Below are 72,089 nucleotides of genomic sequence, written 5' to 3'. Positions count from 1 at the left end.
AATAACATAATTCTTAGCAAGGTGACATAACTTTCTATGCTCATCTTTGGAGAAAGTAGGTGGAAACTTTGAAGTCTGGAGATATATAATGATATCTCCATACCAAGGATCTTGTGAAGAAATGAGGAATAAATGTTCATCGGGAAAATTTTCCTCATAAATAAATGCTTCTTCACAAGGTAGCTCTGATATCAACTCTACAAATATTAAATATTTCTTAGATTTAGCCGACATGAATTTCAGATCGAATTCTTGCAAAATAAAAATCCATATATTGTATTTCCCCCAATCACTCGTCTACTGAGAACAAACAGAAATGGATTGACGGCTTCTAAGACAAACGTTTTTCGAAGCAGAATGTAATGTCGAAGCCGTTGGACAACATGGACAGCTGCCAAAGCCAATTTCTTGACGGGAGAATAGCGTAGTTCAGGACCTACCAAGCCTCGACTTAAGTAGTAGATTACATGCTCACAGAAATCATCATCTTCCTGAACCATAACCATACCAGTAGTTGATTCTGCTACAGTGATATACAAAAGGAAGTCTTTGCTATAATCAAGTGGACTCAACAATGGAGTAGAGGTTAATGCTTTTTTCAAAGCATCAAAAGATCGTTGTGTGAAATCATCCCATAAAAATGGGACTCCTTTCTTAAGCAAACTCATAAATCCTTTTGTAATCTCGGCATAATTTGCTATGAATCTCCTCAAGAAATTTGCCTTTCCTTGGAGACTTTGAAGTTGACGAATGGAAGATAGGGGAGGCAACTAAAGTATTGCCTCAACCTTGAAGGGATCAACTTGAATCCCCTTTGTTGATACGATGAATCCTAACAACCGATTGGATGTGACGGCGAAAATGCACTTATTTGGATTCAATCGTATTTTATAAAAATGACACCGTTAAAAGATCAACCAAAGGTGTTTAGGATGATCAATTCTGTTTCGAGAACGAGCAGCTAAATCATCAAGCTATGCTTCGATAACATGTGTGATGTCGTGAAAAGCATAATACATGGCCCACTAGAATGTGACTCCAGCATTTTTAAGGCTAAATGGCATATTTTTGTATGCAAATGTACCCCAAGGACAAATAAAGGTTGTCTTGTGCTAATCTTCTGGATGGATACTAATTTGATTGTAACTAGAGAATCCATCCATGAACGAAAAAATTTCATTACCTACACATTCATCAATAATTTGATCAATCAAGGGCGTGGGGTAATTGTCTTTCGGACAAGCCTTATTTAGATCTCTAAAGTCGATACATACTCGGATCATTCCTTGCTTTTTATCTACAGGGACTGGATTAGAGACCCACTCAGTTAGAGGAATAGGGTATATGAAACCCGCCTTAAGCAGCTTTTCAACTTCAGCTTTAATAGCTGCTGCTTTTCTAGGATTGACCGGTCGAATTTTTTGATGAATAGGTTTAGCGTTTTTATATGTATTGATCTCATGCTGGACTATAGATGGATCTATTCCAAACATTTCCTCATAAGACCAAGTGAACACATCACGAAACTCTTTGAAGAGATCGGTGTAAATTTGAATTTCCTCAGGGGAACAATCAGCTCCGATGAAGACATTCTCGATTACGTTAGGATTCCTAGAGATGTTCACAGGTACAGTTCGCGAGATAACCGACATGTTACCTTCGGCAGAAAACTATGCTGGAGCCAAAGGGTTTAAAACTGTATGAACATCACTAGTTGACGAACTAGACAAACTTGACTCAATTTCTTGCAAATGAGGGAGGAAATATGAACGATGATGTAAATCATCCCATGGTCTATCAACACCCATCATTGCCTCCAGAATTGCTTCCTCAGATGGTAAGACTGTATCTAGGCAATCCTGAGCTGAAGTTGAATCAAGGGTCCAGGCCGGAGCCACATCTCCATCTAACTCCTTTGGTGAGAAAGGATTAGGATGGGTGTCTGTAGAGTTAATGATAGATTCATAAGCGATTTCTACCATAGACACGGGGGATGTCATTCCACCTACCTTTCCTCCATCTAATGTGGTAGTAGATGAAGGTAAGGGCTAAGGGTCCGAAAAATAATGAGTTCAAAAGAACTCTCTTCGAGAAGGTCCCCTGGAGGATGAAATAGCATTGATTCTAGCTGAAGGAGCAAGGAGATCAAAAATACCCATTAAAGAAGAGTACATCCAAACTCCTAAATTCTCAATAGGTTGCCTGGGGTTGTCCACTAAAATATAGTAGAATTAGAAGATGCATGAGAGTCACCTGGGGAATAATCTATCTGATCAACTCTTACAATCCCTCCCTAATGAAGAAAACACATGATGCAAAATAATGATGAAACTATGGCATCCATATCGTAAATCCAATTCCTGCCTAAGGGGAGGTTGTAATCGAGGTTCGCATCTATGATTTATACCTCAATATTTACAACCTTTGCCCAAAACATATGGGAAAGGCTGGAATTATCCCATGCGGCTTATGAGAATGTCCATCAAATCATGTCAATAGAGTTGGTGAAGGAACAGCTTGAGGTGATCTAATGGCCTTTCAACATGACAAATGTTGGTCTTTCAGAAAAATGTTGGTCTTTCAGTATGTAGACTTTATTTGGAAAGCCATATGATGGGGAAGTCTCTTTTTGACATTTGACATATCAAAAGTGAGCAGGAGAGAATTTTTTGGATCTACTGCTCCGATTGCTGAGAGCAAAGCACTTCTCTGAGTGGGGCATGACTGGAGTACCTCTAACACTGACATAACACATGAAATTTGAACCAGATCTTCTACAATTGAGTAGTTATGGGCTGCCCTATCATTAGGGTTAATGGTTAAGCATTTCACAGAGCCTTTCAGCATCTAAGGTATAGACTCAACAGAGGGCCTTTCAATATGGAGTGGCTCTGAGGCATCGGAAGCAGACTTAGCCTTAGATGATTCTGTTTCACTATAATCACATGATCGTGTAGCGACATCGACATGTGAGCTATTCATATAAACATTTGACGAACTGTCCCCTTCCAAGTTGCCCCCTGCCAGGGTACCAACATTAGAATTTGCACAAGCAAGTAATTGCTGCCATTGGGGAAAAAGGTTAGTGAGAACAACCTGGGAGCTAGAAGACCCCTGCTGTGCTAATAAGCATTGAGCGTCTTGGATCTTAGGGCAGAGATGCGTCAAATGATCCCCATTGCATAACTTACATGGGAAGTTTACCTTTTTCTTGGACTCTTTCCTACCCTCTCTGACATCATTGTCGATTTTTTCACATTTCCCTTCCCTTCCTAGTTATTCTTCTTACCTCGTCCTTTCCTCTTCCCATTAGATTTTTGATTTCCTTTGGGGTTAGAATTTTGGACGACATTTATAGACATAGGTTGGGAAGGTGTAGATACAGATGATGATGCCTGCATAGAGGAAGCAGTTTGTAGAGACAACTGTTGCAATTGATTCAGTAGGTTCACCATGTTAACATCTATTGATCCGACTAGACCGTTGGCATGGGGACCTAGTTTCGGTTTGGCTATATCCACCTTGGATCTAGGAGCATCAGGTAGAATTTTTTGAAGAACCCCAGATTGAGAATAGATCATTTCTAACTGTTGGGCCCTAAAAATTGCCTGCTCTTCAGCGAAAACACCAGAGAGGGACACGTCCTTAGATATCTCAGGTTGTAATGATTTAAGAAACCATTCGAGAAGGAATTCTTATGGGATATCGGCTTTGATGAGCCTCTTCCTTCTCCTCCATTCCTGAATATGATCAGAAATATGATTTTCTTGATCTTGTTGGAAATTAGCTAGAAGCTCAGTTCCAGCGTCATATCGGATAGGCAATTGAAAATGGTTCAAAAATATAGTAACCAAATCATTGAAACAAGTAAATGTTCCCCCTGGTAGCTCTCTATACCACTTAGCCGTGTTTCCAGTTAGGGTACATTGAAATAATCTCAACCTGATTGAATCGTCTATCAAGGAGTTTGACGAACACCATAAGTGGAAAGTGGTTATGTGGTCACACGGATCTTCACATGTCTTCCCCTCTAATTTTGGGATATCGAAGGGAAGTTTGGATGGGACCGGAGGCCAAACTGGGTTATGCCTAATCGGATCATTAGTCAATTTAGTGAGATCTGGCAAGTTTGACGTTGCCAGAAAAGGGAGTCGTGGCAGACCCTGAGGATTCCACCCGGTGTGGGTGGAACTCCAAACATTCTGAAAATAATGGCCTATATTTGTGAAGGCACCAGGTTTCCCAAAGTAATTCATAGACCCAATGAACCATAAGGAGATACTTGTGATCCAGCAAAATTTGGAGTTTGACCAACTCCTGCTGCAAATCCTCTGTAACTAGTAAAGTTACCCCTTAACGAAGTGTTAAAAGGAGCGGAAAAACCCTGATAAAGATTCCATGCATTAGCATATGGAGAAAAGTTTTGATGACAGAAGAATACAACATATTCCCCTATTGACTGAAATAAAATTGATTCTCGGCTCCTAAACCACTAACTGTAAGGTTTGTCCAACTTTGAAATGGATTATTACCTTGACCTATAAAGGAAAAAGGCATTGATCCAATTTTGGGGTTGTAATGTGGTATATGAGCACCCCTAAACGTGAAACCCTGAAAAAAAGCCGATCCACTTGCCATGGATGTGGAATCAGTTGACGAAATACTCAAAGGAACTGAAGGAATCACGTTGGTCGGCATTCCAAAAGGGAAAAAGCCAATGCTAGAGGCAACAGCTTGAGAACTTCCACTCGATGATGGAATGGAAGTAGAACCAAATATAGCAGTGCTAGGAGTAACAAAAGGTATAGAAATTGTTCCTCCTCCTTGTACAAATATGGGAGTCTGCATACTCGTAACACTTGTCGTGGATGCCATGCTTCCAGCAGTGGTCATCAAAGGAATAGATTGATGTAAACCTGGGCTCGAAGGCCTGTTGGTCGGAGTTCTGACATATAATAGAACATCTGGATGATCAGGAGGAAGAGGAGAATTAGGAGCCGCAACCGACTCGGGAATCTCTTCAACCTCAATATTATCTTCCGACTGGAAGAGGACTCGAGAAAGAACTGGAGTGTTCCTCTCTAACTCTCTACTTGTGCCAGGTCTATCTTGTGAATCAATGACTCCAACCGGAGGATCAATATCTGATATACCTGCAGCCACTAGTTGAAAACCATTGGCAGTATTGCTCCTACGCCTTCGAAGAGAAGGCTCAGGACTCATAGGTGATAGCTCACGAAGTCTCCTAGACCGACGAGCCGGTCGATTAGCCACTTTGAATTATTTTTAAGAAATTTACTTAAAGGCTCAAAAAATTTATAAAGCTAGACCAACTAGGAGCAAAGAGCACTCTCTAAAAGTCTTTAAAGATACAAGCAATCAAACAACTCTCAAGTATTTTTGCTCCAGGTGATTAGGACAGAACACCAAAATACAAGAAATCCAAAATCAAGGGCCTTCTGAAAATAGACTAGGGTAATTACGCCTCGGGTCTACTAGTGAAGGTATGAGAAGCAGTTACACTGACCTCCAGACAAAAGCCTTTGCTGGTGCAAGCTCCCAAGCTTTGCAAGGGTACCCTCCAGATTATTGTTGAACATGATACAATGTCAGACTTAGGTGCCACAGGATTCCCCTCCGCAGCCACCTATGCGATTCCTAGGATAGGTAACTACGGATACCAACTTGTATCAAAAGTCGGGCAGAACATTCTTGAGGCAGGATCCAACAAGTAGGAGAGGCGTATCTCTCTTCCTTGTCTTCACTCTCCCTCGTTCTTAACTCCCAGTCATGGAGCTTTCTCAGTCTTTCTAACGATATTGGGTTTCGCTCTTTATTCAACTTCTACATTTTGTAATTTGAGCAGCCTTGGAGAGTTAACGCTCCTCTCACCTAATCCAAGGCCCTAATGAACCTAAACTTGTTGGTGTTTTCTAATGACAACAATAAAAGTTCTAGTTCATTTTATTAATCGTTTGATTTTATATAGTTGTTCTTTAAGTTAGGGGAAATTACGAGAGTGAAACTGATGATGTTTTTATGACGCAAAAGAAATCAATAGAAAACTAACTATATGAATGCAGTCATTTTCTTCAATGAAGAGTGATCTCTACTTGGGTTCTACGAAAAAATTATATAAAGAAAAATATTTTTCTTTTCTTTTCTGAAAAAATCTCTACACACCCAAAAACTAAAAAGACTAAAAATGCCTTAAAATGCAAACTACCCTAATGAAAATTACAATGATGATGCAAGATCCTAAACAACCTTAATAAGCAAATGCAATACTTTATAGAAACAATGAGTCAACTTAAAACTGAAGAGTACAAAAATTTGACAACAAATCTCTCTTCAAAGCAAGAAGAACAAATTGTAAAAGATTGCAATTCACTTTTCAACAATAAAACAAAAGAAACCCTAAACCAAAAACTTGGAAAAAGAAAAACATAAGCAATGTTTTTTAAGATTTTTCTTTTAAGGAAACAAAACAACTTTTTGAAGTCACAAAAGTGCCACTAAAACTCAAAAGATCAATAAATAAGCATAAGGATTCTTTTAATCTTGCAAGTTATAAACTCAAAAATGAACGAAACTTGAACAAGAAAGACTACAACTTGTACAAAATAACCCAAATAGTAGCAAAAGATTTCGACAAACTAACCAAAAGGCCAAGAAAGAAATACTTTCAAACTTGTCAAAAATAAGCTCTCAAAAGGCAAGAAAAGCAACAAGGCCACCAAACAAGGGAAAGCAAAGCAAGAGAACTTGAAATCCGGGCTTGAAAATGAAATTGAAAACAATTTCCTGTTCTGGAAGACCAGAACAACGAAGAACTTCAAAACAAAGCCTTGAACACCAAGATACAAACTACAAACTTGCTTAAGAAGCAAACCTAGGCCAAATATTTTCAGTGAGAAAGAGATTTTGAAAAAGAAAGCTTGCAGGAGAAATAGATTCTCCAAATAGCAGATGACCATACAAGAACAGAAATCACCAGGCTACAAACCTAACTGGGCAGAAAGATTTGAAAAAATCATCCAAAAAATTTCATATGCGACTATGTAAAAACACAAAAGCATGCACACACACTTCTAATACAAGAAACTCGCGTATACGCGAGTATACTTTACAGAATCCTATGTGTATACGCTACTGAAAACAAAGTAAAAAGCGTATACAAAGCTTTATAAGGAAAAACAAAAATCAAGGTTTGATTAAGAAGATCAGACTTGATGCCTGGGACACTAATGGACCAAACAATACTGCTAAAGCAAGCAATCAATAAAGTTATAACTGATTGAGAACAAACAACCCAAACCAGGAAAAACAAGATTGTAATCCCTAGCAGAGTCGCCAATTCTGTTATGGGTGAAACCACCCTAGGGCTTTGGGTTGAGAACCCCAACAGAGCAGAGGGAAAACCTCAACAAGAAATGCTCAAACAATCATTAAACATCCTTAATCTACAAAATTGTGTAGGAGTATCCTTACCTAATGTCCTTCATTTGGGTAGATCTCGTAGGGTGAAAACCCTCAACTTCTCCCAATGTTCTTGAAACCTGAAAATTATTCAAATAGAACATACACAACAGTCGAAACATAAAGGATATACATGATGTTAACTTTAGATCATATAAATGAAACTAATTATACATCAATAAAGATTCCTTTTTATTGAAGTAAGCTATAAATAAGGTGGAGAAATATGACCTAAGTCTTTATCCGGCTCCAAGCGAAACCGTCCTCCAGATCTGTCCTTTCCCGACCTTCAGCAATCTTCCTCCATCACCAACACAAGGATATCTCAAGCAAGATGGGGGATATCTATAATTAAGGAAACAAGGTTTTCCTGAAGCTTTGGGGAGTGCAGGAGGCACAGGGATTCTTCAGACTTGATCAGGGATAATATACTATAGTATCAATATCTCATACTTTCTCCTCTTAAGGACTTCCCATGGAGGTTTATTTATACCTCTCCAAATTAGTTTTTTCAGTTGGGAAACAGTTGGGCCATGGGCAATAGGAGGTGAGTAACAGGTAAACCCATGAACTCCACCTGAAATTAAGGAAATTTAATTTTTTGAAGTGTTTTAACATATGTGCGTGGGTTGGATATATGTTGACATGTGTGTACATGCTTTTATCACAAGGAAAAGTAGTGTATAGGGAATAAAACACTGTTTTTTAAGATTTTGGACCAAGTCTGGAAGGAAGGGTTGCCCTAGGCCATAAATAGAGCATCAGATCCACCAAGAGTGGTAAATGGTGCTATAACAAGGAGGCCACAAGTTCTTAGAGCTTGCATGGTAGCTGGATCTGCCAAAGCTGCTAAATCATTGGCTTCATGCTCTCTTTCCCTCCACTCCATTTTGAACAAAAAATTAGCTTTAAATAACCATTTCAAAGAGGTTAGAATCATATTTGAAATTAATCTCATGTTTTTTGGGGCCCAAATATTTTTAAAAAATAAACCCTTGCTCCTTGTGTTGCTGTCATTTTGCAGACAAGGTGCAGCTGTGCAGATTTTTCCAGAAAAGATTTGTGCAGTCTGTGATTTTCCATGTGGAAAATTTTACCCACCTGCGCGGACCCGACTGAAGGAGATCATCGCAAGGCCGAGTGCACATTTTTTGAAATAACCTTGCCCCAAAAAATTAGTTGAAAGCCTAAAATGGAATTTTGAATGGATGAAAATCTAAGTTAAGGAGAGATCTTCTACCTGGAAGAAGCGATTTGTGATTTCATCCACTGATTAGCTCAGAATCAGTCCTGGAAGTCTGGTGGTAAAAATTCCTCTCTCTACTCTCAAATGGTAAAAATGCAAATGGTGAAAAATAATTTACTTTTCCCACTTTTATAGGGTTTTTAAGCTAAAAAAATATTATTTTTATATTTAAAACCTTTTAGGAGGGAAAATCTTATATTTTTGAGCAGTTATAACGATTTATTGAGTTTAAATGTGTAGGATAGGTTACGAAGCAAGGATAAATCATTTTGACTATTTAGCAGAATTTTATCACTTTTCATGCTCTTAAAAAATTACGAAAAGCAAAAACCATAGAGTCCTCTTTTAAAGCCTTTTTCAAATCCTTTTAAAAATGAAAAGATCGTCGAGTACTTGCTTGTTTGGACTCGTAAAATTAAATGAACAGCCATCCACTCAGTATAAGTTTACCCCTTTTACAGACTGAGTTAGGACTATTTACGAAAAAGGTATACGTTGACCGAACATGGTCAATAGAGTTCTCTCTTGTATTATTTTATCCTTTTTCGGACCTGAGGGACTAAAACTTACGACAAAGAACCTAATAGAGTCTACTTATGTTTTTCTTCTGACTATCTAAAACTGAGAAATGTCGAGCTTTACTTTCTCCGAGCTTGACATAAAAAGAAATGAATGAGTTTTCTTTTTGTGTATTTTTCAAACTCTTTAAAATAAAATGATGTCGAGTTACTCCTCTACTGGACTCATAAAAACCAAATACTATAGGACCCATTAAGCATAACAGGACCGAACCATTCCTTCTTAGGGTTCGTTAAAAATACTTTGATGGACTCATCTGAAGGATGAGCTTACATTCCAAGCATATGTTATCCTCCTCAAGCTTGTAAAAAATAAAGAGGTACTTTCCAGTAATGGTGGGGGAAAATTGGGAAAATGTGTCCATTTTAGATTTTCATTTCTAAAGGCAGCATGTCACTCTTGAAAGTTACACTCCATCACACTCATGTCCAGGTTGGGAAATCCATTTGTCTTACAATTAATTGAACCTCTTTCAAAGTCTTCATGGTTTTTGGTATTATCGTTAAGTCAAATGTTGCCAAATCAATTGCCATGTCACTATGTGTTCAAGAGAAAGTTCAACCTCAGTTGAAAGTTACTTTGCAAATTCTAGCCTTCAATCACGTCGACAGTGAATCTTTGCAAACTATTTTCAAAACTTGGTGTTTTATTCACGTCGTAAGCTTTCCTATGACGAGTCACTTCCTATCAAATTCAGATCATTATCTATGAAGTTGATATAGAAATCTTCAGTACCTTGAGACCTGCATACCTTAATGGCAGGTTTCTCGCCTTCGACGACACATTCTCATCATTGGCCTTCAATCGAACGATTCTATGAGTGTTCGACTTCAGATCACCTATTCGCACTTCATATATTGTACTGGAAGTACCTTGAGAACCATTGTCATTATTAGTGGTTTCTCTTGCACTTGTTAACGGTTCACATCATTGACCGGTAATCAAGTGGGTTCTTCCATGTTCGACTTCGAAACATTCACTCGCATGGTTAGATTCATACAGTGGATCGAGAGATGGAGATCAAGACCATGGATCTAGTTTCATCAATCCAGGTTGCAAGGAGATTTTACATTCGTGATTATGTACACCCATTTACGATAGATGGTTGTGTCTATTATGTGTCTACTATCTATATGATCTTGGTTTTTCCATACTTGTTCATTAAGTTTGCTTTACTCTGAGTATGGGAATGCCTACCTCAATGATGATTATTGATATACATTTGCATTATAATCCTTGAATGTTCCCTGCAAGTTTCTGACCATTGTCTCTGATCTGATCCTGGGAATGATAAAGCGCTTCAATCTTTTAAACTTATTTTACAAATTTCACACTTTATGGGGAATCTGTTACATGTCAATTTGTTGCCATGACACTTGATCAGTTTATGGGTCTTTTTACCATCCATGAACGTGTTTTAATGAACTCCCTTAGAAGTCAAACAACCCAAAATATCTTAACGTAGATGAGAAATTTTGGGAAAATAGTTGTCACGCCTTGTTAAGTTTCACCTGTGTTGATTTTTCTAGCTTTTCCTGTGCATTCGCAGGAATTAACTCTAAGAACAGTGCAGAGTTGCGCTTTGTCTGCCACTATAAACCTGCACAAGTAAATTTCATAAGGTAAAAATAAAAAGTACATTCTAGAAACATAGTTGGTCGAATATTTCCCAACTGAAAGCTTCTAGGTGATGACTATTCGAACTATAACCCTCAGATAATGCATCTTAATCCTTTTTCTCATGGAAACCTAATCCCTCAATTAAGAAGTCTCATCCTCCTCTTTTGGATCTGAAACTTCTTCCTCTTGGCCTATAAAATGACTAGAGGGTAGAGGGATTGAAGAGGTCAGGACTCAGAGAAGATAAAATTATGTTGTTAGTTTGAGATTGGAAAGCTTGTCACCTCAGGAGGAGATTGAAGGCATTTTGGAGGGACCTCACAGAATCAAGGCGAAGGTTGTAAGGCTCCTCTTTATTTTTTATCAATACAAATCAACACTTTCTCCCATTGATTTGTCTTATTGGAATGATGAATGGATTATAATTGTTTATAATGTTTATCAAGGAAAATTCAATTCCTAATTTCATTGATCATTAGGCTAAGTTGTTTTTGGATTATTATATTGCGTGTGCTTTTGATCCATTTATGGTCTATGATTGCAGGTCTTATCAAGCATTGAGGAGCTGCATCAAATCAAAATAATGGATCTCCCTCGAGCATTTCATGAAATAGTAAGAGGATCATTCATTCACGTTACTTCTTATAATTCAAACAATTTCATCTTAGGGAAAGAGCTGGTTCAATTGTCTTGCTTGTTTCTAGTTTCTGTCAAGGATCTACGGAGATCGCTCTTGTCCGTAAGAGGGATTTTTCTCTTGTCCGCAAGAGGAATTTTTTAAGTGTAACACACCTTCTGGAGAGAAGTCACACAAGCAGTTGTCTATTTAGCAAATTGTTTGTGGTGCTGGATCGGCCAACATGTAAGGGGATCTCCCCAGTAAGAAGTCCCAATCAGACCTCAGATCGTTTGGTGTAGGATTCCCAACAATGGGTCATATAACAATACCTTGACTGTGATTTCACATAGAGGCAAGTAAGATAACTCTGTTGGTAGCAAGGGTGTGACCATTGAAGTGAGTCAAGGAAGGTGCATGAGAGGTTCTAACACCGGTGGGTTGAGATGAGTGCACCTCTTGGCAACCTGTAACAGTACTCAGATGGGAAAGAACACATGAGTGAAAATGCATCACAAGCTGGAAAGAAAGTCAACTGGAAATCCAGAGTGATGGTTAAACCAATCAACACATTTCATAAAGATTCATACATGCTCATATGGAACAATCCATACATGCGCATGTAAGAAAGAAAATACATATGCCATTTAGAGTAAACAAGACAGCGGGAGTACAATACAACATATGCATGAAACGTGTTGGCTCTTATTATATAGAGAAGTGTAAGTTCCGGTCATACAATATATCCATGTAACCTGATAGCTCCAATAGTCGAACATTACAGTCACATCTGCTTGCTCCTCCAAAGAGATGAACTAGATCCGTGTAGTGGAGAAGCCAAGGCGCATTACAATACTATCCAGGCTCTCTCCAAGATATTCTTATCGGAAGCTTGGCTAACCAAAATCCTATACAATGAGTTATGAGGGACTATTTATAGCAAACGGTGGGGTGACCCTTGACATTCCCCTTTGTGACAGTTCATCTACCCTCATGACTCTTCATCTACTCTATGATTATCACATCCCCTTTGTGACAGTTCATCTACCCTCATGACTCTTCATCTACTCTATGATTGTTACATCCAACTATTGAAACTTGAACTTCCACTTGACATGACATTACATTTCAATGCACATGTGCTCATGTGAGATGAAATGGCTTGAGAAATCCATTCAAGACATCACTGACACTTGGTCCATTGAGGTGATACCAACTCTTTGACATGTTTGTGATGGTGAAGGTGGTGAGCTGATGCCAATCTTGGTCGTTTGTGATGGTGTGCATGCACCCCATGGTGACATCTTGTTGAAGAGAACTCTTTCCTCCGTTGCACCCAGTGCATTGGTATGGCTCCTTCATCCAACTTGTCTACTAACACGCGCATGGTATTATTAGGTGCGAATGAACTGGAAACACACTGATGTATAGTGTCTGTGCTAATCTTCAAGTGTGTGTTGGTGGCCTTGCACATCAACTTGTCAAAGTACATGTTCAACTCCGATTGGACTTGCTCCTTGGCTTCGCCTTGGTGAGTGTGTTGAATGGGTTGGATCACATGCATGCACACAATGACATGCATGTTGTTGAATCCCTTGCATGTGATCAGCAACGCTACTCACCATGTTTTCTCTGTGTCAACTGCTGGGATAGATCTATAACTTGTACGGGCACAGTTTCATCCGTGAATGCATGTTGTGCCCACTGTTGTTACTGTTACTGTTGCAACTCATTCGACTGTCTGTAGCTTCATGTTCTTCATTGAGTTGCTGCTTCAGCAAATGAAACTCCTTCTTTGTTCCATTCTCTGTCTTCATGCGATCTTCATGTCATGCTGTCACCTCATAGCCTAAGTCTCCAAAGTTGTTTTCATCATCAGTGGATCTGCTTGAGCTTGCAGCTTTGTTCTACCTCTGTTTTGTCAACAACCTTCCTCTTGCATTCATTGCATTTGTTGAATTCATTGCGTTCGTTGCATTCGTTGTGTTCATTGCATTCATTGCGTTCGTTGCATTCATTGCATTCGTTGCATTCGTTGCATTCATTGCGTTCGTTGTAATCAGTATGATGCCTTAAATTGTTGCTCATGATGCTACTTGCTGTGATGCTACTGCTGTCATATCTTGATGTCCTTGTCTATGAACAACCTGATATCTTCGTGAGAAGGAAAGCTCATAGACATTTGATCGACTGCATCTTCAGGTGTGCTCTGAATGATGTCTTCGACTCTTCTCTCTTGGAAACCATTATACCTGCACTGCTGAGAGGCGAATGAACAACTATAATACTTTGAGATATGGAAACACTCATGGAAAGAAATTTTTCAGTCGAAAACCAAAATGAATTTGAGAACTGACTCGCAAGATACCTGTATGACTGATCATGAAGGTTGCGCAATTTGAGCCGGGAGGTTGGGAGACTGACTACCAAGACTGTGCAAGGCATAGTCTGGGCTGCTGGGAAACTAATTGAATGTTGGAACTGCACAATGCACAGTCCAATCTAGCTGCTAACTACTAGAATTATACAATGTGCAATCTCCGCTGGAAATGGTTGCAGGCTTAGTAATTGCATTGCGCAATTTTCTAGGTCAACATTCACTATCCTTCAGAAATGCGCAAAACAGTCCTAGAGGATATTCAATGGGTAGAAATGTGCATTTCCTTAGAGGAAGATAGAGCCTTGCCTCTTAGGATTACGCAACGCTGTCTTGGTGAGGCTCTTCGTGAGGTAAAGTCCAGGCCAAGGCTGCCCAAACTCACCGACAGGCAACTGAAAGCAAATGTGACAGTGAATGCATGCCAACACTAAGTGATAATAGAACTGATTGACAATGCATGCAAACATGAATGAAAGATTCAGTAAATAGATCAACATGCATGTGGGTGAAGCGAATTGTCAAATCAGCCACTGATCGTGCAAAATAGTTTCATGCATGTGACATCAGTGAGATAGCAACAAAAACTGAAACAATGCTAGGACTAGCTAGTATACATGTAAACGACAGCAAGCACTCACTGAAATCAAGCAAATGGTACTCACACAAGCGAAAACACAAAAAGCAACAGAAATGCAACACAAGGCATGGGAAACAGGTTTACCCAGAAATAACTAATTTAAATGTGTTGACTGCTTCTATATGTGATGTGGAATGTCAGAGTTTCAAGTTTGATGTGAGGAATGAGCTTTGCATTGTCCAGTTGATGAGTTTTGATAACATCGAGGTTGTGACGTGCATGCCACAAATCTAGGGAAAGTGACACTTGGTGGGAGGTTTCTGAAATGATCCTTACATGTAACCTCCAACTGCTAAACATAGATCCCTAAAACAAGGGATTCCTTTGCATGTTGCCTTGGGATAAGCAACCTTTGCATGCAAGTCAGTTTTTCTGAGTCCCGAAGGGACCAGTCTACTTAGCTACACATGCAAGAGACTACTCAACTGCTAGGAGAAAATGCACATTTCTGGCTGGGAGTTGAGCTGGCTACCAAGGAGATTTGCGCAATTTCTGGGCAAAGCAGCTGATTGCTGCCCAGATTTGCAAAAATTTTGGGCTGAGCAGACCTACTTGGGAAAATTACGCAATTTTCACTATGAGTATTAACTACAAGAATTGTGCAATTCTGGAGCCCAGTAGGCTGCTAGTTAGGATTTCACAATTTCTGGAGGAAAGGTTGGTTTCCCTCCAGAATTGCACAATTTCTTGGGGGAGTTTCTCAGCCTATAGCTGGACCAAGTCTGGGTGATCAGCCTATGAGGGGAATGCATCGAGCTATGATCGACAGGCTACCTTTATGCAAGAAAAACATTGAAGCTTGTGTACTTGACGAAGCAAGACATGTTCCTGTGAAGGTTGGGAGGGCGGCTCCAAAACAAAGCTAAGGAAAAATTTTGGAGGGTATTTATAGTTGCTACAACACTTAGTGACACACTGGTAGAACTCCAGCTCTCTGAATGGACCTTGTTTGTGAAAAGAAAGTCTAACACATCCGGAAGTACTGTTCAGTTCTCAGCTCCTGTTGGTTTCCACACTAGCTTGATTTTAAGATGTAGCATCTGCCAGCTCTTAGTCGATTAACACACATTCCAAGCCAAGGCATCACATTTGTTTCGATTGGAGTTGAGGGGTAGATTGGTGCACAATCAGTATAGTCGTCAGAGTCTTAGTTTCATCTCTAGTGTTGCTCCGCTGCCAGCAAGACTAGAAAATACCCTAGTGGAGTCACATAGGAACACAAGCATGGCTCTGCTACCATCGAGCCTGGTCAGTACCTCGATGGAGTTGCTTGCATTACCTCTCTACACAGGAAGCCTTTCTCTTCTTTCGCCTCATTCATTTTCATTTTTTTTCAAACTTTTCTCTTCTTTTTTTTGTTTTTTTCATTTTTCATCTTCGTAACTGTGCATAACACTTATTCATTTTAGAGGCGAAAGAGGGATCCTGACTTATTGAGAGAAGAATAATTCGTTCCTGCAAAGAAGTAGTTTACTATACCTCTGACGTGCCTGTTAAGGTTTTCCCCCTCACCTTACTCTACTTGACTGAGCTGACAAGGATCAACCCAAAAACAACCGACTAGAGTAGGTGATACTAGTTAGCATGCAAGCATTGTATTTTTACCAAGGTTCACTTCGACCAATACATATTTTCCATCGACGTATCATGAACTGAAAGAAACAAATTCTTCATACAGAGCCAGGATGACAAATAACCAAGTAGTGATAGTTGCACAAGGCCTCTTGTACTTTACCCATCTTGTTTCAAGATTCATACATGGTTTCATGCGAAACTATCCTACAAAACGAAACAAGAGAACTAACAAACAACAAAGAAAAGAAAGAGAAAAAGCAAAAGCGAAAGCGAAGAAAGTAATAAATCAAGTAAGCAGACAAACAAACAAACAAACAAAGTAAGTAAGCAAACAAGCATTCAAGCAGACAACTCAAAAGCTTACTACTCCTACTCTTAAACTAACAACACATGGGTCATCTCACGTGAAGTAATACTTCCAATGTAGCCACAGCACATTGGTTGACCCATGTTGGTGAAGGCATGGTTCGCAAAAAAGACAGCTATGCGAACCAGCAAACAAGAAAGGTGTAACAGTGAAGACAAACACACTCCGAGCTTACAAGTGACCACAGAACAAAGATGAGTGAAAGTGCATGACATGCATTCTATGGGGCTGCCATAATGTTGTAGTTCACTGCGTGCAGATGTTGAGTATATGCATTCTCTTGACTATGACATGCAAGCGAACATGAGAAAGGTAGACCACTTGTGTTGTGCATGTGTGCTCATTGTGTAAGATTCCTCCAATGCATGAGCGCTGGGATCGTGTAGTTCGAGTGGAGGAAGTGAAATCTGGGTGTTTGGTTGATCTTAAATTCAAATCAGAGAGTGATGAGGAGCCTTGAGTGTTTCAACAATTTCCTGACTGGAAGTGAAACCAACCTCAGGACATCGACGGCCTAGCATAACCATTAGCTCAGGCTTAAGTGCCTCGACAATCTGGGGAGTTTCAACCTCATTGACAGATAGATCATCGTAAGCGAGTGTCTTGGATAGATCAACAATGGTTGAATCAACATCATGATCGGATGAGGAAGTGAATAGATCACGACAACCAAGATCAGAAAATTCAAGATGTTTGTCGGCATCCTCATGATTTGATGAATCGAGCAGAGGGGTAGATGAGAAGCAAAAATGTTCACCCTCTATTTTTTCAATAAAGATTAATGACAAATTGAATGGATTTTCCAAGGAAGATGTGTCCTCTCCGCACTGTAATCATAGACTGACATCCGACGTGTCCTGTGAATGATCGGAAGTAGAAGCATCCAGAAATGAGTTTTCAGAGGAGAAATCGGCAGTGGAAAAATCACAAGGAATGTCAGGATGAAGCGGATGAGGCATAGCTAAAGGGACTCATCCTTCACTGCGGGCTCTTCTTTAGATTCCCACACACACTCATCATGAATGATGGTGCAGGTTGGCTGCATAACACTAACTCCATCGACATCTTGATCCTTGTTCACAACATGTGAGGAGTTCGGAATGGGAGAACACAAGACAATACAATCTAGAGGATCAATAGAACGTGAGGACGAAGGTCAAGGGAATGAGTCCATGTGACAACCAATAGGCTTGCAAACCAAATCTGCACAAATATCAAGAGCAATTGGGGTGGGAGGATGTGACAGTTCAACCAAGGTGTGTGCATGATCTCCCACATCACTCCGCGATGGTGGAGTTGTTTGATGAGGTGAAGGCAGACAATCACTTGTGACAGCAACTGTGCCTACCTGTGATTGCACAACTCCATCACCGAAGTGTATTGAGCAGGGTTTGGATATGTGAAGAAGATACTCAAATATTCCAAAAAGAAATTCGCAATCAATTTCATCTTTAGGGAATCGGTATGCGAGATTACAAAAGTGTGTGTAAAACTAATCAATGGATTCATCGGGTGCTTTTCGTAATTTCAGAATTTCTTGATCAAGTGCTTTCCAGTTAAAGTGATTGAAAGCACAGTCTATCTCTGCGACTATATGAGCAAGAGAATGAATAGATTTTTTTAGCAGCGTGGCACACCAATGCAATGGGTGCACTCGAAGCATGTAAATGAACAACACACAGCTCATGTATTCTTCAAATAATCCATGTCTTTCGCATGAGCCTACAATGCCGACCACATGCCTTACCAAGGCTACATAGCCTCCACCATCAAATGTTTTATGAGAAAAGTTATCCAAGAGATTTTTCGAGATGATGAAGTCATTTCCATAAGACATACATTCTGAAAGAGCAACTCGATAGTTAGTCATGATAGATGTGTAGAGATTCAAAACAGATGTGAGGACTCAGCTTGTCATCTGGCCCTCCTTCTAGTGCCAAAATGTTGACGGTGCTGGACCCGCCAACATGCAAGGGGATCTCCCCGATAAGAAGTCTGAATTAGACCTCAGACCATTTGGTGTAGGAGTCCCAGCAGTGGGTCATATAGAAATGCCTTGACCGCGATTTCGCACAGAGGCAAGTAAGATAACTATGTTGGTAGAAAGGGTGTGACTGCTGCAGTGAGTCAAAGAAGGTTCATGAGAGGTTCTAACACCAGTGGGTTGAGATGAGTGCGCCCCTTGGCAACTTGTAACAGTACTCGGATGGGAAGGGAACAAACGAGCGAAGATGCATCACAAGCTGGAAAGCGATTCAGCTAACAATCCAAAGTGATGGTTAAACCAATCAACACATTTCATAAATATTCATACATGCTCATATGGAACACCCATACATGCGCGTGTAAGAAAGAAAATACATATGCCATTTAGAGTAAAGAAGACAGCTAGAATATAATACAACATATGAATGAAACGTATTAGCTCTTATTATATAGAGAAGTGTAAGTTCCAGTCATACAATACATCCATGTAAACCCGCTAGCTCCAATAGTGGAACGTTATAGCCACATCCGCCTGCTCCTCCAAAGAGATGAACTAGCTCCGTGTAGCGGAGAAGCCAAGGAATGTTACAATACTATCCAAGCTCTCTCCAAGATAGTCTTATTGGAAGCTTGGCTGACCAAAAGCCTATACAACAAGTTATGAGGGATTATTTATAGCAAAGGGTGGGGTTAGCCTTGACATTCCCCTTTGTGATAGTTCATCTACCCTAATGACTCTTCATCTACTCTATGACTGTTACATCCAACTATTGATACTTGAACTTCCACTTGACATGCTGTTACATTACAATGCACATGTTCTCATGTGAGACGAAATGGTTTGAGCAAGACATCACTGACACTCGATCCATTGAGGTGAGACCAACTCTTTGACATGACTGTGATGGTGAAGGTGGTGAGCTGATGGCAAGCTTGGTCGTCCGTGATGGTGTGCATGCACCCCATGGTGACATCTTGTTGAAGAGAACTCTTACCTCCCTTGCATCCGGTGCATTGGTTTGGCTCCTTCATCCAACTCGTCTGCTAACATGTGCATGGTCTTCTTGAGTGCACATGAACTGGAAACACACTGATGCATAGTGTCTGTGCTGACCTTCAAGTGTGTCCTAGTGGTCATGTGCATGAACTTGCCGAAGTACATGTTTAGCTCCAGTTGGACTTGCTCCTTGTCTTCACCTTGGTGAGTGTGTTGAATGGGTTGGATCGCATGCATGCGCACAATGACATGCATGTTGCTAAATCCCTTGCATGTGATCAACAATGCTACTCACCATATCTGCTCTGTGCCAGCTGTTGGGATAGATCTATTACTTGTACGAGCACACTTTCATCCATGAATGCATGTTAAGCCCACTATTGTTCTTGTTCCTATTGCAACTCATTCATCTTTCTATGAAACTTCATGTTCTTTGTTGAGTTGCTGCTTTAGCACATGCAACTCCTTCTTTGTTCCATTCTCTGTCTTCACGCGATCTTCATGTCACGTCGTCACCTCATAGCCTGAGTCTCCAAAGTTTCTTTCATCACCAGTGGATCTGCTTGAGCTTGCAACTTTGTTCCAGCTTTTTGTTGTCAACAACCTCCCTCTTGCATTCATTGCATTTATTGCATTCGTTTCATTCATTGCATTCATTACATTTGTTGCATTTGTTGTGTTCGTTTCATTCATTGCATTCGTTGCATTTGTTGCATTCGTTACGTTTGTTGCATTCGTTGCATTCATTACGTTCGTTGCATTCGGTATGATTCCTTCAACTGTTTTTCATGATGTTTCTCATTGTGATGTTGTTGTTGTCATATCTTGATGTCCTTGTCTACAAACAACTTGATATCTTCGTGAAGGCAAGCTCATAGACATTTGATCGACTATATCTCCATGTGTGCTCTGAACAATGTCTTCGACTCTAATCTCTTAGAAACCATTGTACCTGCACTGTTGAGAGGTAGATGAACACCTACAATACTTGGAGACATGGCAACACTCATGGCAAGAAATCTGTCAATCGAAAACCAAAATGAACTCGAGAACTTTTGCAATATACCTGTGTGACTAATCATGAAGGTTGCGCAATTTCGGCCAGGAAGTCGAGAGACGAACTGCCAAGACTGTGCAAGGGACTGTCTGGACTACTGGGAGACTGATGGACTACTGGAACTACATAATGCATAGTCCAGCCTGGCTGTTGACTGCTGGAATTGTGTAATGCACAACCTCAGTTGGCAATGGTTGCAGGCTTAGTGACTGCATTGTGCAATTTTCTGGGCCAACAGTCACTGTCCTTCAGAAATGTGAAAAATGGTCCTGGAGGAAAGTCATTGGGTAGAAATGTGCATTTCTTGAGAGGAAGACAGAGCCTTCCCTCTCAGGATTGTGCAATGCTCTCTTGGTGAGGCTCTTGGTGAGGCAAAGTCTGGGCCAAGGCTGCCTAGACTTGCCGACGGGCAACTGAAAGAAAATGTGACAGTCAATGCATGGCAAAACTAAGTGATAACAGAAGTGATTGACAGTGCATGCAAACATGAATGAAAGATTCAGTAAATAGATCAACATGCATGTGGGTGAAGCGAGTCACCGAATTGGGGACCCTTTGTGCATAATAGTTTCATGCATATGACAGCAGTGAGATAGCAATGAACACTGAAACAATGCTAGGACCAGCTAGTATACATGTAAATGACAACAAGCACTTACTGAAATCAAGCAAACAATTCTCACACAAGAGAAAACACAAAAAGTGATAGAAATGCAACACAAGGCATGGAAAGCGAGCTTACCCCAAAACAATTGAGTTGAATGTGTCAACTACTTCTCGATGTGATGTGGGATGTCAAAGCTACAAGGTTGATGTGAGCAATGATCTCTACAGCGTCTGGTTGATGAGTTTTGATAACATCGAGGTGTGACGTGCATGACACAAATCCAGGGAAAGCGACACTTGATGGTAGGTTTCTGAAATGATCCTTGCATGTAACCTCCAACTGCTAAACATAGATCCCTGAAACAAGGGATGCCTTTGCATGTTTCCTTGGGAGAAGCAAGCTTTGCATGCAAGTCAATTTTTCTCGGTGCTGGAGGGACCGATCAACTTAGTTGCACATGTAAGAGAATGCTCGACTGTTAGGATAAAATGTGCATTTCTGGCTAGGAGTTGGGCTGGCTGCCCAAGATATTTGCACAATGTTTGGGCAGAGTAGCTAACTTCTACCCAAATTTGCACAAATTCTGGGCTGAGCAACCCTGCTGGGGAAAATTGTGCAATTTTCACCGTGAGTGTTGACTACCAGAATTGTGCAATTCTAGAGCCTAGTAGGCTGCCAGTCAGGATTGTGCAATTTATGGAGGGAAGGTTGACAGCTCTCCAAAATTGCACAATTTCTTGTGAGAGCTGCTCAGCCTACAACTAGACCAAGTTTGGATGATCAGCGTGTGAGGGAATGCATCGAGCTATGATCAATAGGCTGCCTTTGTGAAAGAAAAACATTGAAGCTTGTGTACTTGACGAAGCAGGACATGCTGCCGTGAAGGTTGGGAGGGAGGCTCCAAAACGAAGCTAAGGAAAAATTCTGGAGGGTGGTTGTCTCTGCTAAAAAACAAATGAAACACAACTCGGGCCTAATAATGACAAGACTCCCTATGAGTTATGGAAATGGAAACCAACATGACTGAAACATCTCAAAGTATCCAGGATCAAATGCTATATCAAAACAAATGATCAAAATTCTTGAAAATTTTGATTCTTGAGATGGTGAGAGTATATTCCTTGGGTACTCTGTCAAGAGTAAAGGCTACAAGTGCTTCAACAAGAGGACAAAAAGGGTTGAATAATGCCACGATCAAAGCCATCTAGAGAATATGACAACTCATTTGACAAATAAATTTTAAACTCCAAATTCTCAAATCACGAAGAAGTAGATGTCGAAGAAGAAGCAAAAAATATGCACATAAATCCTTCTAGGTATGTGCATAAATAAACCCAAAAATTCAAATTATAGGTGATAAAAGATTGGTTGTTTAAACTAGAAGGACATTTCTTGGCAGTTCAAGTTGTGCAAACTTTTCCCTGTTATCACAAATTGAGCCCAAAAATCTCAGTCATGCAAGTGAGAACAAGTTTTGGGTGAACTCAATGAATAAAGAACTGGATCAATTAAATTAAGAAGAATGACACTTGGGAACTTCCCTAGACCTAAATACAAAAACTTTATAGGCACCAAATAGGTCTTTAAAAATAAGCTAAATGAGGAAGGTCAAGTGATAAGGAACAAAGAAATATTAATCTACAAATGGTATGCATAAATAGAAGGGATAGACTTTGAAGAAACCTTTGCTCCTATAGCAAGATTGGAAGCCATCATAATGTTTCTTTCATTTTCCAGCCATACGAATATCAAATTATATCAAATGAATGTGAAATTGACCTTTCTTAATGGAAAGTTGGATGAAGAAATATATATAGAACATCCAGAAGGATTCATGCTCTCAGAAAATGAAGAGTATATCTGTAGACTGAAAAGGGCTATGCATGGGCTCAAAAATTCCCTTGGGGCTTGGTATGCTAGATTAGACAAATACAGTCAACAAAAATGCTTCAAGAGAGGCACTACAAATAGAAATCTGTATACAAAATCTGAAGATGATCATTTACTGATTGTTGTGGTCTATGTAGATGATATTAGCTTTGGTAATGATTTGGAATTGTTGGGACATTGATTTTTTTAGTCTATGTAGAAATAATTTGAGATTTCTATGATAGGAGAACTATCATTCTTTCTCAAGCTACAAATTTCTCAATCAAAAGATGTCATCTTCATCTCCCAGTCCAAGTATTTAAGAGAAACATTGAATAAATATGGGATGGAGGAACGCAAACCAATCAGTACCCCCATGGTTACAGGTTGTAAGCTATGTAAAGGGGATGAGACATCTCTGGTAAATTAGATAGCCTACAGATCAATGATTTGATTCTTGTTATACCTCGTAGCCTCAAGACCATAAATTATTCAAGTAGTGGGATTGGTAACCAAATTTTAAGCCTACCCTTGTGAAAGCCACGTCATTCCTATAAAAAGGACCTTCAAATATTTGCAAGGCACAACAGACTGTGGGTTGTGGTATGCCAAAAGTAGAGATTTTAAGCTAAAATATTATATTGATGTTGATTTGGCAGGAAGCCTTGATGACATGAAAAGCACCTTTGGAACAACATTCCTTTTTGTAGATTGTTTGATGTATTGGGTCAAAAAAACAATAAGACCCAATCTCATTATCAACAATTGAAGTAGAGTACGTTGTTGCAACCACCTATTACACACAAATTATTTGGATGAAGCATACCTTAAAGGACATCAATGTAGATTTGATTGATTCCATTCCAATCATGTGTGACAATACTAGTTCTATCAACATCTCAAAAAATCTTATCATAAATTCAAAGACCAAGCACATTCCAATTAAATTCCATTGCTTAAGAAAACAAGTTTCTTCCAATGTTGTTCGACTGGAGTATGTGGAAATTGATGAGAAACTTGTAGATATATTCACAAAGCCACTACCACAAGAATTTCTTTATTATCTTAGACAACAAATAGGAGTTGTTTCTCCTACAGCCAAATGGCACATCTTGAATTAGTTTTGAAAGCTACTCAGCTTCTTGGTTCAATTAAAAAATAGGTCTCAAAGCTTCAGGGGGGTTTTTCTTCATTAGGTGCACCATTTTCCATTCATGTCAAAGGGGGAGAAGAATTCCCTGAGTGGCATGATTATTAATGCCAGGGGTAGTGTATAGATGGAGAAAACCATTCTTGGTTTCAAGGAGAGCTTGGTCTATTTCCATGAATGCAAAAGGGGGATATTTTTTTTTTTCTAAGTAATGCTAATCTATTAATGAAAATGGTAAAATTACAACGAGGCTCCGGCCTCTGCATGTTGAACATAGTTATATCAGTATGGAACCAAAAAGCCAAAAACATGACTGCCCACCGACGAGAAACCAGTCTGAATGCATCCATAAGCAAAGCCCACGTAGGGGTCCCAGATCATAAACAAAACACAAGTAAATCCCACACAGGGGTCCTGAGGACTGAAAAAACATTAGGAAAACAAAGAGTCGGAACCTGGCTTGCACATCTGTCAAGCGGAGCCCACTAGGCGTCTGGTGGATGCTCCTCCACAATTCGACAGCCATAGTCATCCCAGTCCACCGGCTCTTCCTCAAAGCAATAGCCATAGTCATCCCCCTCCGCCACCGCTGCAGACGTGCCACCCTGGCTGCCACCGACCTCTTGCGTGCCGCCCGAGCAGCCAACGACTGCATGTTGGCCGCCAGCCATTTCCTCGCCATGCAGGGTGCTGCCATGGCCATCTTTGTGCCTGAGCGAAGCTGTCTTTCTGTCCTTGTTTTCTCCAGATCCTGTGTCTCGCGTCTCCTTGGCCTTCTCCTGCTTGCTGGTCTTCCCTTTCTCTGGTTTAGGTCCTTGAGTCCATGTAGCTTGCTCCTCCTGCTGACTCAATTCTTCATTGAATGTCACTGTGATGGTGGCAATAATGGCGGGTCGATGCAGCGTGCTTTGAAAACGAAACTAGGCAGTGTGGTAAGAAGGGTGAGGGGGGTCAGGAGGGCCAGTCATTTGGATGGCAGCATTCACTCTTCTGGCCCCATAATCCTGTGCCCGGCCTCTGCCGCTGTGGGTATTCAGGTAAAGCCAGTGAGATGTCCTTTGGACTGATCAGAAGAAGGGGTGGAGGAAGGGGTCTCTGGTTCAGGGGTGGGCGGCGAGGCTGGGTGAGTGCTACGGCCTCGACTGCTACCGCGTTTGCTACACATCCTATGGTGAATCCGCGTCATGGCATGGCCAGCAGGTTGGCGATTAAAGTTTTGGGTTGGGATGACAGAGGTATAATCAGAATGAGTAGCTGGTGAGGTATAGTTCACTCTGGGATTACTGATGTTGTTGAGCCTGGATGCAGAGGAGTTCTGGGCAGAATTCAAAATACACTGAGTGGTTTGGGTGAAATGGAAGCCATTTCCCAAATCCACACAGCTGAGAAGCCAACAACGTCGCCCTGTGACTGTGCAAAAGTTCGACTCCTCAGCTTGAGGGGGACAAGAGCATCTAAGTGGGGAGGGGGAGAAATAATTCTAGCCATCGTTTGCCATGACCATCAGCCTGCTGCAGCCATCTTGACCTTAGAACTAGATTAATGGTGCCTGCATGTTGACAGTATTATGCCATAAATTAGCATGGAGTAGGACGCGGGTGGCCATGTGGCTCAGCCGCCTGCCGTTCTCCTATCTTATCTTCATTAATTTCCATTTAATCACCCACATCCGGGTAAAAGGGGGATATTGTTGAGCTTAACGATGGCATTGATTTCAAATGGGAGAGGATGGAAGATGCATGGTTTGTCAAGTTCAGGGGAAGTCCTATGTTTGCTACAATCTTTGGTAGAAAATCATCATAGTAATAGGCTAAGTGAAGTAGCTATGAGACCTTATAATTATGGTGGTTGGGAGTCCCATGCCTTGAAGTAATTTATTCCTTATGAGATCATATGAGATGCAGTTGGAACCTACATAGTTGGATAATGCCTAGAAAGATATTTCGAATTGTATATTGAAGTCTGCAAATGACCTCCTGGATCAAAAGTTATTTCCAGTCAAAGGCCAGTGCCCGAAAAGGTCAAACATTGCAGATTTAAATTGGAGAAGGGACAAATTGGTGACCAAGTTTGGAATTTTTTCAAAACACAACGAATTATTTAAGCAGAGTTGCTAATAAGGGAGTCAGGTGAATGTGTCCTAACAACGCAGTGGCAGAACAATTTCTTATTGGTGCATGGCAGGCCCATGTGACAAATCATCCTAGTGAAAGGCTTCCTGGGAGGAACAAAAGGTGCACAAAGGTGAGCACTCGGGATGATGTAAGCCAGAGAGGACGTCAGAAGAAAAAAATATTTTATTGGAAAAATCTCTGTAGGTGATGGTCCTGAGAGTAACATCACCCCGGGAGACTTTCCTTAGAGGTATACAATTTGTGCACAATAAAACATCCCCAGGATGATGTAAGCTCGGGAGGAGTTGATTGACAGATAAATAATTGATTTGTAGAAGCACTGTAGTGGGAGGCCGCAAGGGACGGATCATCCCAAAGATCCATCCCCAGAAGAGTCAGGCACAACAAAGAAATAAGGCATGGGACCCTTTAAAATTTTAATGAAGAAATTAACACAAAACCAAGGCCCGAGAACCCCTTTCTCTCTCCTCACTAGCTAATGCATGCCATTATTTTATTGGTGCGGGATGATGTCAACATGATGTCGGTGTAGGGGACATGTGGCATGCACTTTTAGGGTTTTTAGGTGGTCAAAAGGGCCAAATATGAGTGACGTGTCACCACTCAAAAGGCACCATGTGGTAAGGTTGATATAATCATTATGTCACCCCAGAGGCTTGACATCAAAAGGTTCAAATGGTGCACAAGTAGAGGCATTCAAGTTGACTAAGCTCCGGGACAGGTGGATGACACGGTGACGCAATAGATCACCTCAATTGGTATTTGATTCGTTCATGAGAGAAGTGGTGGTTTCCACTGGGACACATCATCTCGAATGTGTGACCCTTAAAGGTTTTGAATGAGCGAAAATAGGTTCCTCTGGGTTGACTAAGCGTTGGGATGTGGTGGCAATGATGACAAAGTCGAGAACCAATAAGAATGAGGCTGAGACACATCACCCCAAAGGCATTGTCCTGGAAGGATGACCGGGAGATATAGACGAGCCCAGGACTTGGTTATGTGTGGACATGATGACCAAGGGTGTGAAAGTTTTTGTGAATGGTAAAATAAGCTCCTAGGGGCTAGAGCTCAAAGGGGTCCAACAAGCAGTCCAACAACACATTTGTGGTGTTTTTGTGTGTTGGGTGACTCAGGGTATTTGGGCTAATTACAATGAGAAAGCATTGTAGCCTAAGGGTTGTATGCAAAGTGCTAAAGATTTATGCATTAGGCGCAGATGTTTAAATAAAAAAAGGGTCATAAGCTTTTTGTCTTGATGAGATATACTCAAAACTTTAGCCATATTTGGGAGTCGACCTGTTATTGCAAGAGTAGGAATTGAACGGGTCTGCACCATTTTGACAACTCCACCACATTTAGTAGTGCACTAAAGGCATTAATGGATCACTCCATGCATTAAAGAGCACTATCCTTTGTCATTAATATTGACTGAGGAGAATTGAGAAATTAAGCAACGAGAAAGTAGCAAGGACCACAAACTGCGAAGGAGTGTTGGAGAGCCATGTTATATGTATAAACAAAACCTAATGGAGGAACTCTTTGAGTATGAAAGGGCGCTAAGAATTAATTTTCAGTATGGAAAGCACTCAAGCGCCCATTCTCTGAGTTAATGTTGTTGTAGTGGCCAAGTAATTTGATGCAATTGTTGCATAATTAAATCACTTATAGCATATCCTTATGAAGCTACAATCGATACCCTTATTGTACCTATTGATTCAGTAGATTGAGCCCATATGCACATTCTTAATTGAAGACTATGTGCCATACTGCAGGTTGAACGTGATGGTTAATGAACTAAAAAGTCACATCATCCATTGTGTTGTTGCAGAACAAAAATCTCAGGAAACACTGAGTCAAATGGGGGAGCATTATTGAATGTTGCATGAGAGTGTGAATTGCTAAAAGAGACTATGTGTACATAAGGAGAATTTTGGTTGAGAGTTGGTATTTTCTTCAGACTGATTGATGAGTGCAGAGATAATGTAGTAGTGAAGTGTGCAGTGCAGAGAGGGGCTACAGAGAAGAGAGGAAGGAGTTGTGTGTGATACCATATTGGGTTCTTTATATTTATATCTAATTGTAGTAGGCTTATGTTTCTCAATTTGAAAATTGTATGAAAAGTAGAATAGTTGGCTAAAGTAGTTTGTGACCTACATTTATAAGAGGTTGGTGCCTCTTGGAAAGTTGTGGCTTGCTAATTATTTGAAGGGGGTTGGGGCCTCCTGTGAGTGGGTGCTCACAAACAACAATAAAAAACAACTTGGTGGTTTTCCCATTTGGGTTTCCATGTTAAATATCTATGTCCATATATATATATATATGTTGCTCATGTTGACGGTGTGCGTTCATGAGAATAATTTACCCTATTGATTATGTATTTAATTATGAATACTCATATGGATTATTTATAAGTTAATGAGGTTAAAAGTTAAAATCTACAATAATTATTGATTCGCTCCCCCCTCTCAGTAATTCCTTATTCCAACACTTCTCTAAGAAGGATGCTATAGTATAGGTGTCTCTTCTTCTCTCCCCTTCATTCTATTTGTAGACCATAATTGAGATAAAATTTCTATATAAAGGGTATTAGGAAATTCTGAGATGAATATTATCTAGCCCCAAAGTGTCATTTTTTATATCAATTCATTTGTACAACAGATAATATGTAATCAATATTGGGAAAATTTTGTCATCCATGGATAAATAAAGCTTCAACATATTATCGTTGTTTCCCTACCAATTTATTTTTCATCCACTTGTCAAATTGACTAATAAATCTTTGTTTTCTAGCCTACCTTCTAGCCTACCCATTTAATTAGCTTTCTCATGAAAAGTTATGTTCGGAAAATAATGTTTAACCTCCTATAAAATCCATTTTATCATATTTATCTCTATAATTAAAACATACTTGTAAAAAAAATTAATACTTTTCATATCTTAAAAATTATTCTAAAGTTTTCATTTTCTATACATATATAAACTCTCAAACTCTTTATGAGGTAATAGAATATTGAAACATTCGATATTAGGTAATAGAATATTGAAACATTCCATAAGAATTCCTTTTTATTATGGATATTCACTTAAATAGTTTAGACATTAAATATATGCCAATTATTTAAGAAAACTCATTCACTAGCAACACTTTGAGTGGTTAGACCCACAATGATAATGTCACTCATAAATCTTGATAATGTCACCTCATAAATCTTAATTAACTTTACTAAATATGACCTGTGAACTATCGTATCATATTAAATTATGAGATTTATTTTGGCAAACACAATATCGACTTTAATAACAATAATAATTTTCTGTTCTAATTATCAATTTCCCAACCAACTAAATAAATATATATATATATATATACAAAAATATCTGTCATATGAAACAGTCCCTTGAATCAAGTTCTTGAAACGGCTCTCAAAGAGGGAACAATATATCAAATATATTTAATCTCATAGCGAAAAGAGTAAATATTTTATGATTCGTACATAGAATACTTACTACACAGATGTACCATCCACGCGGTATGCGAAATTTGTTAAAGGTTTGTTTCTCTTATGATACCTAGTGAAATGGTGAATGAGATATGTGGTACAAACGCATAAAATTACTCATTGTTTAAGCTGCGCACAGTTACACATTTAAATTATATAGTGTGTAATTCGAGAAAATATTAATACATTTAAGATACTAACTTTTTTTAATAGTAAAGGTGAGTTATCATTTTATTTTAATTTATTATAATTATTTTAATGGTAAAAGTGAGTTGTCATAAAAATAAAAAATAAAATGTTTACCCTATTCCATAAGGTTAGGGAAATATAAATATATAATAAATGTAAATTAATAAATAAAGTAGTTTTTAAGTGTGATTTTTTTAGAGTTTGTGGTGGATTTAAGTTGGAATCTCGCAAAAAATTGTGGTCAAATTTTTGTTTATATTCTTTAAATTGATTTTTTATTAAACATATAGATTTAGCACACTCAAAACTTTTGGGGCTCTTTCTATTGTAAAGAGTTCACTCGTAAATTTTATAATTTCAATAAATCCCTCCCAAATTCTATACCAATTAAATTCAAAAATAAAATGAAAATTTTTCTAAAAAATCACAATTAAAAATATATTCCTTCAACAAGCATTTAAATAATCGAAACATGTGAGGTCGTTCACCTCGTTCAAAGTCAATGTTGGGCATAAAGAAAACCAATTTTTTTTTTTTTTAAATGATGTAAAGCAGAACTTGTCTCAACGCGGACTGTCATAACAATAATCAAACCCTTATTTTATAATGGCACCTCTTACTCCTAAGTATCTTGTGACTTTCATGGGAGCACACATTATATTCCTTTTGACAGTGACAGCTCTCTCATATCACCATGTTTTTTTAACTGCTAAAATCTTAAATTAAACCTATTTCAATTTTAAAAAGAAGAAAATGCTTAGAAAAATCCTTTTGAAATGCCTCTCATGAGATCCTCGGGACATTCAATCTTTGTCACGTTATAGGTTCAACGAGTTTGATGCTATATCCAAGTTTACAAGATTATATAGGTTGGGGGAGGGAACAAAAGAGGGAATTTGATGTTTCAATATTAAATTTAAGTTGATATATATATTATTAAATAATTGTTGTTTTTATATTTGTATTTGTTTTGTATTATTTTTAAAATATTAATTATATTATTTTTTCTATTACTTATAAGTATAATATATGGTAATATATTTATTATTTTTTGGTTTTATTATCTAGTTCATACATTATTTCTATTTTAGGTAATGAATCTGGAAATGAACATGGATCTTTTTGAGGATTTTTTTTTTTCTTTTTTCTTGAGGACATCTATTCACCCTGAGGAGTTGTTAAGAACCAATAAATATGGTACAATGATTGTGTTATCCTAAGTCAAATCCAATTCTAGGGGGTCAACATTTGTCTCGGTGATTTGATTCATCGAAGCATTTGTGTTCGCTCATAGACAAAGCTAAAACCATAGTTGTGTCTCTTGCGGCTTCGTTCGAAGCATGTGATAGCACAACATGTGGCCGAGTTGAAAGCATCTCGCTAAAAACACCACACGATCTGTATATTAATGATTGAGACCATGTAACATTACAAAGTACAATGCTTATCACAAGCAATCGAGTACCAGCTCCACCTGTTACACACAATACAGCTAAGATCTAATCTCCAAATCTATTCCACTGCTGCCTCCACTGCTCAATACCTGCTCAAGAATGAATGAGAATGGTCTACCAAACTCGTATTTCACCTTCAAAGAATCACTCACAATGTGTAAGACGTGAGCAGAAGCTACAAACTGGGCAAATACATGAGCAAACTCATTGGCATACTCAATCCCTTGATTGTGCAAGATCTGATGCACAACTATAGTCACAACTGATAGCAATCTGATTCTCTAACACCTGTCCCTGCTGAACTGAATATGCACTGACATGCAACTGAGTTAACTGATGTATTCTATAGTTGTATTATGAGTTAATAATTAGTTTAACAACTTATCATTAGTATATTTGCAGTTAGGCTAACTACAACTAGTTTAACCAAGTCAAACTGAACACAACTCCATCAACTCCACAATCAACTCCACCAAACTCAACTGATTGAGTTCTAACTGAAGTCATGCATGCAACAACTCAACTGAATCATAAGAAAAGCGTACTTCCTTCTGACAGCTGCATGGGCCACATCTGCAGCTCAAATTGAAGTGCTCCAAGAGAATAAGATCAAGTTTATAGTCCAAATATTATTATGAGACAATAATATTTAACTTTTCTATTTTTGACAGCCAGTCTAAAAATAGACTTTGATCACCCACACTGTGGTCACCCACATTTTGGTCACCCACATTGTGATCACTCACACTGTGATCACCCACACTGTGATCATCCACACTGTGATCAAAAATAGAACTTGCACCATAATTTGCCTGCGGGCCCACTTAGTGAAGGCGACTCTTTTCACTAAGCTCCATCATCTTGTTGCAATCTCAACATATTCAAAATAACTTGTGTATAATTCACATATGTCAACTACAGTATAACATATTTTTCCATATTCTATTCATGTCATTGACTTTCATTTAAAATGTAATTATCCCTTGATTTCTATTCCATCGATCATATTGACATGTGTAAATAAAACAGATTTATAATATCTTAATTCTTATCAGAAGTAAAATCATTTAAGTGTTTTAAACTTTACTTTGACAACTATAATTTAGTAAGATCAACAACATATATCATTTTAGTATCCATGTACCAACATAATTTAAACATATATTGTGTCACAAAATTTCACGTTTATATATAATCATTCAAAATGGTTCTGAGTCTCTGATTTGCAGTGAAGTAAATATATACTAAACATAGTTTAAAGTTCTTCAAAATTGACATAGATTAGGGTATCTTTGACATATGTCCTTTGTATCTTCCCAAGTAGCTAATCCAGGATTATACTTGTCCCATTGGACCTTAACTTGGTCCACCGGGCGATTCCTAAGCTGTCGAACCCTACGTTCCAGTATACGTAATGGTTCGACCGATACAACTCCCTCGTCCGATACCTGCAATTCCTTCCATTGAAGGTTATGAGATTGATCAACTATATAATGTCTTAATACAGATACATGAAATACATTATGAATTCTATGCAGATGAGGTGGCAGGGCAAGACGATAGGCAATAGGTCCAACTCTTTCCAAGACTTTAAATGGTCCAATAAATCGGGATGACAACTTTGTCCCTTTCCGAATGGAATAGTACTTTTATTTGGTTTGATGCGGATGAAAACCTGATCCCGTACTTCATACCTCCAATCAGTTCTGTGGCAAAATATGTTATACTGTAGTTGACATATGTGAATTATACATAAGTTATTTTGAATATGCTAATGCACATTTTACAAATGCATGGATAAGTGATTGATTGCAGACAATAAACAGTTACCAGAATGACCACGTGGTGACAGAACCTAAGAACAATTAAAGCTCAAAGAGATTCTATGATAGGGTATTAACCCTAATTCTACTGGGAGGGGTGGAGGTATTGCCCACCATTTATCCTTTGAACCCTGGAGTCATGGGAGGATTGTGCGAATCACGCTCCCCTAGACGTGTGATGATGACTACTGGATGCCTACTGGGAATTAGGTCATTATAACCAACACTGTCACCTTAGAGTTTATGAATGGTTAGGTCAGTAAAACTGACGCCATGGCATACTCCAGTAGAGGATGGATAGGATGGGAGCGGAAGAGATTAGGAAGGATATGATGATTTTAGAATAGCTTGGGAACCTAGATAAGGCAAGGCATGATCTTTAAAATCATAAACCTAAAACATTAATTTTATAGTCTCCTTATATTAAAATAAGAATTTTAAACCTCGGTTTACAAACCTAAGAAGGATGTACTAATTGCTATCATAAGTAATCAAATAAGATAAAAACTATAACTTCGGGATGAATTTTTCTGAAGGGGGAGTGTATGTAACGACCCATCTATAAAAATAAAGAACGCAAGCATAATAGTAGGTATACAGTACATGCATATGATAGCTACATATGCATGTGTCATATACCTACTATTATGCTTGCGTTCTTTATTTTTTAGATGGGTCGTTACATCCATCCTTGACTAGCAGCAAGGGAAATAATCGATCTAATAGTGGTGTAGCGAGAAACTAGTGCAAAGATGTTTTCATAATCTTCTCCCTCTTTCTGGGAGAATCTCTAGCCACGAACCTTTCCTTGTACCTTTCAATGCTTCTGTCAGCCCCATGTTTGATCTTGTACAACCATTTTGAAGCTACTATAGACTTTCCTTTCGGTCTTGGAACAATATCCCATACATCATTATTCATAATGGATTCATACTCTTCGACCATAACATCCTTCCAAACCTATTCTTTCACTTCTTCTTCAAATGTAGAAGACTTAGCCTAGATCATAGTGCTCATAGCTACAACATATCCCTGATATCAACATGACTTCCTACTTTCTCTAAAGGTTCTTTTGGTAGGAACAAATCTCACAACACCCTGTAATGTACCACGAAGCCATAATGGTCTCTTCTCAATGGGGGGATCACTTGGAGGAGAATCCAAGGGGTCCATAGGCTCCATGGGATCATCAACAATGTCCTTCTCATATCCAACACATAAGGACCTTCTAACATGTCCATGTCACCATCATTCTTTGGAGGAGGAGGAGGAGGAAGTCATATTTGTTTTCCAATAGAAACATCTTCATCAAAGGTCACATCCCTGCTAAACTTGATCATCCTTTGTCTAGATATATATATTCTAAATTTTTTAAAATTTTCACAATAACCAAAAAAACATACCTTTCTTTCTGGTGGCTTCCAACTTGTTCCTCTTATCCTTCAGCACATGAAAGTATACAAGGTAGCCAAATATCTTGAGATGACCAATGTCAGGCTTCACACCTGTGAACATTTCTTTGGGTGTCTTGTTATCCAAGGCTTGATGAGGAACCATTTTTTGTACATAGACCACTATATTTGTTGCTTCTCCCCAAAGGAATTTATGTAACTTTTGATTATGCAACATGACTTGGGAAGCTTCCACAATGAAATCGTTCTTTCTTTCAATCACTCTATTTTGCTTAGGATTGTAGGGTACAATGGTTTCTTTCTTGAGAGATTCCTTACTACAGAAGTCAATGAACTCATTTGAAATGTACTCTCCAACATTTTTAGACCCGGAGACTTTAATTTGATTCTCTATCAATGTCTTAAAGTCTTTGAACATATTAAAAGATTCGTCCTTGTTCTTCAAATAGTATATCCATGTTTTCTTGGAGAATTCATCAATGAATATGATCTAATAGAGATTTCCACTAATAGAATGCACTAGCATGGGTCCACAAAGGTCAGAATGAATGAGTTGAAAATTATCATATACTTTATTCCTACTAGAGGGGAATGCTCCCCTTGTCTTCTTTCCACTGACACATCTCGAACATATTTCATCATGACTTTCTTGAACATCAAGCATCCCAAAGAATAGCTTCTTCAATTATGGTAGGGCATCATAATGTAGATGTGCTAACCTACGGTGCCATAACTCACTTTAGTGATTGGTATTTTGGACTATTTCCAGTAGAGTTCCCCCATTAACTCTATAGAGTCCTTCAACTCTACATCCCAATGTGAATGCATCCCTCATGCAAGATTTCCCAAACCATGTGATGACCTTACCTTTTACTAAAGCTACTTTCATCCCTTTGTATGCCAAGGCAGAAATAGATACCAATTTCTTCTTTAGTTCTGAAACATACATTACATCATGGAGAAGGATGGATTCCCAAGAGCACAAATCTATTTGACAAAACCAAAGCCCTTCACTGAATATGTAGAGTTATCTCCAAGAATGATCTTCACACTTGTGTCGCTCTCATTTAGATTTGAGATTACTTCCTTGTATCCAGAGAAGTGTCTAGAAGCTCTACTATCTACAAACAAACTATGATGTGAATTCGTAGGATAAGAACTAAAAAGAGAAGAAATAAGAATATATTTAGATTGACTAGCCGCAACATCATTTTCATACCTATAATTTCCTGCTTTCATTTTAGGATGATGGCTTTCTTCATAGTCATCCAGAGTGTTCCTTCTATCATCCCTTCTTCTTCTTTCATCTCCTCTTATTCTATCATCACTCCTCCTATAATTGTACATGTTGTTGTTTCCTTGGTTAGATCTTGGAGCATCTCTCTTTCTCGTACAATCTCATGCATAGTGACCATACTTGTGAAAATTGTAGCATTCAATTTGAGGCCTTTATTTTCTAAATCTTCTCTTGGAGTCTTTCGATTCGGTAGAGAACTTCCTTTGATTGGATGGTCTCCCTTTTCCTTTCTTTTTCTTATCTTCAGTAAAAATGTAGAGAGCTCTCCTTCTTCACGCTTTTGAATTTTCCCTCTATCAATCATCCTAGTTTCCTTTTGAGTACATTTACCAACAAGCTCATCAAATGTTGAAAATACATTATTGTTGCTTAGTGTAGTAATGAAGGTTTCCCAAATAGGAGGAAGACCTTAAAGAATGACTAATACCAACTCCCTATCAGATACTTGTTCACCCTCAACTTGCAATTGATCCCTTAAACAAGATACCCTCATGATATATGATTGCATAAATTCTCCCCAATTCATATTTATCTCTTTGAGTTAATCCTTCAGAGAGAGGATTTGATTCAAGTTGTTGACCTCATACATTCCGACCAACTTGTTAATTATATCCTTATATGCCTTTAAGTTACCAACATAAACAAGAAAATGACCTTGTAAACAATCAATAATAATCTTCTTAGCTTAGAGATCACATTTCTTGTACTTGGACTTGATAGCAGCAGAAACATCCGCTAAAGGCTCAAGTACCTTTCCTTGCATGTATTCAAAACATCATTGTCATCCAATATAACTTCCAACTTGATCAACCATTCAACAAAGTTAGATGAGTCACCTAGATTCTCATTATCCTTGAAATAGGAAGTAATCATTTTGACCAAACCAAATAGGCTCCTTTAGCTTCTTTCAAAGATGAGTGTTATTGTCTCATTGGGCTTTGTTATTCACCTCAACTCCGATACCATGCTATTTTTCCATTGCTCTATGTTGTTACAATCACTTTAGCCCAATTATTTTCTTCAATTAGTAATATTTCAAAACAATTTAATATTCTAATTATTGAATAGAAATTGTAGATAAAATAGTAAATGCAATGAACAATAAGAGACACTAGATTTGGTCAAATCTAGGGGAAAACCCCACAAGGGGGGAAACCCTTTCAAATTCTTCTTCTTATTAGATTGTCATAAAATGTTTAGCAAAGAAAGAGTACAATATTCCAATTTACAAATAGCAAAACCAACCAAACAATATCTGAAAGATTAGCCCAATAAACAAATCTGCGTCAAATCATAGATCTCTTGCCTGCAGTCAACGATCAAAATCTTTAGTCAACTGTCATAAAAAACCAAGGTCACAACAACACGAAGCTAGTGACCATGTGTGTGGCTACAACATTCGAGTAGTAGGGAGAAGCATGTCCTCCATGTGGTTACAACCGATATTTCCACATTCCAAACCTGTGACCCCAACTTAGAAACCCTAATTCACACGTGCGAGCTCAGGCCCCACAATTTCGAGCTTGTACAAACCAAATTCGTGAACTAGCATCAAACTAGTACAAGACAAATCAAAAAAGAGAGAAGAAGAAGATGCTTTATGATGATGTCTAAATGAGGTCACTTGACTTGTATTTATAGGCTTCCAAGGGTGTCCAGTTTCTCTTTAGGGTTGACCTATCCTTTTGTGCACATGTGGGTTTTTATATTAAAAAAATATTTTTCTTTAACTAAATTAAATTCTTCCAAGGGTTAGGAGGAGTCTTTCTTGATGAGGAAGGTTGTCCAAAGGAGAAAATTTTTCCATGAGTTGCCAAATTAACAAGCACTTCCTTTCATTCTAAAGATAGCATCAATTGTATTTATTAGAAGCCTAATACAATGTAATGTAGAATTTAAGGGAATTATAGCAATATACTTGCCAAGAGATTAATAAATCACTTATGAAAATTAAATATATTAAAAATATTTTTTTCATATTAAAAATATATTTTTCTTTAACCAAATTAAATTTTTCGAGGAGGGGTCTTTCTTGATGAGGAAGGTTGTCCAAAGGAGGAAATTTGTCCCTACAAAATTAACAAGCACTTCCTCTCATTTTAAAGATATGATCAATTGTATTTATTAGAAGCCTAATACAATGTAATGTAGAATTTAAGGGAATTATAGCAATATACTCGTCAAGAACTCAATATATCATTTATGAAAATTAAATTCTAACAAAAACTAATAAAAAATAATTTTCACAACCACTTAAACTAATCTCAATTAATTAAATTATTACTAAATAATAAAATAACAAATGTATATAATAAAACAAAACCAAACATGTGTTATCTACAAGGTCTTAAATTGTGTTTCATGTGGAGAAAGACTCTTTATCCTTAATCCGAAGGAAAACATCAATAAACAAATCTATAATAAGGGAGATTAATTGAACCTATGAGATGTAGACCAATTAGTTTATGTGGGGTTTAGTTCTTACTAGGTCACAAGTAACGGAGAGAGATTGAAAATGAGAATCAACTTTAAGAAAATTAAACTATCCCAAAAAGTGTCCAAATTCTTATCCAACATTAATGCTGCTATAACCTGTACTCAACTTAATTTGTAAAAAAACAAAATAATTGAAAATAACAATTAAGACCAATTATCTTTCGGAGATTCATGAACGTCCTTTTTAAGGAATCAAAGAGACACAATGCATCATGCTTAGGGGAGGGACGCCATTACCTGTGCGCCCTCCCCTCCACCTGGCGGACGGGCACGTTGCAGGCACGTGTCCTCGTACGACACCACGCCAACTCAATCCGCCACCTGTTGCCGAACGTGTCAAGGGTTTAGGGTTTATTAAACGAGCATGGAGGGGCTCATTTCCGCCTTTACCGCGCGATGTATGCTCCGACTGTGGGTTTTCTGTTCGGGTCTGGTGGTTGTTCGAAGCCCTCCGCCGATGATGGCGCGGGAGGGCTCCATTACCTGTGCATGAGGTCCGCCATTGTTGAGCTCCTGTCCGCCCATTGCTGTTCAGCCAGGACCGCCGGTGGTTTAGGGTGGTCCGCCATTGTTGAGCTCATGTCCGCCAATCGCTGTTCAGCCAGGACCGTCGGTGGTTTAGGGTGGTCCGCCATTGTTGAGCTCATGTCCGCCAATTGCTGTTCAGCCAGGACCGTCGGTGGTTTAATTCGTGCTATTTGCTGTTTGGGGAGGAGCCAGTACCAATTTACAGGTAACTGCAAATTTCGGTGGTATTTGACTGGTTTTTTGGGTTTTTTTCTTCTGCATTTGCTCATTTGTTAATTTTTTCCAATTGTTGCAGGTGTGGCAGGTCCGGCGAGCACTGGAGAAGGTCCGCCGAATGTGTGGCGAGCTCTGGACTGATGGCTTCTATCCGGTAGGATTTTTATCCTACCAGCCATTTTCTGAAGTGTTTTTCAACACCTCTCACCGTGTGTTTCTCAACACCTCACCTCGCTTATTGGAAGTTTTGTTGTAGCTTTTCGGTGTTAAGGTCTTGTGCTTTTTTCGGTGTTAAGGTCTTGTGCTTTTTTCTGATATAATGGTAGCCCTCTGGTTTTGTTGAATGTATAATTTATTAGCTGCTTTGTTGAAGGGTTTAGGGTTTTGGATTCTAATGGCAGCTTGGTTTTTCTGATATAATGGTAGCCCTCTGGTTTTGTTGAATGTATAATTTATTAGCTGCTTTGTTGAAGGGTTTAGGGTTTTGGATTCTAATGGCAGCTTGGTTTTGGTTGCCATCTCCAAAGCTTGCAGCTAGTGTGAGACTCGGAACATACAGAAATGATGTTGTAGCTTTTCGGTGTTAAGGTCTTGTGCTTTTTTCTGATATAATGGTTTTCTGATATAATGGTAGCCCTCTGGTTTTGTTGAAGGTATAATTTATTAGCTGCTTTGTTGAAGGGTTTAGGGTTTTGGATTCTCATGTGTATATTTCTTAATAGGAATTGTAAATGCTCTTCCGAGGCCAAGATATGCTATTTTTACTACACCTCTTCGCGTATCCACCAGGAGATTGTGAGGCTTCAGGTCCCTGCCATATTATAGGCTGCCTTTCAATATTGGAGCATGAACAGAGAATGTTTCAACTGCCTTTCGAGCTTCTGTACCATTCCATATAATTTAGGCATACTTCATGAATTGTAAGACTCCTAAGCCGGTGGTGTTCTAAGTTGTTTGCTTGTAGGAAGTTTGTCAGACTGTCTTAAGGTGGCTAAGCTGTTTCTAGGGTTCTACTGCGTCTAGTCTTGTTCTGAGGGTTTGAAGGGAGTTATACAGATAAGATGGTATGCGGATTCCTTCCTAAGCAGGTATTGGAATTGAACCACTAGTTCTTTGATATCATGATTTGAACAAGGTTACTGCTACTAATTTGAATACATCTTATATGTGTTAACACTATCATACCTAAGCTTTGAACAGTGTTAATTGAGTACCCCACTAGTTCTGTCCAATAATGATTGTTGTTGTATTTTATTCTTATCGCTAGTTCTGTCCAATAAAGATTGTTGTGGTATTTTGTTTGTATCGCTAGATGGAAAGTATCTCCAACAACAAGTAGCTCTAACATTGTTTCTCTTACATTTACTCTACTAGGAGTTGAATAGGGATAAAGTCTACAGAAATATCAAAGACTTTGGAGGAGTTGCCCAAGGCCATAACGCAATACAAGAATTGAATTGATGTTTATATGGAACCATAAAGTAATAAATAGTGGGTAAAGTTACACTATCATTACATGGATCTTCTTGAAGCGTGGTTGAGCTTACGAGTAGTCTAACTTATGACTACTAGATTGTTTCACTTTCTTATATTCTTTTTTCACAATATTTTGGGACCTTAACGCATGCTCTAGGATGTTTTCTTTTTGTTTTTCCACCTTATGTTTTCTATGAGATGTAAGGTTGTTTGCTTGTAGGAAGTTTGTCAGACTGTCTTAAGGTGGCTAAGTTGTTTCTAGGGTTCTACTGCGTCTAGTCTTGTTCTGAGGGTTTGAAGGGAGTTATACAGATAAGAAGGTATGCGGATTCCTTCCTAAGCAGGTATTGTAAGGATTCAAGGTCTAGTGTTTCATTCCAAAGATCTAGCTTCCTCAGTCCTTCTAAGCTAATGTCTCAGACCATCTTCAGATTGTCTCTGTCCTTCTTCGGAATGTTGGTTTGCTTCTTGAAGGATACTAGAGCCTATGGTGTAAGCAGCTTACGTATTATTCATATATTATGATAGCTTGTTTCTCTGTATTGGTTACTAGTAATCACAATGCATAACCTTATGGACAGTGTTCACATAATCTACATGCCTTAATTACGATAAGCTCTTGTTCCTGTATTAGTATAGCTTGATTACAGTGATATCATAACTCTTACATATTACTGATATAAGCTCAATGTAAGGATATGGAATATGAAGCGTATAGTCTAATCACTTACACGGGATCAATTGATGTACCATATATAATTGACTAAGCTTAAACTCCATATTAGTAGAAGCTGTAATACATTTATACCTATAACTATTTCACACATATGGCTCTGATTCCCATTGAATTGATTACAATGAGTACTCTTATTCAAGCATTGTGTTAGCTTCTCACTTCCATGGGACTAATCTGATGAATACCGATATAGTGCTTGCAGTAGTTTGGGTTAGGTTCCTAAAGACTATCTCCCATGTTTGCCTATGCCATTCAATTTTGTCTATCACATGCATTTTGTTCGTTTCCTTGGAAAAATACTTAGCTCAATTATTTTAGAACTATATATGACTACATATTTGATTATATTAAAATCAGATTTGTTGGATTTATTTACTTATTTATGGTTGAGAATTTATTTGCAGCTCTGTGTCTTATTATCTCAGTGTTTCAGGTTTTCTTCAACAAATTTAAATAATAATTACTTCAAAAATGAAGAAAATGACTTCAAAGAGTCCAGTAGTTCCAATTGTAACTCTTTATGATCTTTGTGGAGTAAATATGTTGTGTAGGCTTTAAGTTTAGTTCAGTTTTGGTTTTGAGCTATTGTTGTGTATTGACTTCTTTCTGTATTCAATAGAAGATGGATGTGTTTGAGAGTTGGGATATTTTACAGAAGTATGTGCTTGTAGGTAAGCTTACTTAGATCTAGGTTATTCTTTCAAAGTTGAAAAACTGCTTACAGTGGCCTGCTTTCTATGATACTTGTTGACTGCAATGAATAATTAGATCTAAAGCATATTGCTACGGTGTCTGCATAAATACCATAAGACAATAATAATAAGCCCAAGACCACTGCACATTGACCATAAGAGACTAATAAAGTCATATGTTTTTCTGTTGGTGACTTTCCAAGTGTTTATCTAAGGTCTGGTATATGTTTTCTGATATCTGAAATATGCTTTTCGAGATCTGGTGTACTTGTTTTAGTAAGAAGAAATCAATTTGCTAAGGTTTAATATCCATAAGAAATCACTTATCAGTGTTGGGAGCATCATTTTGAAGCTAATGGTGAAGTATTAAGTGATTTATTTTGTGAAATATAGTTCATCTTTGCAGTGGAAAAAGATGCCCCAAGACATAATATGAATTGACATAACAATTTCAAAAGGGAAATAAGTATCTAAGTTATCATTGTAGTGTCTTTTGTGGACTGATATCATTTGTGCTTAACTCGCAAATAAAACTACTTTACAACCAACCAAGCTGCTGTTGGCTTTTCAATGTAGTGAATGTATAGCACCATAATGTTGTTAGTGTTTCAAAGCAATAAAACAACCTAGGTTGTAAGCCAGAATGTTTTTTGTGACAAGAAAAAGACACAATCCATCCAAAATCCACATCATAATGTGGTTACAAACAAAAACATATGACACCCCTATTCTTTATGGCCCTGAGAATCTTGAGTGCCAAAACTCCCCGAGTTACCTTCTTGAGCCAAGTAGGTTGGCCTACCTGTCAAGGGTTGATTAGGAAATGGTTGATTGCTGCCATATGATTGACTCCAATTTGCAGCTTCCAACCATGGAGGTATTGAGTACCCATACCTCACATTTGCACTACTGGTCCCTGCATTAAGTGGAGGTGTGTAATGAGCATACATAGAATTGGCACCAACTCTGGTAGGAATAAGGCAAGTGGGTAAACCCTCAGTAGTATAGTGAGGCACTTGAATGTTTATGAGATCTTGGAATAATGGTGTATTATCTGCAATGGAGTCCAATGAGTTTGAAATAATTCTGGTTTCATTAGCTATTCTTGTATCATTGTCAACCATATTGATCATCCCTTGTTCCTTTTCAAGCATTTGTTGTGCCTTTCGTTTTTCCTTTTCCTGTCTTGCCATTTGCTTTTGTTGGTCCTTAATTTGCCTTGCTTTATCTCTTTCAATCTTTTCATCTGCTCGATGTTGTGCGGCAACAATCCTTGCTGCCTTCTTCTCCTTGACTAGATCCTTCTTTTTCTGTTTTAATTCTTGCATTTCAAATTTCTTTTTTTCAGACTCAACTAACAGGGTTATATAGTCCTCTGAGGTGAGTAACTGTGAGCTTCGGCCCAGACGAAGACTACCTGGTGCACCTTGCTTTTTTTTCATTGATACTCTCTGTACTGGTAGCTTTAGGAATTGTCCAAGTGTCTTCTCCACCCCTCCCACCTGCATGTCATTGCTTGGTACTTCCCTTCCAGTTTCTGTTGGAACTGATTGAACTATATCATTATCTTCATTTGATGCCTCATTATGTCCTTCATCTTCTTCCATTGATATATTGTCCACAAAAAAATGAACAATTTCACTGTTCAATTCTACTGGTTGTGAGGGCATGTTCATGCTTTCTTCATTGGTTGCTGAGACACTATGTGCATTCATATTGATCATTGCTTCTGCTAGCCATGAAGGTGGGGTTACTTGGCTTGGCAATGTCAATTGGTCATTGTCAACTGCATGTTCAGCAATAACATTAACAATATCAACAACAGGAATTTCATGTTCTTGAGTTGGTGGAACAATCTCCATGTTACTGCGAATTTGTTCATTGTTATATTGTGTTTCACATACAGTTTCATCATCTTCAGCATATAAGTGTCCTTGAGACAAGGAAATCATATTACCAGCTGCAACAACATCATCTTGGTCATCTACTTCTTGCACTTCAACACCTGTTTGGGCATTCCCTTCTTCCTGACCATCCACATGAAACGCTTGGCTACAACCAGTATCATGCATGAGAGCATCATAGTTCAGTGGCCAGATTCCTGTCCTCCTAAAGCCAGCCTTGATATTTGATGGTGTCAAAGCCCTTTTAAAAGCTTTACTTGCAAGCTCTGCTAGCTCAAACCTTTTCACCTCAACCCCTGGATTCTTTGCCATCCATGCAGCACGCTCCGACCTGAAATAGTTCTTGAAAGGGCCAAACACACTAACATCAAGGGGTTGCAGTCTATGAGTGGTATGAGCTGGCAATGTCAATAGGTCGATGCCTAAATTGTTTGCTTCCTCAATTGTTTGTACAGCCATGTGGCTCCCATGGCCATCTAATATCAAAAGGTGTCTGTTATTAGGCGAGACGCCACCTGGTACCGATGCAGCAAAGTGAAAAAGCCAACTTAGAAACAGTTCTTTAGTCATCCATGCATGGGGATGTGCAGCCATGCATGCACCTGGTTCGCAGTTCTGTATATAGTTTTTCAGTTGATTTTTACCTTTGAATAGATAAAATCCTGGGATTGAAGTACCAATTGAATTAACACAACATAAAATAGTTATCCACTCCCTACTCTTGGGCAAAATCTTTGGCACATTTCGGCTCCCTCTCTTGGCAATTACCCGCATGCCACAATTCCTCCCTGCCTGTAAACCTGTTTCATCACAGTTCCATATATGGTCTGCTCCATAAGAATGTTTATCATAAGCACTAGAAAGTGTGTCATAGAATTTTTGCACAACTGCAGGGCGCAAATTTAATGCTCTGTCTCTGTCAAGGCCCTCAGCAGTACGCAATACAAGTTCTGGATGCCTTTTTTTAAACCCAAACCACCATGATTTACCAGGAAACCCATCTTTGAATGGGTTTGGCCTCCCTTGACAGATTTGAGCAACTGTTGATTTGAGTTGTATCAACTCTAGCCCATGTCCCAGTTGGGCCATCTCTTTACACCACTCAACCACCTCGGCCTCCTCATCCTCAGTCATAACTGTAAGAGGCCCTCTACGTTTTGTATGAGTCAGTCCATTTATCCAATAATGTATTGATGAGGGAGGAATACCATGTTTTTTTGCAGATGCCCGAACTGAGTATCCATTAAACTCTATGTCGTCAATTGCAACTAACATTTGTTCTTTTGTCCATCCTCTTATAGCACTGATTTTTTTAGTTGAGCTTGCCCCTTGGACTGTTGTTGATGGTGGTTCTGTGGCTGATGGTGTGTTAACATCAGCAGCTGTCACATGGTCATCTTCAACAATGTTCCCTGGTGCATTGCTGGCATCGACATCAGCTGGCCTGTCATCATCGGACGATGTGCATCGCAGCTGCGCACCCCTTGTCACTCTCCTGCCACTTCTCCTTGTAAGAGCAGAGTAACTTCCTTTTGCCATAGATGCAACAACCTATAAAATTATTGCATGCATTTAGACATTAGAATATATGTTAAATTATGCTTTATTACTTCTGCAAAAATTATCCCTATGAAGCTGATGATCGAATAATTCCTGTAAGCTAACCTTCAATTCCTGTAAGGTAAGCAACAAATAAGGTCAACAAATAAGGTCAAAACAAGATTTTTACGATGGAGGTAAACTTGTGCTTTTATTTACATTATTGGGACATGTCTTCCTCTGCTTCGCATATCTGGTTACAAAAACTTAGAAATGCTTCCCACTTGACTGATATGGAATTTGTGAGTTTGATTTTAGTTTTTCATGTAATGTCTAAATGAGTCTTTTTCTCTATCTTTACATAATTTCAAAAGAGTTGAAATTATTGCTTCAGTGCTTCCTGTAAGGTAAGCAACAAATAAGGTCAACAAATAAGGTCAAAACAAGATTTTTACGATGGAGGTAAACTTGTGCTTTTATTTACATTATTGGGACATGTCTTCCTCTGCTTCGCATATCTGGTTACAAAAACTTAGAAATGCTTCCCACTTGACTGATATGGAATTTGTGAGTTTGATTTTAGTTTTTCATGTAATGTCTAAATGAGTCTTTTTCTCTATCTTTACATAATTTCAAAAGAGTTGAAATTATTGCTTCAGTGCTTAGTATTTTATTGGTGTTTACCATGCTTACTGGAAATTTGAATCGTTGAAATTATTGCTTCAGTGCTTAGTATTTTATTGGTGTTTACCATGCTTACTGGAAATTTGGATTCAGTGCCCTATTTTGATTGTTTCCTTTACAGTTACTCTGTCTCTTCTTTCAATTAATTTGTCCTTAGGCTTTTTGAAACAAATGGCTTGCATCTCCTCATATTACTTCACCGATAGTTCACTAAAATCCTATTTAGTTTGTTCCATGTGCTTGTTGCATGAGCAAAAATAAGCGCGACCTTTGTAAAATGTGACTGAACTTAAAATTCGGCTGAGAGGTCTCACTTTTCATTATATTTTGATATATTTGTGAAATTTTCTCTCGTAATCATGTAAGTTCACGGGTTTCTTCAGTATCTGTTTTTCCTGGTATACCACTTAAGCGCGACCATTGTAAAATGTAACTGAACTTAAACTAGTATTTCTGAAATTGGCACCTTTAAAGTTTTGAGTTTTGCAGCTATGGCTTAATAGCGAGCTGGATTACTAATGTAGCCCAAGTATTTTTAAACTTAAAAACACCTGTTTTATTAAGCAGACTTAAAAATAACCCACAGTCGGAGCATACATCGCGCGGTAAAGGCGGAAATGAGCCCCTCCATGGTCGTTAAATAAACACTAAACCCTTGACACGTTCCTTAACAGGTGGCGGATTGAGTTGGCGTGGTGTCGTACGAGGCCACGTGCCTGCAACGTGCTTGTCCGCCAGGTGGAGGGGAGGGCGCACAGGTAATGGCGTCCCTCCCCTAGCCCAAGTATTTTTAAACTTAAAAACACCTGTTTTATTAAGCAGACTTAAAATCTAATAGCATCTTGTCCTCTTATTTGATTTGCTGTCTTTCTGAGCAATATGTTTGATAGCTTACTGCACTAATTTGTTTGTAATCCTAGAAAAAATGATCTATAAACTCTGTATAAAAAAGGTTAATTGTAACTGTATAGGTTAACTGTCACCACCCTATGGACAGAACTGTAATGTAAGAAATCTGATAAATGAATGGACAGAACTGTAATGTAAGAAATCTGATAAATGAAAACAATGAAAACAGAACTGTAACAGAACTGTAATGTAAGAAAAATCTGATAAATGAAAACAGAACTGTAAGAAGATATAACTAACTTGAATATATTGGCCACTGTTTTGTGATGTTGTCTTCAAGTTTGCTGAATAGTTTGAAAGCATAAGATGCAACTTCAACAGTGGGTGGATTTGTTTTATAGTTTTGGGGACTTGATTTTAATTGGTGGACATGGATGCACATGGATTGCAATGGCTTCATTTTGAATGTGTGGTATGGATTTAATTTGCTGTGATCTAATGGTTGGGAATTGTTTATTTGTTGATCCATGTGCTTTGATTTGTTTTAATGAGAAATACAATGAGTTGGGTGTCATTTATTGCAGTTATTGGGTCTGGGTGTCATTTATTGAACAAAGTGGATTTAATTGTTATTGGGTTGGGTGTCATTTATTGAACAAATTGGATTTAATTGTTATTGGGTTGGGTGTCATTTATTGAACATAGGGTGCTTAGTTGTTGAACAACACAGCAGTTATGGCTGACATACATTCCTTTTGTTATGTGCAGGTAGGCATATTTATTTGGGATGCAAAGTTGGAGTTCTCATGAGTGGGGGTTGAAGTGACTGCTGTTTTGTACTTCTGGAATAGACCAGTTTGGAAGCCTTTATGGCTCTAGCTGTTTTCTACTTGGGTCAATATGTTTTGCAATATTAAGTAGTAAAATACTATTTATGGACAGTTGTGGGCCCAGTCAATGTATGGGTGATTTTTGGACATAATTTAAAACTTATTTATACATAATGTTATTTATTTCTGTTTAAAATTTGGTTTCACAAGTCTTAATCACTGGTGGTTTGGTGGGACCAGTATTATATCAACTACTGGTCCCTGCACAAGAATAGGAATCCCTCCCCTAATCATTTATAAACAAATGTATAATAAGGAGAATTAATTTGAAGGACAATTTTCATTAAAAGATTCATGTACATCTCGTTTTAAGGAATCAAGGGAAATAATGCATTGTACTGAGTCATTTATCTTCGGAATCGTTGTATAAAATAAACTTCTTATAATTTAAATTTAAACCCGTGATATTAATACGTAAACATTGTATTATTCATCTAATTTTAAATACCTTTTATGTGCCCTGGATTATAGTTAAAGCCGTGATATTAATAATATGTTAACATATTATTATTATTAATCTAATTTTAAACGCCTCTATGTGCCATGGATCAGAGTCCTGATGAATCTTATTTGAGTTGTTTTTTGGATGAGACAAGTCGCATGATAAAGCATGGATTGTTGCTCAGGGGCCATAATTTTGAGAAAAGTTGTAAAGCTTTAAGGAAAACTGCATGGATTGTTGCTCAGGAGCCATAATTTTGAGAAAAGTTGTAAAGCTTTAAGGAAAACTGTATATAGTTATGTGACCAATTTTATGTGATTTTGATCAAGTATGGATTTTTATGTGATTTTTGATGAAGTTTGGCTTTTATTTAGGAGCTATAATTTTCAGAAGAGTTGGAAGAGTGGGAGAATAAAGTTAAATAGTTTTTATAAAATAATGTTAGAAAAATTATATCAATATCAAATTCAAAAGTATAGAATATTTTTTAGCTATAAAAAATTAGAAAAATTAAATAAAATATGTTAAAATAATTAAAAAGATGGTTTTTTTTAATATATGTATAGATAATTCTTTTGATGTATGATTCTCAAAGTATTTTTTTTGTCAAAAAGAGATGAAAGACTAAAATAAATTAAAAAGTTAGCATATATGAAATAGTATGGGTATGACTCAATTGTTGGCATGAAGATAGTACATGGTAATATGTATTTTCAGCATAGAAAGAAATGCATAAGAATTAAGAATACAATGTGTGGATAGAGTTTACATGAATATGATGATGTTAAAACATGCAAGAGCATAAAATATGGTAAAAAAAATAACATATTGGAAGGTGTGATGATGAGTATGTGAGGTAGTAAGGAAAAATATATAATGTGAGATAGCATGTAGAAGATGATGGAAGGTCGTGGTACTAATAAAAATAAGGGGGTAGTATGGAAAAATATATAATGTGTGATAGCATGTAGAAGATGATGGAAGGTGGCGGTACTAATATTTATTTATTTATTTTTTCTAGGAGAAAAAATAGAACTTTTTATTAAGACAATAAAAAGTTACATAGTATATGCACTTAAGCATTCTGAATATTGTATGTTTATCAACTAAACATAGAGTGTTAAGCTAAGCTTGTAAGCAAAACAATTACTTTCCCATCTCAAGATGTGCAAAACAAAAGCACTGATTCAAATAATCGGGCCTTCTCTAATGAGGAAAACAACCCAAACAGGAAAATGATCAACCACATTCTGCTAAGTTGTTTCCACTATTTTAAAGTCTAAAATCAAAAACAAAAACCAAAAGTATGATAGTCTAGATATACACCATATTAATAGAAACCAAGTGCTTTGTGATAAAAAACCAAAGATACAAAAATACAAAACCCGATGGCAGGACATACACTGCTATGAGCTTTAAAGCACAAAGGGAGGTTGATACGACACACGAATCACTTCATTTTCTATATCTTTAATGCTCCAACTGTCCATAACCTGTTGCATACCCTCCTTAGATAGGAGGTCTGCTATTGAGTTTCGTTCCCTATAAATATGGCACACAGTAATAGAGTTAAAAAGTTGTTTAAGGTTTATGGCTTCTTCTAACAAAGGAGATAATATATAGTTTTGACATCTGTTCTCTCCATTAAACCATTTGATGACATTCTGACAGTCACCGAAAATCTGAACTGATCTAATTCCCAGGTGTGTAAGCCAACACAGAAGGAGTTTTAAGGTTTGAAGTTCGACATAGTTGTTTGTTCCTGCTCCTAGCCCCACCGAGGCTTTTAAGCATCTGTGTGCATTAATATGAATTACAATTCTTGCCCCACACATATTCCTTTGATCAGAAGCCTCGTTGAAATAAGTCCAGGAAATATCACCCCTAATCTATTCCTCCCTATTCCCCCTAATATTTGATTTTGGAACTGGTACACGTATACTTTCATAAATGGCAGCGCATTCAATCACAATGTGTTCATGTGATGGGCTCTGATCCTTGAAGATCCTCTTGTTTCAGGCCAACCAAGTACCCCATGCTATTATTAGGGGTATATTTCACAGAGTTTCCTCTGGTGTGTCCATCCACCAATTTTGCCACACCTCCCTAATATTTTCTCTGTCTCATCTCTGGGATTTCTTTATCAACCTCAGAGTCTCTAGCCATACTTCTCTGTTGAAAGGACACTTAAAAATAGATGTTGAGTTGATTCTTCGGCTTTTCTGCACAAGGAGCGCCAACCAAGTCCCATTTTTGATCTCTTCTGGAGATTATCCCATGTTGGAACCTTGTTCCTTAGTAAGCACCAGAAAATCATTCTTGCTTTTGCTGGACATTTGAGTTTCCAGATAAGCTTTGCCCACCACTTCAGAGTTTCCCGTCCCTTCTTAGACATAAGGTAGTTATATCCAAATTTTGGAGAGTAAGTTCATCTGGGAGCATGTGCCCAACGCAAAGTGTCTGGTCTGTTTCTAAGACGTACATTTGATCTCTGAGGTTCCTTGGTAAAGTGTTGCCATTCCTCCTCCCATTGGGGGTCAAGGTTTAAATCTCCTCCAGATAACCATGCTTGGTGCTAAATTGTCGAATGCCCAACCTTCTCTCTCTAACTCAAATAAAAAAATCCTCTTCTTTCCAATTGGTCGATGATGCCCGGGGAGAGGGAAAACCCTCCGTCACAGCCCACCCATGGGCCTTGCCACTCTTACTTGCTCTCCATTACCCACCTCCCAGGAGAGCCCTTGTTCAATTATCTTGATTGAGTCCAGAGTTGCCTTCATACCACGGATGCTTGTGAGTTTTTCTTGTCCGGCTTTCTAATAAAAATAAGTTAAATAGCTAGGCATAAATTTTAATAACTGAATTATGATCCAAAAGGACATATAAGAAAACGAAGAGATGGGAGAACAAACAAAAAATATAGAATGGAAGATGTGGATTCATACCTAAGCATAAATAATAGGAAAGACATCATTGGTAGCTTAGCCTATAAAATGAATTAATTCCAAGGTAAAACCAAATCTAGACTGTTAGAATTTCAACCAAAGGATGAAAAAAATTAGTTCAAATCTCATGGGAAGTTATATTTATATATTTTGTTCACCTTTAATAGTAGTTTCAATAGATCATTGCCCCATGATTAAGTGTTAATATCATATTGTTCCATGAATCAATATTTAGACCACTAAGTTGTAGTTCAACACAACATAGAAGCTAATGAGAAATGGGCACATCATGCACCCAATTACAAAATCTACTATCAAAATGGGATGACCTCTAGGAGAGTGAGGATTGTGTTAGTGTCATATATTATAGTAGTAAAAAACAAGTTTAGTCTTTTAAACTTATTTTGGTAGATGTACAAATGTTTTGCTATGATCTCTTAGAGATCAAGTTATTAGTCTTTGTGAATGTAAAATTATATTATTGATGTAATTATGTTAGAATTGTGTGACTGATAATGTAAAGATAGTCATTGATTCCCTAAAGATTGAGTCAAGTGAGTCTAGAGTCAATGTTTCATGCAAAATCATGAGTGATGTCATAGTGAGTCTTCTTTTTTCATCATTGGCACAAATTAGTGGGGTCAGTTAAGTTGTCAAATCAAATTTGTGCTATGACATCACCCTCCAGTACAACAGTTATGACACGTGCTCCACATCTGTTAATTTAGAAGGGACAACAAACTAGATGTTGGAGTAAGATGGTGTTAAAGTTGAGAGGAATTGTGATTTCCATAGATTATATGAAACTATAACTGAGCAATTGAAAAATATAAGATAGAAAAAATAGAATGGATAGGTCTATACATAATATTTCTACAACATAGTGGTTCACTAATGGTTATTAAGAGGACAAAGACCAACAAGTTTCAAGCTATGATAATGAACTCATATTTTTCACTCAAAATATAATTTAATTTGCATAGAAAACATTCAATAGTGGAAGAGTATTTGTTTGCACTAAATGTAATGCTAGTAGAAGAAATTTAATGGAGGATACAATGTTAGAAGCTAAGGTAAAGGGTAAATTTAATATAGAAGGTGGAAAATATGTCTAAAGAAAAATTTGTGAAGCCTAATGAAAATGTTGTAATATGAAATTACAATGGTCGGGGATTTTTCTCAAGGAAGTGGAATAAGATATGATGAATATAGACAAAAAAAATTTATTACTATCCATTTTAGAAAGGGCATAGGAGAAATAAGAAGTACAAAAGGTATGATGGTATGGGGTAGTTAATAGTTTTTTATATGAAAGGAAATGAAAATTTTAAAACTTTAACATAGTTATGACATGGATAACATATGAATAAAGATGATGAAATGTGAAATATTGTAACATAATAATGCAAATTAAATAATGTGATAATGGATGCACAAGGTAGAGTAGAAGATTGACATATATAGAGATGGGGAGAAGAGGGAATATGAAAGGTCATGAAATAAAGAAAATGAAGTTGAAGATCTAAAAGCATCTTTAAAAAATTAAATGAGATCTAAATAAATATACAAGAAGTTATTGTAGAGTCAGAGGGGTTAATGAAGAGAAAAAGAAAAAATCACAAAACAATCAAAAGACTTAAATAGTAGAATATATCAATAGGTTAATTGAACACATAATTTGGAATAGAGAGAGCCAAATGTAATGGTTTTTGGGCAAAAAGGGGGGACACAATTGAAAGTTTCTACTCTTACATTACATATATTAATAATCCATTGCCACATATTATGTGTTGGTTTTTAATTATTATATGTAAATGAACGTTTAAATGTGTGATAGTTCACATTCCTTTGTAAAACCAATATAAGGTGGTCGTACAAAATTTGGCAAGAATTAGCCATAACGCACTCACGAGGCTTAACACAATGAACCTCTAACATAGCACATGCATTTGTGGCATACTAAACAATACCATTAATTTAACTACATATTAGAAAATACCTCTAAAAATCATTTTACCCCTATTATATGCTCAATATGTTATGCCTTTTTTTCCTCAATGTATATCCACCAATATAAATGAACATGGTATGATATTGCTGCCTAGTTAAACCCCATAAACACACTCTTGATTGTGTTGCATTCCTCTATCTCATCATATATGAAAAATTTCACCATTCAAAATAAAAGATCAAATAATATTTCATACAATGAAAATTTTTCCTAAACAAGAAAATAGAAAGTAAATAACATCAACCATTTACTTTAATCTGAAAATGAATATATCATTTTAAAATATATTAAAATACTAATATTTTTTATAACTTACTTAAAAATCTATGTTAAAGAAAAATGAAGCACAAACTAAAACAATACCTGGTCCAAATTAGAATGAGTCTGGCCTAATAAAAAAAATACAGTATGAGTTAAAAAAAAATTAGCAAATCCAAATAACAATGGGTGTCCCGTAATTTAAAAAAAAAACAGTTTCATGAATTAATTATACTGTCAAAACTTATATAAAAGGAGACATGAATGAGATAAGAAAGATACCTTAGTCCAAGTTATATTGATCCTCCCAAAAGAAAGCTGCATGAATTGGGGTTTGAGCTAAGAAGGGTACCTACTAAGTCCAAATTATAGTGGGCCTCCACAATAAGAAGAAAGCCCATGAATTGGTTTACCACCCAAACATGATAAAAGGTAGGGTGTATCTGGTGCAAAAAGGAGGGATTTATCCGGTGCAAAATGTATTGGTTAGGTGATGTTAAATCATGTGTGTGTCTATGTTGTCAAAAGTTATAGGTAAGTAACTAACACAACGTGGAGGCCCATATGAACACCGGTGCCAAAAGCATTGTATGATCTATCATCTACGATTTGAAAAAATTTCCAGATTGAAACAAAATATGCAGTGAACTCTATGGATAATAAAGCATGATATTCTAAAATTTTATAAAACCTTTAAACCTTTAAAGTCACCAAACACAAGATTTTGCAAGAAGGGAGCCACATACCTCTGGCACATTCAATTCTCAAGATCAACTCACTGTATCTATAAAATATCTGACAGCAGTAAGATGAACCAGCACCATATAGATGAATAAAATGAGAACAAAAGTTCGATTGGATAATTAAATTTCAACAATAATATAATAAGGATGATGCATTCTGCACCATATTAATAAATGAAATCACAACCAATATCAAGAACAAAAATATGTTGGTTTTGCAGGATGATGATCAAGTGAAACTCCAAAGTGAACACATAAAATCCTGATCATGGTCATTGTAGTCCTCCATCCAATTGTTGAAGGAGGCTGCTGGTGGGGGGTCAAAAGATGATAGCTCCAATGCAGCGTCACAGTCATGGTGAATCTGGTTGAAACTGCCGAAGTGGGGATCGATCCAGGCCGACGAAGAGGAAGTAGCTTGAGAATACTCATGCCCATCAATGGATGTGGCCGCAGAAGACTCTTCTTTAGTTTCTGTCTGATCCTTGGAAGCTCCCATTAACAGAGGAGCATTATCAGTATTTCTAGCTGTGCTTCTATTACCGCATTCTGCAATATTATTGGCATGCCGGTCTGCAATATCCTTGATGTTCACTGGCGTTCTATTGGCCGCAGATGCTGCTATTCTCTGAATCGACCGCGGCGAAATGGCGAGCTGTCGGCCTAGGTCAACATCGAGATCGATAAGTAGGTCAGCCGAATCGGGGAAGTTTAAGGAAGCCGACCTGCCCTTCAGACACAAGAGTGCAGCGTCGTAAGCACGGGCAGCAGCCTCCGGGGTGGAGTAGGATCCCAACCAAATACGGGTTTTCTGGGTGGGAGCCCTAATCTCTGAAACCCACGAACCCCAGCTTCTCATTCTCACGCCCTTGAACGGTTTCTTCGACAGCGACATCTGATCTTTGTTGCGCCCAGATCTAACCATTTTATATCAAAATCAAGAACATCAAAAGTACCCAGAAATGAATCTGTCATCAATTGAGAAAGTTTACAAAATCCCTTGATTGCCAATATCTCACAGCAAGCTGTTGGTTTTGGCAAAAACCTATGAGCCCAGCAGAGAGAAAGTCCATAATATAATGGCCAGACTGAATATGTAGTTTGTTGTTGGAATGGCAATGAGGTGTTGTGCAGGTCTTGCACGGGTCTTACTCTTGATCTATGCAGCTTCCTCCTCGTGAGCTGTGTGTGGATTTGTGAAATCTGATCTGGGGATTCACACAGAAAACAGTCAACCTTTGAGCTGTCTATGTCTGACAAAACGCGTTTGTTTGTTCCAATACAAATACAAACCCAAACCCTTGGTTCTCGATCAAACATCTCGGTACCAGCACCCTTATTTTGCCCAACGAAACCTCCTTAAATATATATCCAGACTGCATTACTATCGTCACCAATATCAGTAAGCAACGTTGGTTTTGGTTTTTATAATGTTTGATTAAAAGAGTACCATATTCTTGTTTGACAGCCAGGGATATTTAATGCTTTACTTTTACCCATGTCGGCTCTGGTTTCCAAGAAGCTTCAATTATGACCTCACAGTACAGTGAAGGTTTCCATTTTTCTATATTACTTGGAGTTATCACCTCCTAGGATATACCCAACCAGTAATATAAAAATATCTTTATAAATTATGTTGTACCTTTTCACATGGTTCCGTACTTTGTCGAGGTGTGAATTAATTGCCTCAGGTTCAATACTTGTGATCTACTTTCAGTTGGAGTCTAGGATTCCCTTAACTGGATGCTACATTGTTAACTATTCTAATGCCTTTGAATATTTGGACTGAGCTTCCAATTGGAGGATAGGATTCCCACCTTTATATCTTGTTTTCATTTTCTTTCTCGTGAAAGCTCAAAAATGGAAAGGAATTTCATTTTCTTTCTCGTGAAAGCTCAAAAATGGAAATTTCCTTTCCATGGGACAAAATATCATGGCACAGATCGATATTGAGCTTTTTCAAGTTTTAAAATGTCTCGGAACTTGATATTTAGGTAATTTACTCAATTTTTAATAATTTCATTTATTAAAATCAAGTTGTTGCTAATTAAGTCATTCATTATAATTTATTTTTTAACAATTTTTTTTGGTGGTTGTTTATTGGGGTGACAAATTTTTTTGGATGGTCAAAAGTCACTGGAATTAGATAAAAAAAAAATTTCAAAAATATGGAAGTAGTAGTGTTTGAATCGTATTTTTGATGGTGGAAATATATTCAACACCATTTAAAACCCTTTAGACACCCAAAATCCTGAAATTTAATCATTATAACCTAGATTTACAAAAAAATCTGCCAAATTTTATCAAAATCTTACCAGAATTTCTATAATTTTCCAAACAAATTTGAAACCGTATTAGCTATGATTTTCTTATAATTTCGAATAATACATCTATCTTCTAACAATTTTTGACTAAGAATCTTATGGCTTGAAATAATACATTTGTCTTCTAACAATTTCTTATGACTTAGAATAGTACATTTAGGTGATGCTTTCCAAAGTGAATAAGTAAAATAATTAACTCACTTGAGTATAGCTCTCTCTATTTAATAATGCGTTTTTTCATGGAGTTAAATTTACTTACTTCATTTGCCAAACTTTATATGCTCACGCATGTAATAATTGCAACGATGTAGAAATGTTTAGAAATGTTTATTCAACCCAAATCATAAATTATTTTACTTTTTATATAGAGATAAAAGAATAATATTAGAAAATAAAATCATATATATTGATTTATTTAAATTCAAGGGAATTTATTTTGTAATTGGTTGATATGTTAATAGGTTTAATCTATATAATTGGACTTGGAGTATGCCCTAAAACTGATTGTGCTTCACTAAGAGATCATCTTCCTCGGGCGTAAGGAAACAAGTTAACGACCCAAGACCTAAACGCATCTGGTAGGAATGAAAGCATGTCCCCGCACGAACCTCCAGCCGGTTATTCCAGGTGGCGTGATTTTCCATGGATAACAGTGATGAGTCAGTGTGCATTCGTGGATAACAACCAGAGATGGTTGTCCTCACTGCTGGTTTGACAATCGCGTTATGATCGGTTTTCCCACCTTGTGAAAAGGTTTAATGTATATAATTTAGTAGATATGTATATTGATTTGGTAACTAGTCATCAATTTATATAAGACTAAGATTTGTTTATATATTTCAAGTCTCACTAGCACAATCAGTTGAGGATGGGCCTCGTTACCAAGGCGACCCAAGTCAAACCTCATAGGGGGTGGTTGTGCCCTGTGCTACAGGGATGAGACATGCTAAAAATACAGTCAGTTAAGGGTTGGTGTAGCCCAGGCTGAGTGCGATTTCCAAGTGACTTTGATAGATTAGATGCCCTTGGGTCGTGGCTCTTCGAGCCACAAGTTAGCCTAGAAGATCACAAACAACTTGAGAAAAAAAAAAAATTGTTCATATATGTCAAGGGATCTTAGCACGAGTGATTTAGTGAACAATTTGTTTCCTCATTTGTGTGGGTTCAAGTCTCCGGAGACATGCTGTAGCTAGCATGTTTGTGGCATTTATGAAATAGTTGTATTTGGTGTAATAGTGGTAGTTGATCTTTCAAAATGATCAATTCCTTAGAAATTATCAGTCCAAGTTATAAAAAAAATCAATTGTCTATATACTAACTCCCCTCTTTAAGCGGAACATAGGGAATAAATAAAAGAAAAAAAAATGAGTCTTTGATAAAAAAATCTTGCTAGGGTATCTAAATACAAAACTTTTGCCGAGGAAAGAACACAAAACATGTGCAATTGAGAAAAACAACATAAAATGTGTATTTGTATGGATGCCAATCCATTTCATCAAAATGCATGGGTTGTTGGTCACTAAAACCCCTAAGTCAAAATAGTAATTGGTCCTATGTATGAAGCTCACTATGAAGAAAATTTGATCTCAAACGAAATGGTGAATGAGAACAAATCACTCAAAGAAGCATTGCATTCTATCTCCCAAAAAAGGATGAATCTGGTGGACATAGATGATGGCTATGAAGGTCACAGATGTAGTGAAAAAAAAGAGGTATGAAGTGAATGTGGTGATGATGTCAAAAAACCTAAGCAAGAAATGCTCTAAAGTTGCTAGCTACAATTGTTACAAGACATGGTTGTGCATGAGTACCATTGGAATTATGATTATACTGAGGGGAGGGGAGGGGTGAATTAGTATAATGGTCAATTTTAACTAATTAAAATATATTAATGCATGTACAATGTCAATCACATCAACAACACAAGAATACTCTAAATATGCATGAAACTTATTTTATTATAAATGATCTTATAGGCACGAACCTACTATTATATTGATTTACTAGCACCGACCATAAGGAGACACCAATACCCTGAAAATATTTGTTGGCACCAACCAAAAGGAGACACCAAGCCCCTGAAATGATTTATTGGCACCAGCTAGTAGATACCAATCCCCTGAAATGATTTACTATGATCAACTAAAAGGAGACACCAATCCCCTAAATTGATTTACTGGCACCAACCAAAAGGAGATATCGGTCCTTTGAGATGACACAATTATGTGTTATGCCCTACACACTCTTGTACAAGGTAGGAAATATGTTCTCTTGCACATTACACTATGTTCTTGTACTTCACAACCCTATTTTTAGAATCAAGATAACATTCTTGCACACTGCAACTAGCATGACACTTACATATTTTACAATGTTTATCCGCACTCAGATTAAATAACTTCCATGTCTAGGTCACATGTCTTCCTTAGACATCATGCTCAAATATCTACTGCATTTGATCCCATAGAACTCAGACTCATTGATTCTTCTTCTATGTACTTTATTGACACACAATTAAACACATTCTCATCTTCAAACCCCTCCAGCTTAAGTTATTTATACCACATTATGTCAACGCAGACCTGATCAACATGACATAGAGATTAAATTTGAATGACTTAGATTATTTTCTATTTTCATGGATGGATATTTGGTTCGAATGATCAAATATTTCTTTTTTTCATGGTTATTTAGCCTCCAGGGCTAAACCCTAAAGCATATGTGACCAGATGTCATGACTATGTTTAAGAATATTTTAGCAAATTCAGGATCTAGGTCCACTTGAGCATAACTGATACCAAACATTAAAATATCTTATTTTCCCGTATTACTTTTGTGTGTAAAGTGGGCTCCCTTTAATCCTCTTTGTCTCTTCGAAGACATGTTGGAACCAAGCTTTATGACCCAGGGCAAACCCAAATGACATTTACTAATATTTCTATAATGTGTGATCTGTATATCCGGGATTCCAACTTTGCTTTTATGGTGCAACTTTGTCTAAACCCCACATGAAATGGAGAACGGATATAATTTTATTTCCTCTACATGGAACCTTGACCATCCCTATGCTTCACTTGAATCTAGAATCTGATCCATTTTCTAATGACCACACTAGTTTCAAACTTGGATTACTAGATGCCCAAATGCCTTTTCTTTCAATGTGGAACCTTGAAAAAATGGAATGTTTCTTTAAATACCTCCATTGAATCTAAAATATGTATCAAATGCTTTCACTTAGTGTACTTCAGGATGGTTAGATGCCTAGATGGCTTTTCATTTAATTTTTAGTGCAAAACCTTGAATAAATGAAACCATTCTTCAACTATCTTTGTTGAATATGGAATCTAGGTTGATCTGTCATTAATTTTACCTCAACACACTCTTGTATGGTTGGATAAATGAATTAATTTTTGGCTCTAAAACAAGACCATAATTAGCCATGTTAGTTTCCATATCACCTACCAAGTCAGCATTTATATTGAACTCAAGCTTTCCATGCTTCTTGATGTTGACTTGTACTTGCCATGTGTCAAGTGCCAATCATCTCACTGGTTGGCCAAAATTCCAATCTAACTTGCCACATGTATTTCCCTAACACGTCCATGTCATTTGTCTTGCCACATAACCTCCCCATGGCACCACCTATCAGCATCGTCACTTGTGCCATGTAGTTGAGCCAAAATCTAGGTATATGGTTATTCGACTCTGACTTTACACTGCTACTTGTAGCCTGGATATTTTATTTCATCCGTATATCTACCCTGATTCAGATTCATCCAATTCTTTTTCATCTGATAAGGACACCCAACTATACTAAAGGGCCAAATATAATATTACAACTAGATTTATACCCAGATCTTGATTCATCCAGATTTATTTTATATTCATCAGGAAGAATATGAAGAGGCTCCTATTTCTTTAATAGGCCAAGGCTACCCCTAAAGAAAACATATCCTTATCATGTCAACACTTTGGACATTAATGACTACACCTTTGACATCAATGACAACACAGACAACAATCTCCCAGTTGTCATTGATGGAAACAATGCCATATGTCATTTAGTGATTAATGTACTTCAGCTAGGAACTCCCCCTATCTTTTTGTGAATTGTTCTTCTCTTAATGTATGCTTATTCTCCCCCTTTGAAATAAATGGAAATGGGTATAGGCTCCCCCTATATTGTTGATGCATACTCTTTCCTTGAATTGCCATTGTCACCAACATATTTCTTATCAGAAATTAATGGACCACTCTTCCTTATGAGGAAGAGATTACACCCATCTTTTGCCTAGGATATTCAAAACTTTTTCTAGGAGGGTGTTTGGTAAATATTTCTATAATTTTCTCTTTTTTTGGAATGTATTCTAGCCTCACAGTGTGTTCAACAACTTGTTCTCTGTGAAAAAGATATTTGATAAGAATATGCTTTGTCTTAGAGTGCATAACAAGGTTTTTAGAGATATAGACAGCATTAGTGTTGTCACACAAGATGGGCATAGTTTGATCACCATCTCCTTGAAGATCCTTGAGATTTTTCTTCATCCATAGGATGTGAGTGCAATCTGATGTTACTGCAATTTATTCTTCCTCAGTTGTGGATAGAGAAATTGATCAGGTGCTCAAAATTCAAAGTTGTCATATTGGTGTGAAACCTGGACGACTACGTAGTGCTCATCATCCTGAATCAGGCACAACTCGTTTCGCGCAAAACGGACCCCGTATGACTCCATAAACGAGTTCTATTCACTTTCCCAAATAGGCAAATTAAAAAAAAGGACAGCCCAGTCAGCAGTCCACACTGTTGACGTGGCACTGACTGGGCAGGGTATGTGTATGTTGACTTAATCAATGGGCTCCTTCGACGAATGGGGTGCTGACAAGTGGTGTTTCAGTAGTGGGTGCAATTGGCACAATTTCATTGGTTGGAGTGATGGCCAACCGCAGGTTGACATGTGGCCCAGTCAGAGGCCTCCACATGGCAGCCTGGGAGGCCACCAAAAGTTTGGCTATAGTCCGAGGGGAGGTAGCAAGGGTCGAACCCATGACCTCCCAACATTAACACAAAGGCTTTACCAACACACCATGCGCGTGGTTCTTAACAACATATGATGGCACATTATATTTAAATGACATTGTCATGGAGTTCGGGCGAACGGTCACCTGTGTGGGCCAGCCGACATAGTTATAAAACCACCCCATGTGAACATCGCTACTGTAACGACCAAGTGTTATCTAACCGCCGAAGGAAAGGGGACAGTGCTGGGGGTTATCCCCTAGGCGCATGGCCCCCCATATGACCCTATTTTCCACATTTTTAGGCCTTAATGACCAAAGTAACCGTTTGACAAATCCGCCCGGATTTAGGCAGATTTGATGTCCTGTTAGCAGAAATCTGGGTGAAAATGAGGGTTCGGTGCAGGATTTTGGGCAATATGTGGAGCAAATAGTAGAGAAACTAGGAGAGGTCATAACTTCTCTAGTTTTCAACCAAACTGAGTGTAGAAAGAGGCTAGGTATCCATTTTTGGAGATTATGGACTCACTGGAGCAAGTTACATAAGCATTTGAACATTGTAAGCACATCTTTTTACACATTTTGAGCATAATAGAGAGACTCAATCCATTGGAAGCTGGACCAAGGAGACATAGCCCAGGAGGGGTGAATTCCTTCATCATGTTCCTGTTGTGATGTGTTGTTGATGATATTCTGTACATTTATATGTTTTTTTTCAGTTTCTTATTTATGTTAAAATTTCTCATAAAACTAACATAAAAACTCATTTTCACTTGCAATAAACTCATGAATCCTTAAGCACATGAATAACATTTTGTTTATAATATGAGGAAGATCTTAGCATAGCAAAACTAATATTCTTAATCAGATCATTTTGGTATCAGAGTTCTAGGTTTTCTTTGTGAAAGAAGGATTTAACTGTTTGCAAGTTTATGTCATGCTTATAATGTTAAAACTCAAAAGAGGAGAAGGGAAGCTAGTTGAAAGCCCTGAAGTTAGGTCAAGGGGAAGGAGGGCAAGGTTGCATCACGTCTCATGAAGGAGAATATCCAAACATGGTAGAAGATGAGAAGGTCTTCAAGAAGGCTTTCTTTGATATGACAGAGATGGTGAATGTCTTCTATGAAGAGAGGAATACTAGGTTGCAGGGTGGAAGCTCCAAACCCCCCAAAGGAGAAGGTTCTTCATGAGGAGGTAATGTAAATGGAGGTAAAACTCTACCCTCTCCACCCTCTTCTTCATCTTCTTCTTCACATGCATCTTCACCCTCTTCCACTAACACATCCCTTACTCATACTCATCAACATACCTCAAAAGGAATTGGTAAATCACCCTTATTAAAACCACATTAAAACTTGATGTTAAATTTGAGCTGCCCATGTATAATGGTGAAGTGAATGCAAAGAAGCTTGATAATTCGATTTGTCAGTTGGAGGTCTATTGCAAAATTCAAAACCTTCAAGAGGATGACATAAAGATTCAGTTAGCTTCCTTGAGAATGGAAGTTGCAACACTAGTATGGTGGGAATCAAAGACATAAGAGGAGATAAAAAAACACAGTAAGATAGATAGATTTTCTGTCATAGAGATACGGGCTGCCCAAGACTATACCACATATGTCTAATGGCACAACATCAAGTTCCACTTCATCTATGAAATTTTCAGTAATGGCGAATTTTAGTTTACTCTTTCTAGTAACCTACAATTGTGCATTGTCACACACCCATCCAAGTGGATATGGTTTATGATGTGGAATGCTTTCCAAGTTTAAATTTTTCACAATGTTTTCAGAGATAAGATTGGCTTGAGAGCCACTGTCGATGATCTAGCTAGATATTCAGACACAATGGCATGGAAAAGCTCAAAATTTAAAGTGGCATAAAGGAAAGTATCTTGACATCAGATCGAAGTTCTCGTCACCCTGATTCCAATGGTGTGAACGACACTCCAATCTGAGTCCAGATGATGAAGTTATCGCAAAAAGACTATGCCTTTGTCCCTTTGAAAAAGGAGGCATTTCTTCAAAAAAATGGGTTTTAAGCCTTTAAAAGGAAAATCACAATCGAAGGAGTCCAAAAGGCGGACTTAAGGCCAGGTGGAAGGAACCTCTGATCAACGACATGTGATTTCAGTGTTAGTGATCGGCATCGGCGGATTGGGTCAGCACCGTGCAAGGTATAATACCAGGACCCTTGGGCTGTAGCGATGTGATATGCTGATAGCGATAAGTCGATATCGCGATAAGTGGATTGGCGTATCGGCGATCGAAGGATCGATGTATTGGCGGTCGACATAACCAAAGGGAAGACCCTTGGGGCTGTTGCGATAGAGGGCCGGACCCGATGGGTTTATAGACCCAATTTTGTAAAATTTGAAGTCCGACTTTTAAGCCTTGTGGTCGAAATTTTCAATGTTTCTATGTATTATCGCTTTTAATAGAAAAAGGCCTATTTTCGAGGTTTTGTTGCACCTGCCGATCCTTCCATTGGAAGGGATTCTATTATGAACAAACCGACCTTGATTTAAGCGCGCTGGTAGCAAAAAACAAACGTGTTATAAAAACACGATACAGGCAGAGCTGCAGGGGGGATGGCTGGGCTAGACAGAGTCGAGAAGTTCCCCAGGGAAGCATAAAATCCAGAGAGCTTGAAAGCCAGAGCGTCGCAGAGCCACAGAGCCACAGAGCTTGATGGAGGCAAAATTATAAAACTCCTTTTTGTGACTGATGATTGTATTTCTCTTTCTGATGCCATTTAATGAATGAAGGCCTCCCCATTGATCGAGCAGGGCCTAGAGACGTAGTCCAAGTTGGATGAACTCCATTATCAAGTCTTGTTGTCTTCTTCTTTCATGCTTTTATGTGTTTCTTCTTCTCATGGGAACATTAGATTTCTATGGTAGCTGCAAATTTCTACATGTGATTCTTTAATACATCTATAAGAAAAGGATCCCTGGATCAAGTGATATCAGAGCAGGTCTTTTTAGATGTGAATTGCATGTTTGTATGCTAACAAGAAACAGGCTCCGAAGAGGTGAAGGGGAACTAGAGCCTTTCGATCCTGAAGTAGGGCGTGCACATCGAAGGAGAGACATGGCAGAAGACGAGGCTCGTCTTGAAGAGGAAGTAAACTTCCGCAAGACCTTCTATACAATGGCAGATCGTGTTGAGAAGCTGTTCTCAAGACTTGAAAAACTTGAAAGTGCAGAGAAAAGAACTCCAGAAGGACAAGGTTTGGTACACGAAGATGATGGAGGAGATCCACCTCCTTCTTCTTCCATGAGTGAAAGTTCTTCTTCCTCCCATCACCATAATCACAGAAATCCCAGGGATGCATATAAGAAACCCTTCATTAAATTAGATGTTAAATTTGATATTCCCATGTTTAATGGTGAAAGTAATGCAGAGAAGTTTAATAATTGGATTAGGCAAATTGAGGTCTACTGCAGGATTCAATAGATCGTCGAGGATGAGGCAAAGATTCAGCTGGCCTCTTTACGGCTGAGAAGCACTGCTCTCATTTGGTGGGAGAGAAAATTGCAGAGCAATAATAATGTGGGTCACCTCTTTTCCTCATGGCCTGATTTTATTTCTGCATTAAAGGAACAGTTTTATCCCTTGGGATACAAGTAAAAAGATTTAATGAATTGGTAGTATTTAAGGCAAGGCAAAGGTCAGGGTGTCCAGAGTCTTATAGAGGAATTTAGAAAGCAAGCACTTAATTTGGGTATTGCACTTGATACACCTGAAGTAATAACTAAGTACATTGGATCGCTACATAGTTACATCAGGCATTCATTATTATTGTTTGAACCTACTACCATTGACTCGGCCAGTGTAAAGGCCATTCATCTGGAAAATAGGGGAACACATGGACAAGATGACCACTCAAAGAGAGCCGTGGCAGCCAAGAGAAGGGGAGAAAAGCCCTCTTGCACACATTGTGAGAAAGAGGGGCATGATGAAGAGAATTGTTGGAAGCTGCACCCTGAGCTGAGACCTGAGAGGAATGACAGAAAGGGGAAGCAGAAGGTCGTCGCCACTGTGCAGCAAAGCCCAGATTCCAAGTCAGAGGAAGACGAGAAGGTCACAGCTACAAGATTTGCACGGGGTAGGCCCATTGACTTGGGGTCTGACTCCGGCGATGAGACGAAGTTTGTAGCCTTTGGGATTGCCGCAGTAGGACCCATAGAGTTGGGGTCTGATTCCAGCAATGAATCGAGGATTTCCACCGACATAACACTCCTCGCAGCAGGACGCCAAGAACTTGAGGAGATCAACCACCACGCCCAAGCAGAGAATGCAGAGCTAAGGAGGCTTCTACAGGAGGCAAGGGAAGAAAACCAAAGATTATTACGCCAATTGCAAGCCAAGGACGTGGCCTTGGAAAAGCTGCAACATAGCCATCTGGAGGTAAAAAGCGATTCTTCGATTTCATATGATTTTCATGATGATGAGTTTGCTACCTTTGAAAAACATACTACAGGGATTGGATCCAAACTAATGAAGGAAATGGGATATCAAGGAAAGGGCCTCGGCATCAAAGACCAAGGCATCATAAACCCCATAAAAGTCCAGGAATTGTTGCGCCATGCAAGACTCGGATATAGCAGAAAGTAGCTGGGGGAAAGCTCCAATATAGCCAGTAACCAACCAACAACAGGTGACGAAATCCCTTCCTCATAGTCTAGCGATAGTCAAGGCTCCATGAACACTTATTGAAGGAACACCAGGGGCAAGTGCCCCAAGGAAGCCCTGAAAGTTTGGAGGAGAAAGAATCGTTGTAGCCATTGCAACAAAGAGGGACACCAACAAACCACGTGCTCGATGCTCCATGTTTTGGAAACATCGCTAGAGGAGTCTAAAGGAGAACATGTTCGATAGGTTAATCCACCCCATTCACGGCGGTTTGATTTATTAAGATGGTTCTTTTAGGGATAGTAGCTTGCTATGGCCACCATTGTAAATCATACGTTTCAAGTAAATGTAAAAAAAATAAAAATAAAAAAATATGATGGTGTGTTTCCCATCACTTCAAAGATGCAACAATGATATTTTGGCCTTTCCTTATTAGTATTTGAGGTAGTAATTACTTTTATGTAATCCTTTGCCAATGAGTGTGTGCTATGAACTCTTGGCATGGAGGGGTTGTTGAGTCATGTGTGGTGTGCATAATTGCAAGAATGTACCAGTTTCACGTGCAAGTGATTGAAAGTGTGGATTGAGACAGCATACTAAGTAAAAATGCTTTTGGGGTCCAAAAGATTTTTAGTGGGGAGGATTGATCTAGGTGGATCTTTAGACACAATGGCATGGAAAAGCTCAAAATTTAAAGTGGCAGAAAGGCAAGTATCTTGAAATCAGATTGAAGTGCTTGTCGCCCTGATTCCAATGGTGCGAATGACACTCCAATCCGAGTCCAAATGATGAATTTATCGCAGAAAGACTCTGCCTTTGTCCCTTTGAAAAAGGAGGCATTTCTTAAAAAAATGGCTTTTAAGCCTTTAAAAGGTAAATCACAATTGGAGGAGTCCAAAAGGTGGATTTAAGGCCGGGCGGAAGGAACCCCCGATCAACGACATGCCATTTTGGTGTCGGCGATCGGCATCGGCGATCGGCGTCGGCGATCAACATCGGTGATTGAATCGGTAGATCGGGTCGGCAGCGCCCAAGGTATAAGACTAGGACCCCTCGGTCGTAGCAATGTGATATGCCGATAGTGATACATTGATATCAGCAATATTGATGATCAGTGGTTGGCGATATCGGCGATTGGCAGATTGGCGTATCGGTGATCGATGGATCGACGTATTGGTAGTCGGCATAACCAAAGGGAAGACCCCCGGGGCCGTTGCGATAGCGATTTGTGATAAAGGGCTGGACCCGATGGGTTTATAGACCTAATTTGGTAAAATTTGAAGTCTGGATTTTAAGCCTTGTGGTTGGAATTTTCAATGTTTCTGTGTACTATCGCTTTTAACAGAAAAAGGCCTATTTTCAAGGTTTTGTTGCGCCCGCCGATCCTTCCATTGGAACGACTTCTTTTATGAACAAACCGACCTCGATTTAAGCGTGCTAGTAACAAAAAATAAATGTGTTATAAAACCACGATACAGGCAGAGCCGCATGAGGGATGGCTGGGCTAGACAGAGTCGAGAAGTTCCCCAGGGAAGCGTAAAAGCCAGAGCGCCGCAGAGCCACAGAACTTGATGGAGGTAGAATTATAAAACTCTTGTTTGTGACTGATGATTGTATTTTCCTTTCTGATGCCATTTAATGAATGAAACCTCCCCATTGATCGAGCAAGGCCCGAAGACGTAGTTCAAGTTGGATGAACTCCGTTATCAAGTCTTGTTGTATTCTTCTTTCATGCTTTTATGTGTTTCTTCTTCTCATGGGCACATTAGATTTCTATGGTAGCTACAAATTTCTACATGTGATTCTTTAATACATCTATAAGCAAAAGATCCTTGGATCAGTCGAAAAGTGTATCAATTTTTCTATGTTTTGAGATCACCCTTATGTGAAAATGGTTATATCCTCTTATTTTCATTTGGAGTTTCATTTTGTGAATTTGAAGTACTACTGCTAGCAATGGGTTCTTTTCCTTTCATACCCATGGTTGTGCAATTCACGGTTTCCCTCCTGAATGAGGTGGACTTGTTACCTCTACATGGAGAGTGTTTGTCAGTGCTCAAGACTTAGACAAACACATAGTCGTGGACTTTATACTTGGTCCTTCTGGTACTAATTTGGTTTCTATCAAGACTTTGGCAAACGATTCTACTGTTCCTGCCAATCCCCCTTTGCCCAATCCATTCAGACCTAAGTTATCGAGGTTGAACCCTAATGGTTTCACACTAGCCTACACTTATGTGCCTTTATCTGTAATTTACCCTATGGTGGAGTATAAGATTTCCTTACATTCTACATCAGCAGTATCAACTACCATGATATCATTTCCACCTCTTAGTGTGGCTATACCGAATCCTCTGTCCACACCTCTTCTTCTTGGGGCATTCCACGAGTTTCTTCTGATTCCTTCAAATTTCGCGAACGTTTCCATGGCCACACCATCTCCTATGTCAACCCTGGCACCTCAGCCTAATCAGTCGGTAAGTTCAAGAACCTTTACATTGCATTTTTCCCAACTAACTATTCCTGCCCCTCAGTTAGCCATGGTTACTTCTAGTAATATGTGGGGATGATCACCAGTTGTCCCTAGTCAGCCTGAAGGCAATTTCGCTTCTAGTATGTCACAAGCATGGTACACTACGCCTTTTTGAGGGGCGTCGCCTACCAATACTTTTATTGAAAGGGCTAGTTTACCTGGGGGAAACCTTGATGCTAGTATCGTTTCTCACACAAGGTATCCTCCTTATGTCAGCCCTACTGCACAGGGAGGTCCTTCTTCTAACCCTGGTTACAAACCCATTAACAGTCATGCTTTTGGGGGTCCTTTGGTCTCTGACGGTATTTACCCTAGGGGGCAACCTCCATTTACCAGTCAACCTAGCCTGCAATAGTCTTATGCCAAGGAAAGCCCTTTTCTTCACCAGCAGGTACATCACTCCACTCCTTATATGGGGGGACCACAAGGTTGGTCAAGGGGTTTAGTTAGCTCCAAAATACTTTTTTATCTTCTCTCGGTTTAGCAGATTTGGTGAAACTAACTAATGACCCCATCCATCATGATCCTTGGTGGCCACCTATGCCCACCAAATTACCGTATGATATTCCCAAGTTTGAAGGAAAGCCTAGGGAGAATTCATCCACGCATATTACCACTTTTCATTTGTGGTGTTCATCTAATTCTTTGGTGGCTAATTCTGCTAAACTTCAGCTATTCCAATGTATGTTGAATGGGGATGTCACAAAGTGGTACATTGAGTTAGATATCGCATCCTATGGTGACTTTTCATCCCTTGCTCAAACTTTCCTGACACACTTCTAGTTACCTACTCGATATGATATCGACTCTGACCTCTTGTCTAATTTCAAGAAAGATGATGCTACGTTAATCTCTGATCATATTCATGAGTGGCGTCGTCGCAAGCAGTTAGTGAGAATCAAGTTACCTGATGAGATATTACGTAAATGGTTCATTCGATCCCTCTGACCTCAAATTTCCAAGGATGTGTCTATGTTTTGAGCCAATACCAAGGAACAAGCTATTTTAGCTACCCAACAGTTGGATCTTATCTATTCACATTCGGGTAAACTTTATGAAGTGTTTCCTAATGCTCGTAAGCCTTACGTTGACCCTCCAAAACCTGTTCCTGGCCCACATGTTGATGGTGTGATTGGGTATGTCTTTGATTCTGTGATACAAATTGCTGCTGAACTTGTCTAATTGATTGTTACATCTCAATCCCCACCAAATGTGTCTAGCTCTACTAAAGAACCCCTCCCGAGCAGTCCACCGATGTTCTCACGGTGAATTTCATGCAACTGATGAACAACTAACAATCCGGTGGTAAAAAGAATAATAAGAAAAATAAACAAAAGAACCAAACTACTCAGGAGTCTCAATCCAACCCTTAAAGTTAGGGAGGGGGCACTAGTGATTTTTGTCATAAATTCAAGTCCCCCTGTAAAATTTATCAAGGTGACCACCTTACTTACGAATGCCCTCGAACGGATCAAGTCCATAGGCTTATTTCACCACCATCTACTCAACAACCTATTGTTTTGACTCATCCATTCCCTATACAACCTCAGCAACAAATGGTTTCTCAACCTTCTTGACGTCCACACGGGAGCAACGAGGGGTCATCTTCTCATCCTTCTCATAACTCATTTGTCTTCATGTGCAAGGAAGATGCCAATATGACTACGCAAGCCAAATATTACGATGTTCCTATGTCGAGTTCTCCCTCTAAGGACTCATCAACTCCACCTACGTCCACTGGAACTCTCACTTTTGATAAGCACGTGGAACCCATCTATCGCCCTCCCAAGGGTGTTCCTCAAAAGCCAACACACAACCCTTCTACCAAGGCCGCTCAACATTAAAGTATTGTCGAATATCTGGCCTAGGTTCCTTGTGCCATGTCTACCTTGGAGGTCTTGGAAAGCTATCCTCAACAACACAATGCCTTGTTGTCTGCCATTGGTGGATTTGAAATTATAACTCTATTCTCATCACTTTTAATGCTGACAAAGCCACTTTTCACCTTTCCCATCAGATTTCTTTTCAAATCATTGTTTGTATTTTCCATAGGAATATTCATCACACTTTAGTGGATGAAGGCTCTTCAAAATGTGTTATGTTTGTATCCTACTGGAAGGCTCTTGACTCTCCGGCACTCGCCACGTCCAACACGACTTTCCAAGATTTTGACGGACATAACTTTGTACCAAAGGGGGTTCTTCTGAATTTTTCCATCGAGTTAGGGGGGAAAACTATCCATGTTGATGTCGAGGTTGTCGATGCCACATTATATTAAAACCTACTCCTTGGTTGTAGTTGGTTTTGTAGGTTTTAACCTCGTACAGAAATTACTTGCATACGAATTCTAAAAAACAGAAAATAAACAATGCAAGAGCATAGCACATAAAACACATATACACAGAGATTTCCCTTGGATCCCAAAACTGGGACTACCAGCTTGATTTTTCATGTTGAAGCATCCAATACCATGGCCAAAAACCATCGCGTCCATAAAACATGTGTGAAAATCATGCAAAAAACCATAGGTGGGTCCGCCCAACCTAACATACGGTCCAAAACCAAAATTTTCCGGGGCGCTGCCTTGGACCCCATAAAGTGGGGTTATGGGTACACCTCAAACCCCCTGTGACCCCCACCCCTGCTACACAATCGGTGCAACGAAGGGGGGGTTCCACCCCCCCTCTAACCCCCCGGTTAACTATGTGGGCTAGTCGTGGAAAGAACATAACACAACCCAACATTATCCCACTTGTTGTTTTCTTTCCATAAGGGGCCACAAGAGAGCTTAGTCATTTTTCCAGCCCTGAAACGCTCATTGTTTCTCTACACCAAGAGAACTTCTCAGAGCTCACAGATTTTGTCAATGCATTTGCAGTATTCTTCAAAGTGTCCACCTTTACCAGCAACATCTTTTTGTCTTCTATCATATCCCTCACAAAATGACACTGAACATCAATGTGCTTTGTCTTTGAATGATATGCGGGGTTCTTTACCAAGAAAATTGCACTTTGGCTGTCACAGTCTATCCTTATAGCTCCCTGTACTAACCCCATACTTGAACACAATCTCTGCAACCAAACTGCTTCCTTGCTTGCATGAGTGGCTGCCATGTATTCTGCCTCTGTAGTTGATAGTGCCACTACAGATTGTTTCTTACTCATCCAACTAATTGCACCTCCAAATACGTTAAACA

General features: G+C 38.4%; 1 protein-coding gene across 1 annotated transcript; it reads right to left on the bottom strand.

The window, feature by feature from the left end:
- Window positions 1–54,563: 54,563 nt before the first annotated feature.
- LOC149245377 (ethylene-responsive transcription factor ERF035-like) lies at window positions 54,564–55,327 on the bottom strand. The gene has a single exon (XM_089455577.1). It carries the CDS (start codon window positions 55,307–55,309, stop codon window positions 54,614–54,616), a length of 696 nt encoding a protein of 231 aa, XP_089311703.1. The 5' UTR covers window positions 55,310–55,327; the 3' UTR covers window positions 54,564–54,613.
- Window positions 55,328–72,089: the final 16,762 nt, after the last annotated feature.

This window comes from Pinus tabuliformis, chromosome 7, assembly GCF_031772625.1.
Source record: "Pinus tabuliformis cultivar Carrire ecotype Pingquan chromosome 7, CPIR1, whole genome shotgun sequence".
NCBI lineage: Eukaryota > Viridiplantae > Streptophyta > Pinopsida > Pinales > Pinaceae > Pinus > Pinus tabuliformis.
This window is presented reverse-complemented; position numbering and strand designations above follow the sequence as displayed.

Excerpts from the sequence above, each read along its gene's own strand:
- LOC149245377 (XM_089455577.1), bottom strand. The coding sequence starts at position 55,309 with ATGGTTAGATCTGGGCGCAACAAAGATCAGATGTCGCTGTCGAAGAAA.